General features: G+C 48.3%; 2 protein-coding genes across 3 annotated transcripts; both read left to right on the top strand.

Moving 5' to 3' along the window:
* Positions 1 to 401: 401 nt before the first annotated feature.
* LOC129329040 (zinc finger protein 420-like) lies at positions 402 to 19027 on the top strand. Of its 2 annotated transcripts, XM_054978436.1 has the most exons (5): positions 402 to 464; positions 2674 to 2760; positions 3187 to 3313; positions 3803 to 3895; positions 16278 to 19027. In XM_054978436.1, exons 2-5 carry the CDS (start codon positions 2746 to 2748, stop codon positions 18851 to 18853), a joined length of 2811 nt encoding a protein of 936 aa, XP_054834411.1. In that variant the 5' UTR covers positions 402 to 464; positions 2674 to 2745; the 3' UTR covers positions 18854 to 19027. The 2 variants fall into 2 exon arrangements, with proteins under 2 accessions (XP_054834411.1, XP_054834410.1); XM_054978435.1 differs by lacking the exon at positions 402 to 464 and having other exon boundaries at positions 2506 to 2760.
* Positions 19028 to 29291: 10264 nt separating this feature from the next.
* On the top strand, positions 29292 to 43795 carry LOC129328055 (zinc finger protein 345-like). The gene is made up of 2 exons (XM_054976791.1): positions 29292 to 29593; positions 42149 to 43795. The coding sequence occupies exons 1-2, from the start codon at positions 29292 to 29294 to the stop codon at positions 43782 to 43784; spliced, it is 1938 nt and encodes a 645-aa protein (XP_054832766.1). The 3' UTR covers positions 43785 to 43795.
* The last annotated feature ends 13932 nt before the right edge of the window (positions 43796 to 57727 follow it).

The raw sequence follows: 57727 nt of genomic DNA, 5'->3' as shown, positions 1-57727 counted from the left end.
TGGTACTCTTCCCAGGTCAGCAGCCATCTGCTTCCAGGAATCATGTGTGGAGAATTAGATGCAAGATCTTTTTAGAAAAGGGGGAACATTCGAAGAAACACTTTAATTTTAAAAAACAGACTACAGGTTAGAAGCAGCACACGGAAAAACAGACAAGGAAGCAACTGTCACGTTTACACAGAGAGAAACAAAAACACCCACAACCACTAAAACAAAAGGCTAATTCTGCAAACAAACAGTTTGTGCGCTAAATCGAAGGACCCCTTCCTTGGGCCTGTGGACATTTCCTGTCTTCGACTGCGTAAGCGGCTCTCCAAGGGTTAAAGGGAGAGACGCGCAGACCTAGAGAGGTGCATGGTGGGGGGGGGGGCGCTCAGGGAAGAAGCCGTTTCCTGTGCTCCCCCCGCCTTGCCAAAGAGGTCTCCGTGTTTCCGGCGTTTGTTTGAAGGGCTCGGAGGAATCGGGTGAGCTGAGAGGGGCTTGGGAGGGGGAGGAGGGGGCCTATGGGGAGGGGGCTGCAGTGCAAGACCCAAAACAGAGGGGAAGGATGGGGCAGCAGGAGCTGGGGGAGCCCCCTCCCCAAAGGCCCGCTCTGCCCCCCCTCCTGCCCCCCAGAGCCGGGATGCCCCTGCAGTGGGCTCGGGGGGGGGGGACACCCGCAGGCGGCGCCTTTGGAGGCGGGACGGGGCTCAAGTGGCTGCAGGTTCCACAGGCGCTGAGGACGGAGGGGCGGGCGGGGACTGGGGGGGGGAGATGGTGCGGAATTGGGGGAGGGGGAGTCAAGGACTGAGGGGCTGGAGAGGGGGGGAGGGGGAGAGGGGGCAGGGACTGGCGCTGGACCCTGCGGAGTCCCAGACAAAACGGGGCCCTGACCCAGAACAGGAGGGGCCTCCGAGGAAAACAGCCAAGCTGTTCCTTTCCCACGTGGGCTCCTTGTCTCGGTTCCCCCCTCGCTTCGCGCCCTTCCGGGGGCTTCCCGGCCTTTCTCTGACCTTCCCCAGTCCTGCTTTGGGGGGGGGGAAGCCTGGGCGGGGGGCGGCTGAATAATTCCTTCCCGTTTACGGCTGCCTGGAAACGTCCCGATGCCGGGAGAGTGAAAAGGGCCCGGCGTCGATGCAGCCTGGGTTGGAAAACGCCTCTCCATCGGGGGCTACTAACTTTCTGTCTCCCGGGCTATTTTCGTTGGAGAGACCCCCTCCAAGGGTTAAAGGAGGGACCCCCACATCCTAGAGAGGCCCATGGGGAGGGGGGTGTTGTGGGGAAGCCCTTTCCTATCTCCCCCCCCCCCCGCCGCACAAAAGAAGCTCCTCTGACTTTCACTGGCTGCTGCTGGAATGGCTGGGAGGGGTCTGGGGAGCTGAAAGGGGCTTTTGGGGGGGGAATATGCAGAGGGAGGGGCTGCAATGCAAGTCTCAAGGCAGAGAGAAAAGAGGGGAAGCAGGGGGTGAAAGGGAGCCCCCCCCCCCCCCCCCAGATCCCTCCCTGCCCTCCTGCATCAGCTGCATGCAAAGCCAGAGAATAAAAGACCCACCGGAGGTGCAAAGAGGAAAAGGACCCGCTTGCTGTTCTTTGAACCAGGGAGGGGGGGGGGTCAAGGGAGGGGAACAGCAGGAGGAGCAAGAGAGGGAGGGGCGAGAGGAGCCCCTTGGCTGCTTTTCAGGCTGGCCCCAGCAGGACTTTCCTCCCCTCCCCGCCACTCCTTCTGCCTCAAAGGAAGGGAAACCCTTAGCAGCTTGGTGGTGAGGGGGGTGTTAGAGGAGCCCCCCTCCCCTTCTCCCATTTACCTTTGGAAATCCTGGCCTGTGTCCTGTAACTCCTGGGCTGCTCCTTTACTCTCCTGCAGGTGTGGGAAGGGGGGGGGCTCCAGTCCCCCAGGGATTCTTCACCCCAGGCCCAGGATTCCTTCAGGGTCAGCCGTGCTGCACCCAAAACAAGACACTCCCTCCCTGCCCAGCGCTTGTTTAACTCTCAGGCCGGGTTCACACATGCAAGAGGAGGAGGGGACAGTGACCTGACATGGTGGGGAGGGAGGAGGGGGCTCACTCGATTTGCCCTGTTATTTAAGCCCCATTCCCTGAAGGTGGGCTCATGGGGCGGCTTCACTCCAGACGGCAGTGGAGGAGCAGAACATGGAAAGTTTTCCTACAGTGTTAAAAACTCCCTGCTGCAGGAAAGCAGCACAGCAAGCATAGAAAGAGGGTAGAAACTGCCTCCTTTCAGTGTTAACTTTCTATGTGCAGGGAACTTTCCCAATAAGCAACTCTTTGTAGCTGGAACTTTCCCGCCTGCCCCCTTGAGTCGGGCACTCCGTCCCATCATCCCTCCAGGGCTCTGCCACTTCCCATCACGTTCTGGGAGTTGCGCGGAGCAGGCTGGAGGGGCTGTTGGGCTCCCCTCAGAGGGGAGGAGGGGCTGGTGTGGCCTCAGGCAGGGCCAGGAGCTCATTGCCCCCAAATGGGTGGGGAGGGAGCATTTCCAGGAAGGGAGATGAATAAGGAGGGGGGGAGTCCCCTCGTAAACATGGCCTGGTTTGGGGGAAAGAGATCTTGAGTCAGCCTTCATATATTAGATCTGGAATTGTGCCCGGAAGCCAGTCCAGAGACAGAAGGAGCTGCACAGAAATCTGTGAGTACCAAAAATGGCTTCCCACCTTCTCTCTTTTTGTCATTGCAGGGCACCAGGGAGAAGACACCCTTGAGAATCGCTCCGCCATCTGCTCCGTGTGGTGAAGGGAAAAGAGCAGCCATGCATCTAGCTAAAGTAAGGAGGGAGGGGGTCCCAGAGGGGTGACATTCAGTGGAGAGCAGGAATGCTTCCTGGTCAGTTGTAATACTTAGAGGACTGGACTCCTTTCCGCTGGTTCTGGCGCTGCTCACGCCAGGGGGAGGCAGGAGAACAGTCACCCCCTGCCCAATCAGAGACTATTCCTGGGACATTTATTTCAATGCAAAAATTTCTGCTTCTCTGTGATACGGACATCTCTGGCCCCTTCCCCACAAGGGTTACTACTCACCCTCTGCTAGTGAGGACAGACTCTTTGGTCTCAAGATGGACCCTGAGAGGTCTGGGAGGGGGGAGCCAAATGTCACCCACAGGGCCCTTCCCGCCTCCTCTTTCTTCTCGTCTTCCAGCATTCATATACTGTCCTTTCCAGTGATATAAGGAAATGCTTTCCTCTCCTTCCAGGGTGGGGTGTCCTTCGAAGAGGTGGCTGTGCGTTTCAGCCAGGGGGAGTGGAGCCTGCTGCGCCCGGCCCAGAGAGCCCTGTACAAGGAAGTCATGCTGGAGAATTTTGGGAATGTGGCATCTCTGGGTAAGGGTCCATTTCTCCTGGGCTGTCTTAAGGGCACGGCCAGGCAGTCTTCCCTGGGCCCAGTGGGTGATCTCTGCCCCCCTCCGTGCTCCTTCCTCGGGTGTGGGAGGGCTTCTGGGTCCTCCCTGCAGAGAGGGAGCCCCTGCCTGGCAGTCCTGTCCCTGGAGTGCCTGAGAAGAGGTGCCAAGGGACGCTTGGCCTGGTGGGAGGGATGGTCCCAGCAGGGGCTCCCCTCCTCCCTGGGCTTTGCCTCCCTGCGCTGTGGAAGGAGCTCTGCAGGGCTCTCTGGCATTTCAGTCTCAGGTGGGCAGGGAGTGGGCACAGAACTGCCGGTGCCGGACGGAGGAGTCTTCGCCCCATGCTGTACTCCGCCCCGCCCCTCTTACTTGCCTCTTGTGTGTTTCCGGAGGGACAGTCAAGCTGGCTTGGAATTGCAGGATTTATGCACACACTAAAGAGTCTTAATTCTGTATTATTTCTGACAAACAGGACCCCCGATTGCCAAACCTGACCTCATATCCTGGCTGGAGGAAGAGGAAGGGCTGTTTCTCCCGTTCTCTGATGAAGAGGAGGGATTGGCAGGTACTTGCTTAGATCTGTCATGGGACGGTGTGTTGCCTGCGCTTCCTCCCAAGGGAAGGTCGATTTACGCAGCGCTCTTTATCCTCCCAGTTGCTTCTTCTCCAAAGAACGTTGATGAGTTATGAAGATCTCGAAGCGCAAGGGTGGCGTGTTGCACTTCCCCACTGTAGGGACTGTGAGCTCAACCGCTGCGGCCTCTCCTACCACTCTTGGAAAGGTGGTCTAAACATTTAGGGTGGGTTTTCCACAGATCAGACTTGGGGCATTCAATATACAAGTGGGGCCTTGCAACAACATGTCGCAGAATGTGTTCATTTTGAACTGTCAGGTGGGGGCTGGAGATCTCCCTGATTTACACCAGAGCTCCAAACTACTTCAATCACTATGAATTTCCAAACCTGGAGTTTTAAAAAAAAATTATTTACATTATTTATAATCTTCCTTTGTCATTGAAACTCAAGATGGTTTGCATAGCAGCCAGTTTGGTGTAGTGGCTAAGAGCGCAGAACTCTGATCTGGAGAACCGGGTTTGATTCCCCACTCCTCCACTTGAAGTGTGTCAGTCACAGCTTCTAGCTCTCTCAGCCCCACCCACCTCATAGAGTGATTGTCGTGGGGATAATCTTTGCTACATAATTGAGTAAGCGTGTTTCAGACAACTCACTGTATACCCTGGTGCACCACCAGAGGGCGCTGCCGCAGAGGGAAGCTCAGGTAACTCACCATATCGCTCCAGAAAACATGCCGTAGTGGGAAGCCCAGGCCGGGAACAGGAACGGAGCAGGGGGCAGTGCCCTCCCCGTGCCTTAGCCCAGCTGGTATTAGGAGTGGAGACAGTGGGAAACCCACCCAGGATGGATCCTGAAATGACTTACATTCACTACTGCTGCAACAAATGTACTTTTCAGTTATACAAACATGTAAATATATATTCTTCTAAAGGGAAATGCTCTCCAATCAATGTAACAAATGTGCTCAGCATCAAACAGACATACAGTGATACAAAATTACAATATAACAAATGCAACAAATGCAGTACATTCTCTTGCTACTAAGCCCTCTGTGAGGTTCATAGCTTATATATCAGTCTGAGGCAGACTGAGATAGCAAGATGTAACGCAGGTGGTACATCATGATGCCTGGAGAGGGATGCAGGCACCCTGGCTCACACGCCTGCGTCACTCTCCAGGTTTCAAGAAAGAATTGTTCTGATTCTACGAGGTGACTCTACAGCCCCTGAGGAAGTCTAAACGACGCGATCTGCTGCCAGCCGGCCACAGCTAGGGCTGCATCATGACGTACCACCTGCGTCGCAGCTTGATAGACACCTGCAAGAAAAGGAAAGAAACAACAACGAAAATGTCTGAATCGACGCATACTTACCCTCGTCCTCCGTGAGCCTGGAGTCTTTGCCCTGTTCAAGGATAGCTATTGTAAAAGGACTTTGCTATCTCAGTCTGTCTCAGACTGATACATAAGCTATGAACCTCGTAGAGACTGTACTGCATTTGTTGCAACTGTTGTATTGTAATTCTGTATCACTGTATGTTTGATGCTGAGCACATTTGTCACATTGATTAGAGAGCGTTAGCCTTTATATCTTCCTGACATCAGGAGGGGGAGGGGGGCCTTCTGCTCTCTAATTAAAAAGAGCCAAACAATCCCCAGATCAAACTGGAATCGCACGCTGGGGTAAAGCCCAGAAAAGCGGAAAAAGCATGAGAGTCTAGAGGAATGTGTCTCCCAGTCAGCTGCCACGTGAGGATAATAATAATATACTTTGTAAACTGCTCTAAGAAGGTGTTACCCTGAAGGGCGGTATATAAATTGAAACAATAATAATAATAATTGTTGTTGTACATTTTGGGCAGAAGATAGAAGTGCCTGGCTGAGGTTCCTGTGGTGTGTCCATATAGATTTGCTCCTACGTGTGTGTGGGCAATGCCTTTTAAAACCTGTTTAGTTCTTTTTGGTGTTCCTGAGGAGGGTCAGAGATTAGTGGTTTGTAGGAAGTAGCATTGGAGAATTGTCTTTTGGTCTCCTGAATTTGTCTATGGAGAGAACTGTGTCCGGGGTCTGAGGCACAGCCCCCGGCCTCAACAAGAGGAGGCAGGGGGAGGCAGCCAGGAGACAGCAGCCCTGCCACCTCAGCCAGTAGCCAGGGCCAGAACCTGCCTACACCAAAGGGAGAGGGCAGAGGCAGGAAGAATTGGGACCCAGCAGCAGCCCAAACAGGGCCCTTACCTGCAAAGGGGGAGAAGCAGCCACAGCAACTCAGAGCCACGCCCCAGCATCCACCCCAGCTTGAAGAGGGCAACCTGACTCAGGAGGTGCTCAGAAGCCAGCCCCTCCAGGTGGAGCTGCTGAGGGCACTCTGTGGGGAGAGCTGGGCAGCCAGCCAAGGGGCCGCAGCTGGGCCCACCTTCCCTAATCAGCTCAGCCAGAGAAGCCCAGTAGCCAGCCAACATGGTGCAGCTGTGGCTGATCCCGGCAGCCCGGCCAGCTACTCCTGCTGCAGCAGCTTGGGACAGCCCAGGGCCACGCCAGGGCTAGAAGACAGCAGCCTGGCTCAGGAGTTGCTAGAAGCCAAGCCTCTCCAGGGGGGGGCTGCCACAGGCATTCTGGGGGAGGAGATGGGTAGCCCCGCCCAGCATTGCCAAGCAGGCAGCACGGAAGCTGGCTAAGGCAGCTCCTCGTGAGCAAGGCCAGGCAAGCTCAGTAGCTCAGAGGCTGGCTGGGGCAGCCCCTCGTGAGCAAGGCCAAGGAGCCCTCAGCTGGGGATGGCTCACACTCAACCCCACCCTGCCAGCTAGGCAAAGGAGCCCAGAAGGGATTAGTGGTTGGAGGGAAACACCTGGGGGAACGCACAGCTGGGCCCGGTCAGGAGAGGGAACAAGCCTGGAAGGAGGGCGGGGTGGAGACAGGAAGCCCTATAAAGGGTGGCTGGGAAGAGCCCTGGGGTGGTGGGTGTGAGTGAGGAGTGAGGATGTGGAGTGAGAGCAGAGCAGTGCGAGAGTGGAGGCTTGGAGGAGACTTCTGGGAGGCAAAGGTGATGGAGGAGGCAGAGGGTAAGCAGGCCAGGTTGAGCAGGCCAGCGAGTGGGCTGAGAGGGAGTCCGGGTGATGTATACCGCCCCTCCGCCCACAGAGCAGGGTCCTGCAGAATCCCTGGCCCCCCTTTGATGTCAGGAGCAGACCGTCCAGTGCCACGCCCAGTGGCAGCTGCTGCTAGCCCTGACAAGTTGGTGGCCCGTACGGGGAAGGTCGTTCCAACGCAGGCGCCAGGCGAGGGGATGCACCCCAACGCCACGGCAGAGCTCAGACCATGGCTAGAGGCACACCTGGACGAGATGTGGAGGAAGCTGGAGGCAACCTTCCAAGCAGCTCAGGTGGAGCTAGCGCAGGCGGTGGAGCACCAGATACAAGCCTGCGCCCCCGCAGCCACCCCACCAGTGGTATGCGCATTTGCGTGGGAAATTAACCCACCAGCCGGCAAGGCGGTGCAGGGTCTGTGCGCCACCGTGAGAATAGGACGGCAGACCCTACAAGCCCTATTGGACTCAGGGAGCGCAGTATCAGCAATTCGTTCCCAACTTATCCCTGCTGACACCCCAGTGCACCGCTGGGTCCCGGTGACAGACGTGATGGGCCGCACCCAGCCGTACCCTATGGTCTGGATCACAGTGGAATACCTGGGAGCGCTCCGCCACCTGGAAGTGGCCAAGGTAGCCCACTTACCGCTCCCTATGCTGCTGGGGAGAGATGCCCCGGGGTTCTCTAGGCTACTTAGGGAGGCAGCCGAGGGACTGGCAAACCCACAGGTTGCCCCAGCGCTGCAAGTGGAGGAGGCCCCCGACCCGGACGAGGGTCCCTCTACCAGACCAGGGGCAGGCCCGCGGGCCAAGGACCCAGCGGGACCCCCGGCCGACCACCCCTTCTGCGAGGCCCAAGGGGCAGATGAGTCCTTACAGCGCTTGCGGGAGACAGCAGCTCATGAGGAGGACCGAGTGCAGGATGAGCGGAGGTCCCAACAGCTTCCCCGCATTGAGAAGCAGGGAGGGGTGTGGGTCCGCCTAGCCCGTGCCCCAAACGGCCAGGGAGAGGTCCGCCAGCTACTGGTGCCGGCAGCTTACCGGGCAGAAGTCCTCCGCATGGCCCATGAACACGCTTGGGCCGGGCATCTGGGGCACCACAAGACCCTGAAGAAGATCCTCGAGCGGTTCTTCTGGCCCTCCGTGAACGCAGACGTGAAGGCCCACTGCCGCTTGTGCCCCACCTTGTCAGCGGGTGGCAGCCCACCGCCCACCAAAGGCCCCCCTCTCCCCGCTGCCCGTCATGGAGACGCCCTTCCAACGCATCGCGATGGACTTTATCGGCCCACTGCCACGCACGCCACCGCTTTGCCCTGGTGATCGTGGACTATGCTACACGATTCCCTGAGGTCATCCCGCTTAAGACGATGCAGACCCCGGGGATGATACGAGCCCTGTCCAAGCTTTTTGCCATGGTGGGACTGCCTGATGAAATCTTGACAGACCGGGGGGGGGGGCCATTCCGGGCCAAAGCCATGTGTCAACTCTGCCAGAATTTGGGGATCCAGTAGGTATTCACCTCGGCGTACCACCCTCAGACTGACGGTTTGGCAGAGCGTCTGAACCAGACCGTCAAGGAAGCCTTGAGGAAGATGACACGGGACAAGCCTCGACAGTGGGACCTATACATCAACCCCCTCATGTTCGCCCTAAGGGAGACCCCGCAGGCGTCCACCGGCTTTAGCCCCTTTGAACTGCTGTACGGGTGCAAGCCACGGGGGATGCTCTCTCGGCTGGCGGAACAGTGGGGTCCCCGCACCAGCAGCCCTGCTCCCCCCATACCAGAGTACATGAGCCAGCTCCGTGAGCGGGTGCAGCAGTCCCAGGCCGAGGCCAACCGCCAGCTGACCCACGCCCAGACAAAGCAGAAGGCGACCTACGACCGGGGCGCAAGGATGAGGACCTTCCAAGTCGGAGAGAAGGTCCTGGTACACCACTCGGTGTTCCCACGGGAGGAGGGGGACCCATGGAGGGGCCCTTACCAAATTCGGAGGGTGCGGAGGGAACTGCTCTTCCTTTGTCATCTCCTTTGGTTATGATGTCTGAATTGTTTCTGAGGTCATTTATAGCAATTCTTTCAGTGTGGGTGAGGTAGTGTTGCAGGAGATGAACTTTCTGGAGCATGACCATTTAGATTGGCTGGAAACAACAACAACAAAGTATTCTTCAATGCATGGCAGCGCCATTCAATGAAATGCTTCACAATTCCACCAGTGAAGAATGGCTCACAAAAGGCCACACATTCTGATTGTGAAAGATGGAAAAGTCAATGAGCCTGGCAATTACTACCCAATCACATGCCTTCCAACAACATTCAAACTTTTCACAAGGATATTAGCAATGTGAGTATATGATTTCTGAATGGAAAACAATATGTACCACTGAACTTGAATCATTGTTTAATACAGTGAAAATGTACAGGGATGATATTTAAATGAAATTTGGCTTAGACAAATGTGCAGTACCCTCCATGCAACGTAGAAAAGTAAAAAATATTGATGGAATAGAACTTGAAAATGGCAACGTTATGAACTGATGATCAAATAATGAAAACTATAAATACTTTAGAATGTTAGAATTAGATAACATCCTGCATGTGAAAGCAAAAGAACTGACTTAAAAAGAATACATCAAGAGAGTACGAAAAATTCTGAAGTCAAAATAAATGGTGGAAATAAAGTCAAGATCATAAACACATGGGAGTTCTAGTGATCAGATATTCAGCTGTAATAATAGATTGGACTCAAAGCGATTTAGAAAAATTAGATCGAAAAACCTGAAATCTAATGAGCATGCCTCACTCCTTACACCTGAAAAGTGGTGTTGACAGGTTATATTTACAATGAAAAATTGGTGGAAGAGGACTGTTACAAGTACATCAGATAGTGGAAGAAGAAAAGAAAGGCCTGAATGACTCCTCAGCAGAAGTACAGAAAAATGACAAAAAGAGGACATATTTAAAATAACTGAAACAAAGGATGAATACAAGAAGAAACAGTTTGAGAAGAGATTAAATGGCTGGAAAAACAAAACCTTACATGGGCAACATCTAAAAAATCTTGAAGGAAAAAATGACAATAGCCTAACTTTGGCATGGTTGAAGATGGACCCAATCGAGAAAGAAACCGAAGGTCTGATCTTCGCAGCACAAGAACAAACATTGCAAACGGATGTTATAAAAGCCAAAATTCAGAAAATCAGTGAAAATTCAAAATGTTGATTTTGCCAGGAAGCAGATGAAACTGTGTCCCAATTTATTTGTGAATGCAGCAAAATTGCACAGATGGATTACAAAGCTAGACATGACAAGGTCGCAGAGCTGATTAATTGGTCATTGAGAAAAAAGTATAATCTGCCAGTATCAAAGAATTCATGGGAACAACAGGTGGAAAAGGTGCTAGAAAATGAGCAAGTCAAGATCTTGTGGGATTTCAGAATTCAAACTGATCAACACCTTGAGTACAATACACCAGACATAACAGTCGTGGAAAATCGAAACGTTTGGATTGCCATTCTGGGGGTGCCAGAGTCGAAGAAAAAGAACAAGAAAAAAATGATTAAATAGAGAGATATGGCAATAGAAATCACTTGACTGTGGATGAAGCCTACAACAGTACCCCCCCCCCACTTGTCATCGGGGCGCTGGGAACTATTTAAAAAAAAATTGCAACTTATTTGGAAAAACTGTCGCTTTCTGATACAACACCGGCAGAACTGCAAAAGATGGTGTTACTTGGAACAGCATATATATTGCTCCGATACCTGGCTGATACTTAGGTATCTGGTGGAAACGTGTATCGGCTCAACATGGCCAATCAATGATAATATGTGAGCTTTGTTTATTATAGATTTTGTTTTGTGTAATTTGAATAATAATAATAATAACTGTGCTTATATAGTGCTCTTCTCGACAGATTACTGCCTCAGCTATAGCAGTGAACAAGTTAGTGTTGTTATTATCCCCACAATAGAACTGGAGTGGGGCTGAGCGGAGGTGCTTCCCCAAGGCCACCTACTCCGCTCATGGCACCACTTAACCACTGGGCTGCAGTTAAATCTCTGCAGAAATCCAGTGTGGCATTGCAACCCTTGCGGGTGGGGATCCACGTGGAGTCTTTCTTCCTGTAGCATTGGGTGGGTGGCAATTGGTGGTCAACGTATCGCCCATCAGAGGCTTCGAGAGACATCCCTGGGCACTGAGCAAGATCTTTCTTTCTAAATACAGCAAGGTGCACGTGCTATCTTTGATTATTGCGGGAAACGGCACTTAAAAGACAGAGAGCTCTCAAAATTCATCACAGTTACCCTCAATGTTATGACATCACTGTAGAGTCCCAGCTAGCAGAGGAGGAATCTCGTCTCCAGGCTGGAGGGGATTTCTTCCCAAGCATACCTGCTCTGCAGGTGGGTCTCTGACAAGATGATTTCCCATGAGGTCCCTTTCACAGGAAATGCTGGTCATTAATTCTGAAAGGTACCTAATGTCTCCCCCATCTTTAAAAAGGGTTCCAAAGGAGATCCGGGAAATTACAGGCCAGTCAGTCTAACGTAAGTACCGGGTAAGTGGGTGGAAACGGTTGTTAAAGAAAGAATTAGTTGGCACATTGATGAAGAAAAGATATTGAGGAAGACTCAGCATGGGTTCTGTAAGGCAAGATCTTGTCTCACAAACCTATTAAAGTTCTTTGAGGGAGGGAACAAACATGTGGACAACGGGGGAACCAACAGATGCTGTCTACCTGGACTTCCAGAAAGCTTTTGATAAAGTTCCTCACCAAAGGCTGCTAAATAAGCTCAATAGTCACGGGGGGAAAGGACAAGTCCTCTTATGGGTCAAAAACTGGCTAATGAATAGGAAACAGAGAGTGAGTATAAATGGGCAATATTCCCAGGGGAGGGTGGTGTCATGACTGGGCTCCCCAGCCATGCCATTCAGTCAATCTGTAAAAGCGTATTTTAATTGCCATGTTTCTTTGCTGTGCCTTGACAGGATGTTGCAGGCGTCTTAATGTTATTTAATTCCTCAGGATGAGAGGTGATCAATGGTTTTGGTACAAGTTGTCTGAGTAAGATCTGTCATCTCGACCACGGCGGTGTGAGCCAGACATGTTTGGGTTTCTCACTTTCACACTGTTTCCATGAGAACTCTGTCCAGTTTCTTCTCACTGCTGATACGCTAAGAAGGTGGGAGGGGGGAAGAGATGGGCTCTCTGACCATTTTGCCCTGCTAGTTCGTTCCTTCCAACTTCTTGGTCAACTTAGAATCTTTTACTATGGAATTTGCAAATTACTGGAATAAAGCCTTTATAACCAAGAGCCCTGGTGTGCTTGATGTATAGGGGGCCGGAGTGATGCTTGCCATAGCTTAAGAGCTGAGAACTGACAGGTGGTAAGCAGTGGGGTACCGCAGGGCTCGGTATTGGGTCCGGTGCTTTTTAACGTGTCCATTAATGATTTGGAGTTGGGAGTAAGCTGCGAAGTGGCTAAGTTTGCAGATGACACTAAATTGTTCAGGGTGGTGAGAACCAGGGACGATTGTGAGGCACCCCAAAGGGATGTGTCGAAGTTGGGCAAGTGAGCATCAACACGGCAAATGAGGTTCAACGTGGCCAAGTGCAAAGTAATGCACACTGGGGCCCAAATTCCCAAATATAAATACACAATGACGGGGTCCAAACTGGTGGAGACTGACCAAGAGAGAGATCTTGGAGTTGTGGTAGATAACTCATTGAAAATGTCAGCACAGTGTGCGACGGCAATAAAAAAAGGCTAATGCTATGCTGGAGATTATTAGGAAGGGAATTGAAGGCAAATCAGCGACTATCATGATGCCCTTGTATAAATCAATGGTACGGACTCATTTGGAATACTGTGTACAACTCTGGTTGTCAGATAAGCATCAAACAACACGAGAAAATAAAAAAGAGTCCAGTAGCACCTTTAAGACTAACCAATTTTATTGTAGCATAAGCTTTCGAGAATCTCGTTCTCTCCATCAAAGACTTAAAGGTCACTGTAGTTCACCAGAAACCTTTCAAAACTTTAAAAAACAAAATCCAACGGGAAGCTGCTGAATTGGAATTCATATGTAAATTTGACTCTGTCAAGCTGGGACTGAATAGGGACTGTGAATGGTTATCTCATTATCAGGGGTAACTGATTTCCTCAACAGAAGCAAACTGATCTCCATATCAGAAGGAGCTGTTTGCATCTCCATATCAGAAGGAGCTGTTTGCATCTACCCCGCCCTCCCCTCTCCTCCTCTATATCTGACCAGTTTCTTTTTGCCCTCCATGCATCTGACAAAGCGAACTGTGATTCTCGAAAGCTTATGCTACAATAAAATTGGTTAGTCTTAAAGGTGCTACTGGACTCTTTTTGATACACGACATTGGAAGTTACACATGTAGAAAAGCTCTTGCCCCGAAACGGGCTGTGATAAGGCTGCCGCACCCATTGCTAACAGCCTGGGAGAGTGTTTTCTCATCTCTAGCTCTCCTGGAGCGTGTCCTCCCGCCGTCAAGTGCCTGCAGAGAAAAGGAAAGAAAAAAATGGATCACCAAATGGTTTTGTTGAAGGAACTGTGAAATTCACCAGCGTTGTTTCTTCAGTGACAATTTATTGGCAGTAATTTGGACATTGTCTGATTGTGAACACTGTTATTAGGCATTGCTTATATTGTGGTCAGTGAGCTTTGAACAATTGTTAAGAGCTAAGGTATTGATTGGGATTTTCTTGCACTTTGCACTTTCACTGACATATTAAATTTATATTTTATATACAGTGGTCTCTTAGGACTGTGTCTTTGAACGGGGTCCTCTGTGTATATTTGCTGTCAGATAAGCATGCCAACATATCTATCATGAAGGGCTTATGCATATGATGCTGATCCTCTGAGAATATGTTGAGTGTATGCTGCACTTTGTACTGATATCATGTTAGTATGTGTCATGCCTCTTGTCTCTAGGGGCTTGGAGCTGTTTTGCGTGTCTCGCAGGGGGCTGCTTTCACTTCTGGAGCAAACGTGAGAATGGCCTTGGGTGCCAGGTGAAGTCTGGGGGCTAAATGTGACTTCACTCTTTCTCCCTTCTCCAAGCTCCTGACCCTCACCCTACCCCTCCAGTTCCTTCACGCCAGAATCCCAACCGTCCCTATTCTACAAGTCGGAAAGTTGATGGGTCTCTAATAAAGCAACTTTAACCGTAGCACTGAAGTGTCTGGTGTGGAATACTATTGGGATCTAACTGCCGGAACTGGACACTGGTCACCACACCTCAAAAAAGATATTATAGCACTGGAAAAAGTGCAGAAAAGGGCAACTAGAATGATTAAAGGGGTGGAACACTTCCCCCATGAAGAAAGGTGAAAGCGCTTGGGGCTCTTTAGCTTGGAGAAACGACGATCGAGGGGTGACATGATCGAGGTTTACAAGATTACGCATGGGATAGAGAAGGTAGAGAAAGAAGTATTTTTCTCCCTTTCTCAGAATACAAGAACTCGTGGGCACTCAATGAAATTGCTGAGCAGTTGGGTTAGAATGGATAAAAGGACGTACTTCTTCAACCAAAGGGTGATTAACACATGGAATTCACTGCCTCAGGAGGTGGTGGCAGCTTCAAGCATAGGCAGCTTCAAGAGGGAATTGGATCAACATATGGAGCGGAGGTCCATCAGTGGCTCTTAGCCACAAGGTACAGATGGAACTCTCTGTCTAGGGCAGTGAGGCTCCGTATTCTTGATGATTTGGGGGAAATCAGTGTCTCTAGTGTTCTAGCGTCCCGTCCCCACTGGCAGACCTCCTGAGGACACCTAGTTTTTTGACCATTGTGTGACACAGTGTGTCGGACTGGATGGGCCTTTGGCCTGATCCAACAGGGCTTCTCTTACGTGCTTATGTTCTTATGAATCTGGAACCTTGTGTGTGCAAAGTGTGTGCTTTACTGCAGATGTGTGACCCAAAGCAACTCCAGAGAGAGCTCTTGTAAACACACTTTACCCAGCTTCCATTGCAGAGAGAAGATGCAAATTCTTCTCTCATCCTGGTAGAAGCACCTCGTGGGACAAGAGTGAGTCCACTGACTTGCATAGGGGCAAAGTTTTCTCCTGTCCCTGCAAGGACAGGTGCACCCAGGATCAGAGCACCCTGGCTGGTTCATGCAGAGGAGGAAATGGATTTTCTCTCTACCGCACGTGGAGGGGGTTCAGGAGGTAAGGGCTGAGATGAAGAGCTGCTTACCTAGTCATTCAGCACAAGTCCTTGTGGAGTGCCTGCTGCACAAATAACTACATAAAGAAAGAAAAAATTGTGTGGTTATGGTGAAGTGCTGCTCTGGAATGGACCCACCTATTATCCAGGAATTCTGGGCAGGCAGCAGAAAGGTGCTGGTGGGTACCTTTGCTCGCTTGGGCACAGTGGCGGGGGATCCCAGTGTAAGTGGTTCTGAACTATAAGTGATCCCTGGCACACAAGGATTCCGCCAAAGTAGAACATCCTGCTATAAAAACCACCATCTTGCAAAGAAAATCCTGGCTCTCCCATTGAATTTTATACCATAGCCAGGACTCTTTCCTTCCAGTGAATAGGCAATTACTTGTTGTCTGGAGGAGCCAATCTGGAAGCTGATTTAGTATCTAAAACCGTGTGCAGAAGGCATGTGAGCAAGGGGAGGGGTGCAGAACATTGAGGGAGAGAGAAATTGTCAGGCCAGTTGGGAGGTTGGCCACCTTGGCCTTGAATGCAGCACAGGCTCCAGGAGAACAGGGGGCTTTTTGGGGAGCTGGGAGTGCTTCTTCCTTCAGTGGTGATGCAAGATTGACAGCTACTACTGGTTCTATTGCTGGTGGAGCAACCCAAGGCTTTAGAATAGTTATTGTAATAGCACAGCATCTTACAGTTTATAAGCATCGTCAAGCAGTTTCCCAGCATCCCCTTCTCTTTTTTGCAGTGTTTGAACTGTACATTGAACTGTACTTTGAACTGTCAATTAATCATGGCTGTTGGGTTAAACTAGATTCCTGGTACTCTGTCACAGGTCCATAATATAAAATTATTTTCCACTGTGCTGAAACACTGATAACCAGCCTCAAAGTCAGAAGGGCAGAGAGGTGCCAAATATCCAGAATGCTGGGCCTCTCTTTGACATGCTTGGTGGGTTATCCTAGTGTTTCTGGACACCGAGCTTTTGAATTCTTGCCTCCTCCACAGCAGTTTATTTAGTGCTTTCCCTAAGTTTTCACCTGTATTTTTCTATTCTGTGATCATGCCAGCTTTCTCTCTCTCTCTCTCTGCAGGAGGTGACTGGGAGTCAGCAAACAAAACAAAAGAACCTGCAGTAATAGAAAAGGAAGATACCGATCTGCAAAGGATAGAGAACACTGAATATCGTAACGCACCAAGGAAGGAAGAGGGAAAATACTCACCAAGGAATACTTCCGGCCCTTTACAAGGTGATATCTCTCATAAAGTTCCAGTGCTTCAAAAAATATACAAAGGAAGCAAGTGGACTGAGAGCGCAGCAAATGAGGGGGGAAATCCTGAAAAATCAGACATTGATATTTATTGGAACTCGGTTACCAGCACAGAAGTAATAGAAGGGCAGGAGTGTGGAAAAACTTTTGATCACACAAACAAGCTGAATTGCCACCAAAGAATTCACAAAAGGGAGAATCGAAATAAATGCTTGGAGTGTGGGAAAAGCTTCAGTCAGAGTGCATATCTTAATTCCCATCAAAAAATTCACACAGGGGAGAAATCATACAAGTGCCAATACTGTGGGGAAAGCTTCAGAGACAGTGCATCCCTTGCTGTTCATCAAATAATTCACACAGAGGAGAAACCTTCTAAATGCCGGGAGTGTGGAAAGAGCTTCAATGATAGTGCACAACTCACTATCCATGAAAGAATTCACACCGGGGAGAAACCATACAAATGCCTGGAGTGTGGAAAAAGTATCTGTCAGAGTACACACCTTACTCGCCATCAAAGAGTTCACTCAGACGAGAAACCGTATAAATGCCTGGAGTGTGGTAAAAGATTCACTCAGTGTGCCAGCCTTTCTTCTCACCAAAATATGCACACAGGTGAGAAACCATATACATGCCTGGAGTGTGGAAAGAGCTTCAGGAGCAGAGGATCCTTTGCTGGTCATCAAAGAATTCACACAGGGAAGAAACCATATGAATGCCTGGAGTGTGGGAAAAGTTTCAGTCAGATTGGACACCTTAATTCCCATAAAAGAACTCACACAGGGGAGAAACCATACAAATGCCTGGAGTGTGGAAAAAGCTTCAAACGGAGTGGAGACCTTGCTGCTCATCAAAGGATTCACACAGGGAAGAAACCATATGAATGCCTGGAGTGTGGGAAAAGTTTCAGTCAGATTGGACACCTTAATTCCCATAAAAGAACTCACACAGGGGAGAAACCATACAAATGCCTGGAGTGTGGAAAAAGCTTCAGACAGAATGGAGGCCTTGCTGCTCATCAAAGGATTCACACAGGGGAGAAACCATACAAATGTCTGGAATGTGGAAAGAGTTTCAGACAGAGTGGAGATCTTGCTGTTCATCAAAGAATTCACACAGGGGAGAAACCATACAAATGTCTGGAGTGTAGAAAGAGCTTCAAGGACAGTAAATCTCTTGCTGTTCATCAAAGAATTCACACAGGGGAGAAACCATACAAATGTCTGGAGTGTGGAAAGAGCTTCAGGATCAGTGGATCCCTTGCTATTCATCAAAGAATTCACACAGGGGAAAAATCATACAAATGCCTGGAGTGTGGAAAAAGCTTCAGACATAGTGGAAATCTCAATTCTCATCAAAGAATCCATAAAGGGAAGAAACCATACAAATGCCTGGAGTGTGGGAAAAGCTTCAGACAGAATGGAGACCTTAATTCCCATAAAAGAACTCACACAGGGGAGAAACCTTATAAATGCGTAGACTGTGGAAAGAACTTCAGGAACAGTGGATCTCTTTTAATTCATAAAAGAATTCACACAGAGATAAAACCATACAAATGCCTGGAGTGTGGGAAAAGTTTCCTTCGGAAGTCATACCTTACTGTTCATGAAAGAATTCACACAGGGGAGAAACCATACAAATGCCTGGAGTGTGAGAAAAGCTTCAGTCAGAGACCAGCCCTTACTTGCCATCAAAGAATTCACTCAGGGGAGAAACCTTATAAATGCCAGGAGTGTGGAAAAAGCTTCCGTTGCAATGGTGAGCTTGCTGTTCATCAAAGAATTCACTCAGGGGAGAAACCTTATAAATGCCTGGAGTGTGGAAAAAGCTTCCGTTGCAGTGGAGAGCTTTCTGTTCATCAAAGAATTCACTCAGGGGAGAAACCTTATAAATGCCTGGAGTGTGAGAAAACCTTCAGTCGGATTGGAAACCTAATTGGTCATCAAAGAACTCACACAAAGGTAAAACCATACAAATGCCTGGAGTGTGAGAAAAGCTTCAGTCAGAGACAAAACCTTTTATGCCATCAAAGAATTCACTCAGGGGAGAAACCTTATAAATGCCAGAAGTGTGGAAAAAGCTTCCGTTCCAGTGGAGAGCTTGCTGTTCATCAAAGAATTCACTCAGGGGAGAAACCTTATAAATGCCTGGAGTGCGGAAAAAGCTTCCGTTCCAGTGGAGAGCTTGCTGTTCATCAAAGAATTCACTCAGGGGAGAAACCTTATAAATGCCTGGAGTGTGGAAAAAGCTTCCGTTGCAGTGGACAGCTTTCTGTTCATCGAAGAATTCACTCAGGGGAGAAACCTTATAAATGCCTGGAGTGTGAGAAAAGCTTCAGTCAGCTTGGAAACCTAATTGGTCATCAAAGAATTCACACAGGGGTCAAACCGTCTAAATGCTAGGAGTGTGGAAAGAGCTTCAGTTATAGACAAGCCCTTACTAACCATCAAAGAAGTCACACATGAGAGAAACCATACAAATGCCTTGAATGTGGGAAAAACTTCATTCACATCCTTATTTCCCATCAAAGCGTCCACCAAACCTTATAAAATAATAGAATATAGAAAAAGCTTCAATCATAGTTCAAATCTTACTTCCCGTCAAACAATTTGCAAAAGCGTGAAATCATATCATAGAATCATAGAACCATAGAGTTGGAAGGGGCCATACAGACTATCTAGTCCAACCCCCTGCCCAGTACAGGTTCAGCCTAAAGCATCTCTGACAAATATTCATCCAGCCTCTTCTTGAAAACTGCCAGTGAGGGGGAGCTCACCACCTCCCTAGGCAGCTGATTCCACTTTTGAACTACTCTGACCATGAAAAAGTTTTTCCTAATATCCAGCTGGAACCTTTGTGCATGTAATTTAAGCCCATTGCTTCTGGTCCTACTCTCTGCTGCCAACTGGAACAGCTCCCTGCTCTCCTCCAAATGACAGCCTTTCAGATACTTAAAGAGTGCAATCATGACCCCCCTCAATTGCCTCTTCTCCAAACTAAACATTCCCAAGGCCCTCAGCCTTTCCTCATAGGGCTCAGTCTCTGATAGGTTTACTCAAAGTTCCTACAAAAAAAGACAAAAGAAAATAAATTTTGATTGGACTTTATGGCCACAAAATTTTGAATATATGGTAGAAAAGAACAAGAGTCCAGGGCCGATTCCAGATGGCCTACCTGTTTCTGGAACGTTGCGCACCGTTGTGCCGAAAATGCGATATTTTGCATTTTCGGTGCAACGGCATGCGACGTTCTGGAAACAGGTAGGCCGTCTAGAATCGGCCCAGTTGTGTCTCTAGAACAACTCACTTCTTCATGAAAGCTCATACCCCACCAGAGAGCCAGTTTGGTATGGTGGTTAAGAGCAGCAGGACTCTAATCTGGAGAGCCAGGTTTGATTCCTCATTCCTCTGCTTGAAGCCAGCTGGGTGACCTTGGTTCAGTCACTGCTTCTAGGAGCTCTCTCAGCCCCTCCCACCTCACAGGGTGTTTGTTGTTGTGGAAGTAATAATGACATACTTTATAAATCACTCTGAGTGGGTGTTAAGTTGTTCTGGAGGGAGGTATATACATCGTATGTTGTTTTTGTTATTAGGTGCTTCTGGAGTCTTGCTCTTTTTTTACTGCTACAGACAGATGAACGCAGCTACCCATTTTGATCTATAAACACAATACATAATATAGGAAAACAGCTTAATATTTCTCCCACAGGGATTAAACCTACAACCCTGTTCCCTGAACAGATAATGCCTTCGTGTCCATTGGGAAGATTTATGTGGTGCTACTCTATATCTTATCTAGGCTAAACTGGTACTTAGAAGGGGGTTCTCTTTGCCCTGCATGGAAGCAGCTTTCCAGGAAAAGACACTGAACACCACAAGACGTATATTGCATATAAATTTACCCATTAAGACACATCCGTGTTACTTAGCCCTAGCTTTTGCATTCACGTGAGAAATTTATCCTTGGGCTGGTTCAGTACCAAGTATTTTCCTCAGTGCAGACAGTCCTGGTTTCAGTTACTAGCCCAGGTGTCAGGTTCTGGCAGTTAGATCCCAATAGTACTTCACACCAGACACTTCAGTGTAAGGGATAAAGTTGCTTTATTAGAGATCCATCAGTTCAGTGCACACTGACTGCTGTGAAATTGGCAGAAGTGATGTGGGTATGAAGGGTCAGGTTAGTTATAGGGAAAGTTCCCACCTTTAGGATAGAGACGGTTTGGATTCCGCAGAGGGGGAAGGATGAGGAGCCTGGGAAAGAAAGAGAGAATGAAGTCACTTTTAGCTTCCCAAGGCTGTTCTCCAGTCAGAAGTGAAAGCAGCCACCTGCGAGATAAGGGAAACAGGTACAAGCCTGGCTGCAAGAGGCAGGATACATGCTTTCATAATATCAGTACAAAGCACAACAAACACTTAAGGTATTCTCAGAGGCTGGAAAAAATTAACCTACTCAAATCAGTAATACTTCCTAAACTTCTATTTTATTTTTGAGCCTTGCCTATTTCTATCAAACCTAATTGCGCTGGAAAGATGGCAAAAAATATTAAATGCCTTTGTTTGGAAAGGGAAAAGACCTAGGATTGGACAGTGCTTTGCCCAGCACTGCCCCGGTCAAGGCTGTTTCAGCCCAGATCCGGGCCCAAAAGGGCTAAAAAGTGCAGAAAATGGCCACTTGGGGCCCATTTGAGTCCGAATTGGGGCTTAAAAGGCTGTGACCAGGTTGGTGCTGAGCAGGGGAGGCATCCCCCGCCCAGCACTGACCTGATCTGGGCCCCTTTCGCCCCAATCCAGGCCCAAAATGACCATTTTGGGTCTTTTTCAGTCAGGATCAGGGCCGAAATGGCTGGGACTGTGTCCGTGCCAGGTGGGGGAGGCTTCCCCCACACAACACCATCCTGATTCGGGATGCCAACAATGGCAATTTTGGGCCTGTTTCAGCCTGGATCAGTGCCGAAACATCTGGGATCACATCAGTGCCATGTGGGGGAGGCACAGACCCAATCTGGGCCAACAGGCCCAAAATGGGCCTGTTGACCTGTTTCGGTAAGGATTTTTGACCCGTTTTGGTAAGGATCAGGGTTGAAACAGCCGGGACCAGGTTGGTGCTGGGTGGGGGAGGCTCTCCCACCCGACACTGATGTGATCTGGGCTGTTTCGGCACTGATCTGACCCATTTTGGCACCGATCCAGGCAGCCCTTATCCAGGCCGAAACAGGTCCAAAATGGCCGGAAATGGCTATTTTAGGCTCATTGTGGCCCAGATCAGAGCTGAAACGGCCTGGATCAGTTCGGTGCTGGGCAGCTGTTTTGGCCCCAATTGAGGCCTAAATGGCCCAAACAGTGTTCCGGTGCATTCCCCTTCGAAATGAGCCCTGCGTATCTTACTCTCATGTTAAATTCTACTTTCCAGTCAGACTGGAAGACTATAGAGATTTCCTAACCCTTCCCCAAAACATTGCAAGAAGTCATCCGGTATATGAGACCAGGACGTCCCTCTTCGGTTAAAAAAATATTTTTTTACAAGCTGCAGTAGAGACTTGGGATAGACATAGACCCAAGCTAGCTCCATATCTCTCTCCCCTTTCACGTTTCACGAGCCAACTTTGGTTCGAACCAGCAGTAAGGCATGGTGGGTCTTTTAGTATTTGGAAAATGGAAAATTTGGTCAGGTTAACTGACATTTCCAAAAAAGGGAATCTCCTCTCCAAGTAAGAACTAGAAACTAAATTACATAGCAAGATCCCCTGGTTTCAGTATTTCCAACTTGGTCACCTTCTTAGTCAACCTTCTGTAAATGAAGCATTGACTTGTAAAACAACTGAGTTTCTGAAGTTGGAAAAAACAATTACAAAGATTTTTTATCGAAGATATAAAAGATCTTGCTGTTAATCTCTAAAACCAAGGCTTTCCCCTACCAATTAGCATGGAAAAAAGACTATAATATTGAGCTCTCAGAAATTCAATGGGCTAAAATTTGGAACTCATCATTATTTAAATCTAGATCGATTAACATTAGATCTCAATCCATTAAACTCCTAATTAGGTGGTATATCACCCCCCTGTAGAGGGCAGGTACACCCTCTGGTCCCGTCCTGGGTGCTGCTGACAGCCACCCTAGGCTCCAAGCAGCATGTAGAGGAGTGAACCTCCCCGTTTCACATGAGACCCACCCTGGGTCTTTGGGTTCTCAGCCTGGAGGATCCTGCACACAGCAGTCAGACACTCAAGCCTTAGGCAAAATAGTTATTTATTAGGTCAATAAAAGCCACAACAGCAATGGCAAATAACAAAAGGAAAAAGACCCAACTCTAACTTGGGCTAACACTAACTAAACAAGTGAGTACCAAGCTCGTCCTGGCCGTCGACTAGCTGCTCTTCTCCCGCCCACGCCCTTCGTTTATCTTAACGAGGAGGAGGAACAACCTAATCTCGGCAAAACCCAGGTGCATTCAATTTGCTATTATCTGCCGTTCTAGACACCCCCAAAACTCAAATTTTAGTAATAAAAGTATTTCCCTGAGGTGTTGGAAAACCTGCGGGGAAATAGGTTCCTTTTTTCACTGCTGGTGGGAGTGTAAGGTTATAAAGAAATTTTGGTTGGAAGTGTTCGATTGTATTAAACAAATTACGGGATACACAGTCCCACCAAAAATGGAGTTGGTCCTGCTGAACCCTTGGACAGAACATGATCCACAGAACTCAAGAACTTTAATAGATACACTGTTATCAGCAGCTAAAACTACTATAGCCTCTGTATGGAAGAATCCCCAGTCTCCCTCACTTGAAGCTTGGCATATTAGAATCTGGAACCATTATTTTATGGAAAAAATATCATTCCAATTAAAACAAGCTGATATGACACCCCTACAAGCAAGTTTTTGGGAAGATTGGCGGCCAGTTTTGAACTATATGATTGCATCTTGCTATATAATTGAGTAAGCGTGTTTCAGACAACTCATTTTATACCCTGGTGCAACAACAGATGGTGCTGCTGCAGAGGAAACCCCAGGCAACTCACCATATCGCTCCAGAAAACATGCCGTGTTGGGAAGCCCGGACTGGGAACAGGAGCAGAGCAGGTAGCAATGCCCTCCCTGCGCCTTAACCTGGTTGGTATTAGGTATAGAGCAGGTGGCAATGCCCACCTACCTTTCAGTCAGCTGGGATCAGGAGCAGAGCAGGTGGTAATGCCCACTCTCTGGCTTAACCTAGCTATTATTAGGAGCAGAGCAAGTGGTAATGCTGACCCTCCCACCTTAACCCAGCCCATATTAGGAGTGGAGCATAAGGCAATGCCCTCCACCCTTCACATAGCTGGGATCAGGAGCAGAGCAGGTGGCTATGCCCACTCTTCACCTTAACCCAGCTGGTATTAGGAGCGGAGCAGGTAGCAATTCCCTCCCCCCTTCACCCAGCTGGGATCAGGAGCAGAACACATAGCAATCCTCGCCCCCCAGTATTAGGAGTGGAGCAGGTGGCCATGCCTATCCCCCACCTTAACCCAGCTGGGATCAGGAGCGGAGGAGGTAGCAATGCCCACCTACCACCTTAACACAGCCGGTAATAGGAGTGGAGCAGGTGGCAATGCCCACCCCCCACCTTATCCCAGCTGGTATTAGGAGTGAAGCAAGTGGCAGTTCACACCCCCGTCTTATCACAACTGGCATTAGAAGCTGAGCAGGTGGCAATGCCCACCCCCTGCCTTAAACCAGGTGGTATTAGGAGCAGAGCAGGTGGTAATACCCATCCCCTTAAGCCAGGTGGGATCAGGAGTGGAGCAGGTGGCAATGCCCGACCCTGCCATAACCCAGCTGGTGTTAGGAGTGGAGCAGAGGGCAATGCCCATCCCTCACCTTAACCCAGCTGGTATTAGCAAAGCAGGTGCCAATGCCCATCCCCCTTCACCCAGCTGGGATCAGGAGCGGAGCAGGTGGCTGTGCCTACTCTCTGCCTTAACCCAGCTGGTATTAGGAGCGGACCAGGGGACCAAGCCCACTCCCCTTCAGGTGGGATCAGGAGCAGAGCAGATGGCAATGCCCATCCCCTTCACCCAGCTGGGATCAGGACTGGAGCTTTTGCCATTTCCCACCTAGTGCCTTCACTTGGGTGGGATCAGACACAGAGCAGGAGGCAATTCCCTTCTTCCCTTCACCCAGCTGGGATAAGAAGTGGAGCAGGTGGCAATGCTCGCCCCCTTCAGCCTACTGGAACAAGGCACTGAGCAGGCGGCAGTGCCCACCCCATCTTCACCCTGTCAGAATCAGGCACCAAGTAGGCACCAAACTCTGCCCCCCTTCAACTTGCTGGAATCAGGAGCAGAGAAGGTGGCAATACTCACACCCCCTTAACCCAGCTAGGATCTGGCTTGGAGTAGGCAGCAATGCCTGCCCCTCTTTGCATGTAGTGAAGCCCACTGCCTGACATCACCTGTCGGAATTAGTCGAGGAGCAGGAAGTAATGCCCGCTCCTCCCTTCACCCAGCAGAGAACAAGTGGCAATGCCCACTCCCCTTCACCCAACTAGGATTAGGCTTGGAGCAGGCAGCAATGCCTGCCCCACTTCACCCAGCCATAATCAAGCACAGAGCAGAAGGCAATGCCTATTTTCCCTTTACCCGGCTGGGATCAGGAGCAGAGCAGGTGGCAATGCCTGCCCCTCTTTACCCGACCTGTATCAGGCATGCAGCAGGTAGCAAAGCCCACCACCCCTTCATGTTGCTGAGATCAGGTGTGGAGCAGGTGGCAATGTCTACCCCCTTCCTTCACTCGCCAGGATCAGTGACAGAGGAGGAGGGAATGCCTGCCTGCTCGCTCTCCCCCTTCTAGAGCCCGTTGTATTTTCCCCCCACAACCGGCTTTGTTTCTAGTCTGAAATAAACCCTTCCAGTTTTTATTCTAAAGATCCCTTTTGTATATAAGATCCAATTTGAAACCTTAATACTGTGCATGTTACGTTGCCTAGTTGATGTATATAGAGCTTGTATGATCCTTACACTAGTTCTTTATCGTAGTTATGCTGTGGACTGAGTTATGGTTTTACTGTTGATTGTCTTAGATGGGTTTTTTTTTACCGTAAAAGCAAAAAGTTTGAAAAATAAAAAGTTTTTTAAAAATTGTAATGTTAAATGATCACAAAATTTGGGACAGGAATTGAAGTAGAACACTGGAATAAAATTTGGAAAGTTAACATGAAAATAACTAAATCAATTAATTTTAAAGAGAATATGTATAAAATGTTTTATTAATGGTACTTAACTCTGGATAGACTGGCTAAAATGTATAAGAATACACCAGATAGATGTTGGAAATGGAAAGAATGCACAGGAACTTTTTATCATATGTGGTGGATCTATAAAGTTATACGTAGATTTTGGATAAGGACATACAATCCTACTCCATACAATCCTACAGGAACTGTTTTTCCTGAGCTACATGCCAGATGAATTTAATAAGGATCAAAAACACTTTGTAATACATGCAGTGACAGCAGCTAGAATTTTATTAGCATTTTATTGGAAACAAGAAACAACACCAACCCAAGAGGAACTTGTAGGAAAAATTATGGAAACAGCAGAAATGGACAAACTGACAATGACATTAAAAGGGAAAATGGAAGAAGAATTTGCCGGACCTTGGATACCATTTTATAATTGGATTCCAAATAAGCATAAAGACTTTAACTTGCCAAGAATGTAAAAGGACTTAAATATGTTGTTCAAAGCAAACTGAACAGTGTTGTAAGTGGATCATAATAGATATGTTTACTTTGGTGGGGGGTCCTTTTCTTTTTCTCTTTTTTCCGTGTTTCATTGCCCTTTTTGCTTCTTTTAAACTGTTTATTCAAGTGAAAAAACCAAATAAAAATAAATTTAAAAAAATAAGTATCTCCAACAGTTCATCTCTTTGGTCTGGATTCAACAAGGACTGTAGCATGTTTTGGGGTTCCTCTGGCGCCATCACCCCTTGGTCCAGCTCGAACAGCATGGCACCAGTAGCCCAGCATCAAGGGCCTTGGGTGCAGAATGAATAGAGGACTTCTACCTGTCCTTGGCAGGTAGATCCCTAGTTCCCACGCAGGAATAATAATAATAATAATAACAACAACAACAACAACAACAACATTTGATTTATATACCGCCCTTCAGGGCAACTTAACACCCACTCAGAGAGGTTTACAAAGTATGTTATTATTATCCCCACAACAATAATCACCCTGTGGGGTGGGTGGGGCTGAGAGAGCTCCAGAGAACTGTGACTAGCCCAAGGTCACCCAGCTGGCTTCAAGTGGAGGAGTGGGGAATCAAACTTGGCTCTCCAGATTAGAGTCCCGCGCTCAGGTGCATTGGTTGAAGTTTTATTGGAGATCCATATTAGAGATCCATTGGCAGAAGTGACTATTTAAAAAGAGCAGTGCTAGTTATAGGGGAACTCCCTGCCTTCGGAAAAGTGGACATTGGCATTCTGCCGCGAAACCCCAACGAGTTACATGGGAACATGATTAGTTTAGACTAGACACAGGACAGAAATAAATAATTTCAGTCTGTGAGTAAAGATATACTGCATGCTGGCTGCGGCTTGCGGCAAGGACACTTGCTGTAAAAATGAAAGTAAATACCTTCCACAGATAACCCTCCTTGGCTGAGTACATTTCATTTCAGCAGTTAACACATTCTCAAATGATCAGTACAGTGTACATAATACAGTACCAGAACAGAGCCCTCCAACACACACTAATGGCAGATATGCAGTCAGGCATATATGACACATATTGCATGAGAAAACCCCTAGGACGTGTTTTTCATCTAAAGGGTCAAACACAGTCACAAAAAACAAATGAGGTACCATTTGTTACCATCAAGCACCAATCCATATGCAAAAGAACCTCCTCAGGATACAGTGAAGCCTCCCGCCATTAGCATTCCACACCCTGGGAAACTCTTACAGGATGACTCAGCTCAACCCCACCCCTCCTGAGTAGATACAAATGACCTGCCAACATCTTCTCCACACTGTGACACTGAGAGATCTCTGTCTTTTGGTGCTACACCTCTGAAGATGCCAGCCACAGCTGCTGGCGAAACGTCAGGAACTACAATGCCAAGACCACGGCAATACAGCCCGGAAACCCCACAACAACCAAATGAGGTACACTGAAAAACCATCCAAGAGGAGAAAATGTCAGCTTACTCACTCACTCACTCAACCGTGAAAGGAGGCCTGGAACATTGGTTTGCTCAGACTTAAAAGTGCACAAACCCCAGAGGGCATTCTGGGGAAAAGGTAGCCGCAACACAGAAAAAGAACCCTTCCCAGAGTCAAAGAAACATCAATATAACAATGAATGAATTTAGTGTTAAAGTGCAAATAGTGCTCAAAATTCAAATACCAACAGTTAATCCATAAATATTTAATATACAATATACATAAATAGAGAGGAGCCAATAAATCCAAGATAAACGAATAAATGCAATAAATACAAATTCATCCAACAGGTGGAGTCTAAATATAAACTCCAGAGTCAATCAATCCAGGGAAGCATCTTAGTATAAATTCTCAATGTAAATAGACATTCATTTTTTAAGATGGAGTTATACTGTAGAAGGTGCTGTGTGCTGGTAGAAGAAGCTACAGCTCACAAGGACGCCACCTACGGGTTTTGTTGACATATATTCCTTCCATCCCGTTTCGTGTAACACTTCTTCATAGTCCTCTCTGTTTTATATCTAACTCACAGCAAAGTACAAAAATCAATCTATTTATAATACATATACAAATCTACCATAAATTATCAAAGAGTACTTGCACTCTCAAACACCAAGGGATTCAATGAATTCAATGAAACACCACCATGTGGGTAGAAACAGACGGTCTCACACCGTAAGCAGGAGACCGGTTCAAGGCTATTTAAGCATACCTCCCCCTTAAATGGCCAGGTAGCATATTGCATCCATATCCTTAAGAACACAATAAAAAGATACCTTATAAAAAACATGAAAAATCTAATACATTGTTAAGCCAATAAGGTGCCAAACTGTTCAATCGATAAATCCAACGTGATTCTAATTGCATTAATTTCTGTTGAATATTAGTACATCCCTTTATATCTACTACATTCAGAACTGATACCTTAAACTCTCTAGGGGAATCATGATGTTGAATAAAATGTTCTACTAGTGGTGCTTCTATTATTTTATTTTTAATTCTTAATAGATGTTCTTGAATTCGAACTTTCAGTGGACGAATTGTATTTCTTATATATATTAAGTGGCAACTACACTGAATTAAATATATAACATTAGCCATTTTGCAGGTAGAAAAGACATTATAATACAAGGGTCTTGTCAGATATGTTCCTCTGCCATTTATGTTTAATGGGGGTCCTCTGGTCCTCTGAGAATGTCTGAAGTTGTATCATTACTGTTTGGCTGTCAACCTCTTATCTTGCAGGTGGCCTACTTTCACTTTCTCGGCCAGCATGGGAAAATGTCCTTGGCGTGCTGGCTGTTGCCATAACTCCCTGAGAAATGTAATGAGCTCACTCTCTTCTCCCCCTCCCTTCCCTATCCATCCTTCTGGGCCCTGCTCATCTAAATCCTAATGGTTCCTATCCCAGGCCGGGAACCCTGCCCTATAACTAACATTGCTTTGCCTGCTTGGATCACTTCAACCAATGTTGCTGTCTCAGTGCACTGATACTGATGGATCTCTAATAAAAATGCTTTAACTGAAACCCTGGAGTGTTTGCATTGAAATACCTGGGGATCTAACTGGCAGAAACCGACATTTTGGCAGAAGTCTTCATTTCCTTTGGACTTAAGATCCTGATTCCAGCTATCTGAGATATGCCTGACGAAGCAGATAAGGGACCTAATAAGACACCAAAGGACCCATCTACCAAATCTGAGGATGAGGCAACCGAGGAGGACGAGAAAGGGGATGACAACCTAGGGTTGGACAAGAGCGATTCCGAAGACCGCGAGCTTCGAGAGGGCCTGAAAACAGCCCGATGGGAGACACGGGCCATCTGCAGAGAGCTGGACGAACTCAAAGGCGGCTTGTTGCAAGTGATGGGTGGATTACAGGAGCAGAGCGGGCTACCGGAGACAGAGCGGGCTATCCGCTTAAAGAAGGGTGTATGCCTACAGTGTGGGGGGATCGGACCATTTTGCCTTGGGCTGCCCCACTGGGAAGGAATAAGCTACAGAGATGAACTGCCCCGCGTGGAAAGCCCCGGCACCGGCAGCTCAACCTTCCAGGAAAACTGCTAAGAAATGCAGCGAGGTGGCATCTGGCCTAAAGGTGGAGGATGGATTGGAAGGATTGGTGGTTCAGGGATATGAGGGAAAGGCAGTGCCCTTTGCTCAAAACCCACCTGAGGCCCCCCCCCGGCAGGGATTTAAAAGATTGGTGGTCCCAAAACCTTGGAGAAGGCAAAAGAGGACTATAAGAAACAGGCTGACAAAAAGTGGTCTGTCCCCTGGAATTTGCAATTGGGGGACTATGTATATATATCTCCAAAAAACCTATGGAGGCGGGGGGAGCAACTGAGTCAAAAACTTGGGTGGAAATTTCTTGGACCTTTCCCTGTGGTAAAGGTGATCAATGAAGTGATGATGGAAGTAAAATTGCAAAAGAACCTGAAAACTGGCAGAGCTTGACAGGTTTGTTGGTCATCGGGTGCACAACCTCAGAAATTCTCATAGTCATGGGGCAAATATTACACGGTCCACACGGGAAATGATCATTTGGAGACTGTTTGTTGTTGGAATTAACCTCCAATGCTGAATGAACCAATATAAGATCCTAGTTCTTCTATAACCCAGAGATGGCGCCGAAGCACGGCCTTCTATATTGGCTACTGGAGGCCAGCGCTTTTGTGTGTTTCCTATACCCAAAGCTAGACCGGTGAAATCCACCACCCACTTAATCCTGCTTTCCAGCTGTCGAATGTTAGGGACTAATATGTCCCTATGGGGAGTATTTCTCGCCCTAGTGTTAGCTCCCTGAATACTATTTAGGGGGTAGCCACATCGGAGAAAGGCATCATCCAACGGTGTCTTTTCTTGTTCAAAGTCGTCATTTCTAGAAGCATCCGTAAAAACTGTGTTACTGGAACTGCTCTGTTAATAGGATGGGGAGTTAGCTTAGCAGTCCAGAACTAAAACAGCGCGGATCTAGCCAGCTATACCAAGGTCCATTTTCAGAAATCCCTGTGACAAAGAGGCAGACTACAGATGTTCAATCAATAACGTGTATTTTCTAATAGTGTGGCGTATGCCTGAAATTACACACACATCCAAGATTACATACAAGATCTAAGAAATACAGAGTATGAAAATGAGAGACCTGAGCAGGAACCCCACGATGACAAAGGGCATACTCACAAGCAGTAGGCATGTCAGAGATATAGACGTGACATGATCCAGCGCCCGCACTGGAATCACGGAGAGACAGCAAGGAAGCTGGGATGGGGCTGGCGCGTGCGCACCCTCAGCTTTGAGGGGCTAGCTTATATACTTTCAAAGCACCCAGGGGCTGGCGCCCCTGTCAGTGGTTCTCACGACTTAAATCAAAGGATTTGAGCCCATCGGAACAGCCTTGATTGGACCATGTTTGAAGTCTGATTAATTTATAAATGACACCTTTGGGGAGAGGGGATGGGGAGGAGGAAGGGGAACCGGGCCGTTTGCTCGTTCCCAGCGCCCATCCTGGTGCCTTCAAGTCCGGAGTGCAAAGGTTGCTTTGATGTGCGCTTGTTGATTGCCCTGGCCGACTGATGATCAATCTCCATTCAGGATAGGTGTTAAGAAATGCAAAGGAGAGTGGGATTCTCTTGCAGCGTACGTGATCTGCTCGTTCCTTCGCAATGGCTTCCCAAAGCAGGCTGTTCCCCTCGGCTTCTTGGCTGTTGGCTAGGACTTACCCGCAGATTGTCTGGCAGTGAGGACAATCAGCCCACGGGAGGCTCCCGGCAGGAGCCGGCCCAGGGAGCGCCTGGCCACCCTCGCGGAAGGTTTCCCCTGGCTGGCATCCGGCCGCCGGCAGCACAGCTGGAGCCCAGGGCGAGGCCAGCTCTCATGGCAGGCAAAGGAGCAGCGTTTAAGACACAGTCCGTGGTTGGCAACAGGGCAGCATCACACAGGAGAGTCCAGATATAAGCTTGAGCAGGGCAGTGTCACGTAAGAGTTCTGAGAGCAATTGTCCAGGAACTGTCAGTCTGTTGCAGCATCAGATATGAAACTGACACTTGTATTAGAGGCACACAGGCACGGCAGTCTTTTGGTGTAGAGCTCAGACCCAGTTCATGGCTGGCCTCTGGAGGGAGGGGGGGGGCTGCTCGGTAACAACTGCAATATAGGTATATTCTTCTTTAAATGAAATGGATGGAAAGAGGAGTAGTGCAAATACAATGACCCATCAGTTGGTTATTTAAATGGGCATACACCTAATCTATCCGGCTCCAGTTTGAAAAAAGTGATGTCCAGAAACTTGATCCTATCAGTACTGCTTGCCCAGTAAACTTTAAGGTTGGACCAATGGTATTCATCCAATTAGCTAACAGTTCTGCTTGCATACAATTATCCAAAATTAACATAGTCATCTATATATCTCCTGTACCAAATTATATTCATAAATGGGATTAACGTCAGTATTCAAAATAATTTTTTCTTCTAACAGTGACATATATAGGTTAGTGACGCAGAAGGAACTTGAGGGGGACTATGACATAATAGGCATTACTGAAACTTGGTGGAATGACACTCACAACTGGAATACTAAGATTGAGGGATACAGCTTGTTCAAAAGATCCAGAGGGGCTAGTCGTGTTAGTCTGTAGTAGCAAAAGAGTAAAGAGTCCAGTAGCACCTTAAAGACTAACCAACTTTATTGTTACACAAGCTTTCGAGGTCCACATCGTCAAATGCATCTGACGAAGACAGCTGTGGCTCTGGAAGGTTTATGCTACAATAAAATTGGTTAGTTTTAAAGGTGCCACTGGACTCTGATTTAACTTGTTCAAAAGAGAGAGACAAATAAGAGGAGAGGTGTAGCATTATATGTAGAGGATTATATACTTGTGAGGAAATACATGTATTGAGCATGGAAATTCAGTTGAGAGTCTCTGGGTAAAAATAAAAGGAATAAGAAATAATAGTGATATTGTAGTGGAGGTCTGCTATAGGCCACCAAACCAGGCATAGGACTTGGATCAGAAACTCCTAGAACAAATTACAAAGTTCACAAAGAGAAGAGACACTGTGCTCATGGGAGATTTCAATTACCCGGATATCTGTTGGAAGTCTAACTCTTCTGAAAATGAAAGGTCAAATAAATTCCTGCCTTGTCTTGCTGACAACTTCATTTTTCAGAAAGTGGAGAAGGAAAGAAGGGGCTCTGCCATCTTGAATACCAAACGTGGTATTCAAAGAAATACTTTAATTTTAAAAAACAGACATGTTAGAAGCAGCACACACAAAAACAGACAAGGAAGCAACTGTCACATTCACCTCACACACAGAGATAAACAGAAACACCCACAAACACTAAAACAAAAGGTTAATTCTTCAAACAAACAGTTTGTGCGCTTAATTGAAGGTTTCTCTTCCCTGGGACTTGGTACGTTTCCTGTCCCCAACATTTTATGCGGCTCTCCAAGGGTTAAAGGGAGAGAAGCGCAGTCCTAGAGAGGGACAGGCAAGGGGAGGGGGGGGGGGCGCTCAGGGGAAACGCCGTTTCCTGCCAACCGCCCCCCCCCTTGCCAAAGAGGCCTTTGTGTCTCCTGGACTTTGCTCTGAAGGGCTCGGAGGAACCGGGTGAGCTGAGAGGGGCTTGGGAGGGGGAGAAGGGGGCCTATGGGGAGGGGGCTGCAGTGCAGTGCAAGGGCCAAAGCAGAGAGGAAGGAGGGGGCGGCAGGGGCTGGGGGAGCCCCTCCTTCCCCAAAGGCCTGCTCTGCCCCCCTCCTCCTGCCCCCCAGAGCTCCGCTCTCCCCTTCGCGTAGAGACGGGACGGGGCTCAAGTGGCTGAAGGTTCCACAGGTGCTGAGGACGGAGGGGCGGGCGGGGGCCGAGGGGGGAGGAGATGGCGCGGGATTGGGGGGGGGGTCAAGGACTGAGGGGCTGGGAGAGGGTAGGGGGGAGAGGGGGCAGGGACTGGCGCTGGACCCTGCGGAGTCCCAGACAAAATAGGACCCTGACCCAGCACAGGAGGAGGCGGCTCCGAGGAAACCCTCCCCGAGCACCATCACTTCTTCTAGCGGGGCAATCAACGGAGGCGCATGGGACCTGTTCCCCACGGGCTCTTTGCCCCGCCGGGGCAAAAGGGGTTTCTTCTTGCTTCATGCTCTTTTTGGGGTTTCCTGGCCTTTCTCTCCTTTCCCCCGAATCCTGCTTTGGGGGAAGCTCAAGGTTGCAAGAAAGCTGGGAGGGGGGGGGGCTGCCTTGGGATGGCAATGTTTAGATCTCCCCAGCCCTGCCCAGGCTGCACCCATTTATTTCCCAGCCCCTCTGCGGCCATTCCCCTCCCCTGGCCGTTTCCTTTGGGTTTGGCTGGCGGCTGAACACGTCCTAACAGGGGGTCCCTCAGGCCTTGGATTTCCCCGGATGTCCCCCTCGAGAGGGGGGGGGGGCGTCTCCTCGGGCAGGGCTGCTTGGGAACATAGCAGTGCCTGGAGAGTGGAAAAGGGCCCGGAACCAAAGCTACCTCTGAGACCCCCTCCAAGGGCTAAGGAGAGAGAGACCCCAAAATCCTAGAGAGGACCATGGGGGGAGGTGGAGTGTTGTGGGGAAGCCCTTTCCTCCCCCTCCCCCAAAGAAGCCCCTCTGACTTTCACTGGCTGCTGCTGGAATGGCTGGGAGGGGTCTGGTGAGCTGAAAGGGGCAGAAGGGGGGATATGCAGAGGGAGGGGCTGCAATGCAAGTCCCAAGGCCAAGAGAAGAGAGGGGAAGCAGGGGGTGAAAGAGACCCCCGTTCCCTCCCTGCCCTCCTGCATCAGCTGCCTTGAGAGACAAAATGGAGGCGCAAATAGGCAAAAGGACCAGCTTGCCGTTCTTTGGGGGTTAGCCAGGGAGGGGGTCAAGGGAGGGGAACAGCAGGAGGAGTGTGAAATGGGGGGAGTGAGAGGAGCCCCCTCCTGCCCCTCGGCTGCTTTTCAGGCTGGCCCCAGCAGGACTTTCCTCCCCTCCCCCCCTCTCCTTCCACCTCAGGCTCCCAAAGACCCCTTGCTGCTTGGTGGGGTGTCTGTTTGAGGAGCCCCCTCCCCTTCTCCCCTTTCTGTTGGGGAATCCTGGCCTGTTTCCTGTAACTCCTGGGCTGCTCCTTTACTCTCCAGCAGGTGTGGGAAGGGGTAGGGGGGCTCCAGTCCCCCAGACATTCTTCACCCCAGGCCCAGGATTCCTTCAGGGTCAGCCGCGCTGGACCGAACACAGGAAATGTCTTGTACTTGTATAAGGCTCAGGCCAGGTTCACACATGCAAGAGAAGGAGGGGGCAGAGACCTGAGATGACAGTGTGGGGAGAGGGGCTTACTCTATTTACTGTGTTATTTAAGCCCCTTTCCCTAAAGGTGGGCTCAAGGGACGGCTTCATTCCAGATTGCAATGGAGGAGCTCAACATGAAATGTTTTCCGACAGTGTTAAAAAGTCTCTGCCTCAGAAAAGCAGCTCAGCAAGCACTGAAAGAGGGCAGAAACTGCCTCCTTTCAGTGCTAACTTTCTATGTGTGGAGAACTTTTCTGACATGCAATCATCTCTTTGGAGCTTTCCCACCTGCCCCCTTGAGTCGGGCACTCCGTCCCATCATCCCTCCAGGGCTCTCCCACTTCCTGCCCAGCACATTCTGGGAGTTGAGTGGAGCAGGCCGGAGGGGCTGTTGGGCTCCCCTCAGAGGGGAGGAGAGGGTGGTGTGGCCTCAGGCAGGGCCAGGAGCTCATTGCCCCCAAATGGGTGGGGAGGGAGCATTTCCAGGAGGGGAGATGAATAAGGAAGGTGGGACTCCCCCTGTAAACATGGCCTGGTTTGGGGGGAGAGATGCTGGGCAAAACCCTCCTCAGCCTCCTCCATCAGATCTGGAATTGTGCCCCGAAGCCAGTTCAGAGACAGAAGGAGCTGGCACAGAAATCTGTGAGTACCAAAAACGACTTCCCACCCTCCTTCTCTTTCTCCCTGCAAGGCAAGAGGGAGAAGACACCCACAAGGCCTTCTCTGCCATCTGCTCTGTGTGGTGAAGGGGAAAGAGCAGCCATGCAGCCAGCTCAGGTAAGGAGGGAGGGGGGTCCCAGAGGGGAGCCATTCGGTGGAGAGCAGGAATGCTTCCTGGTCAGTCTCAGAGGGTCGGGCCCCTTTCCGCTGGTTCTGGCACTGCTGACACCAGGGGGAGGCAGGAGAAGGGTCACCCCCTGCCCAAGATGGCCTGAACAGAGAAGCCCAGGCAGAGACTGTTACTGGGCCATGAATTTCTCATGCAAAACTTTCTGCTTCTCTGTGATACGGACATCTCTGGCCTCTTCCCCACAAGGGGTACTACTCACCCTCTGCCAGTGAGGACAGACACTTTGGCCTCAAGATGGACCTTGAGAGGTCTGGGAGGGGGGAGCCAAATGTCTCCACAGGGCTCTTCCCCCCTCCTCTTTCTGATAGTCTTCCGTCGTTCCAGTGATGTAAAGATCTTCCTCCTCCTTCTCCTTCCAGGGCGGGGTGTCCTTCGAAGAGGTGGCTGTGCGTTTCACCCGGGGGGAGTGGAGCCTGCTGCGCCCGGCCCAGAGAGCCCTGTACAAGGAAGTCATGCTGGAGAATTTTGGGAACATGGCCTTTTTGGGTGAGGAGCCATTACTCCATGGCAAATGGCTACTTGCTGTGAGGTGTGGCTGTGAGGAAGACCTCAATGAGGAAGGGCATGGCCCAGGCAGTCTTCCCTGGGCCCAGTGGCTGATCTCTGCCCCCCTCCGTGCTCCTTCCTTGGATGTGGGAGGGCTTCGGGGTCCTCCCTGCAGAGAGGGAGCCCCTGCCTGGCAGTCCTGTCCCTGGAGTGCCCGAGAAGAGGTGCCAAGGGACGCTTGGCCTGGCGGGTGGGATGGTCCAAGCAGGGGCTCCCCTCCTCCCTGGGCTTTGCCCTCCTGCGCTGTGGAAGGAGCTCTGCAGGGCTCTCTGGCATTTCAGTCTCAGGTGGGCAGGGAGTGGGCACAGACCTGCTGGTGCCAGACGGAGGAGTCTTCACCCCGTGCTGCACTCCGCCCCACCCCTCTTACTTGCCTCTTGTGTGTTTCCAGAGGGACAATCAAGCTGGCTTGGAATTGCTGGATTTATGTGCATAATAAAGAGTCATAATTCTGTATTATTTCTGACAAACAGGACCCCCGATTGCCAAACCTGACTTCATATCCTGGCTGGAGGAAGGGCTGTTTCTCCCATTCTCTGATGAAGAGGAGGGATTTACAGGTAGCTGCTTTGATCTCTCATGGGACTCTGTGTTTCCTACACTTTCTTCCAAAGGAAGGTCGGTTTCTACAAAATTCTTTATCATTACATTTGCTTCTTCTCAAAAGATCGCTGGTGAGTTACGAAAGCTGTTGATTTTGAAGCACAAGGGTGGCGTATTGCACTTTTTCGCTTTAGGGACTTTGTGCTCAACTGCTGCCGCTCTCTTCTACCACTCTTGGAAAGCTGGTCTATATTACACACATGGTGTGCTTACAGAGATCAGGCTTGGGGCATCTTACTATATAATTGAGTAAGCGTGTTTCAGACAACTCACTTTATACCCTGGTGCACCACCAGAGGGTGCTGCTGCAGAGGAAACCCCAGGCAACTCACCATATCGCTCCAGAAAACATGCCGTGTTGGGAAGCCCAGACTGGGAACAGGAGCAGAGCAGGTGGCAATGTTCTCCCTGTGCCTTAACCTGGCTGGTATTAGGTGCAGAGCAGGTGGCAATGCCCACTGCCCACCTTAACCCAGCTGATATTAGGAGCGGAGCAGGTGGCAATGCCCGCCCCCTTCAGCCAGCTGGTATTAGGAGTGGAACAGGTGGCAATGCCCACCCCCTGCTTTAACCCAGCTGGTATTAGGAGTGAAGAAGGTGGCAATGCTCACCCCCCCTTCAGTCAGCTGGGATCAGGAGCGGAGCAGGTGGTAATGCCCACTCTGGCTTAACCTAGCTGTTATTAGGAGCGGAGCAGTTGGTAATGCTGACCCCTCCCCCCACCTTAACCCAGCTCATATTAGGAGCGGAGCAGATGGCAATGCCTTCCACCCTTCACCCAGCTGGGATCAGGAGCAGAGCACATAGCAATTCCTGCCCCCCGCCTTAACCCTGCTGGTATTAGGAGTGGAGCAGGTGGCCATACCTACCCCCCACCTTAAGTCAGCTGGTGTTAGGAGCAGAGCAGATGGCAATGCCTTCCACCCTTCACCCAGCTGGGATCAGGAGCAGAGCACATAGCAATTCCCGCCCCCCACCTTAACCCTGCTGGTATTAGGAGCGGAGAAGGTGGCAATGCCCACCCCCATCTTAACCCAGCTGGTATTAGGAGCAGAGCAAGTGACAGTTCCCGCCCGCACCTTAACCCAGCTCGTATTAGGAGCGGAGCAGGTTGCCATGCCTGCTCCCCACCTTAACCTAGCTGGTATTAGGAGTAGAGCAGGTGGAAAGGCCCGCCACCCCTTCAGCCAGCTGGTATTAGGCATGGAGCAGGTGGCAATGCCCACCCCCACCTTATTCCACCTGGTATTAGGGGTGGAGCAGGTGGCAGTTCCCACCCCGTTAAGCCAGGTGGGATCAGGAGTGGAGCAGGTGGCAATGCCCAACCCTGCCATAACCCAGCTGGTATTAGGAGTGGAGTAGGGGGCAATGCCCATCCCTCACCTTAACCCCACTGGTATTAGCGAAGCAGGTGCCAATGCCCACCCCCCTTCACCCAGCTGGGATCAGGAGCGGAACAGGTGGCTATGCCTATTCTTCACCTTAACCCAGCTGGCATTAGGAGTGGACTAGGGGACCAAGCCCACTCCCCTTCATCCAGGTGGGATCAGGAGTAGAGCAGATGGCAATGCCCACCCCCCTTCACCCAGCTGGGATTAGGAGTGGAGCTTTTGCCTTTTCTCGCCCAGCGCCTTCACCTGGGTAGGATCAGGCACAGAGCAGGAGGCAATTCCCTTCTTCCCTTCACCCAGCTGGGATAAGAAGTGGAGCAGGTGGCAATGCCCGCCCCCTTCAGCCTACTGGAACAAGGCACTGAGCAGGCAGCAGTGCCCACCCCATCTTCACCCTGTCGGAATCAGGTGCCAAGAAGGCACAAATCTCTGTCCCCTTTCAACCTGCCAGAATCAGGAGCAGAGAATGTGGCAATACTCGCACCACCTTCCCCCAGCTAGGATCAGGCTTGGAGCAGGCAGCAATGCCTGCCCCCCTTCACCTAGCTGTAATCAGGCGCAGAGCAGAAGGCAATGCCCGTTTTCCCTTCACCCGGCTGGGATCAGGAGCGGAGCAGGTGGCAATGCCTGCCCCCCTTTACCCGGCCTGTCTCAGACATGCAGCAGGTAGCAAACCCCCCCCCCCTTCACGTTGCTGAGATCAGGTGTGGAGCAGGTGGCAGTGTCCACTCCCTTGCTTCACTGGCCAGGATCAGTGACCGAGGATTTGGGAATGCCTGCCTGCTCACTCTCCCCCTTCTAGAGCCCGTTTTATTTTCCCCCCACAACGGGCTTTGTTTCTAGTTCAAAATATAAATGAATAAGTGCGGCTTTGCGACAACATGTTGCAGAATGTGTTGGTTTTATACCACCAGGTGGGGCCTCGAGATCTCCCAGATTTACAACAGATCTCCAAACTACAGAGATGAATTCCGGTGAGAAAAGTGGCTGCTTTGGGGGGGGGTGACTCTAAGCTAGAGTCCTTCCACTCCCCATTTCTCTTCCACCCCTTCAATAATCAGGAATTTCCAAGCCTGGAGTTGTTTAAAAAAATTTATTTCATAGTTTGCCTTTGACACTGAAACGCAAGATAGATTACATAGCATTATCAATATCAAGTATGGCTGGGACATCCAGTCAACAAGGCCATCGGGTACAGCAACGGTCAGTATTCAGTGGTATAGTCTACAGTTCCTATCCTTTGCCAAATTGTTCCTCTGAGGCATTTTGGTGCAGTCCAGCCCTCCTACCTGCATAAAAAAGCCTTCTGAATAATTCAGAAGGATTTGAGTCCAGTGGCACCTGAGAGACCAACTAGATTTTCAGGATATGGGCATTTAAAAACCAAAACTCCCTTCTCCAGATGCCCGGTCTGTTTTTTACTGCATCTGGTGGGTATTGTAATTCTCAAAATGAAACACTGAAACGCAAGATAGATTACATAGCATTATCAATATCAAGTATGGCTGGGACATCCAGTCAACAAGGCCATCGGGTACAGGAACAGTCAGTACTCAGCGGTATAGTCTACAGTCCCTATCCTTTAGTAAATTCTTCCTCTGAGGCATTTTGGTGCAGTCCAGCCCTCCTACCTGCATAAAAATGCCTCCTGAGTAATTCAGCAGGGTTTGAGTCCAGCGGCACCTTAAAGACCAACAAACTTTTAAGGATATACACATTTAAGAACCAAAACTCCCTTGTCCAGATGCCCAATTAATTCCCAAAATGTCTGTTGTTAGGGGTGTGCAAGTTTTTATTTTTGACCTGAATATATACGTGAAAAATACCAATTTGGTATTCTTTGGTAATATCCAGATATACCTGGCTTATTCAGGAATGTTCAAATATACCAGTATTTACATCCCTGAATTATCCACACCTGTATCTGGAAATCTTATTTTAAAGATTGCAGCTGCTTGGTCCCTCCCCCCCCCCGCCTGCCCACCAATAGACTTTGCAGGAAACAGGAGTGGGGGAAGAAGGCGGGATTACAGTGTGTGTGTGTGTCTGTGTGTGTGTGTGTGTGTCTGTGTGTCAGAGTTGCTTGCCTCCCATGTGCCATTGGCTAGTCAACGCTGGGATTCTCTGGCTTCATGTTGGCTCTAATACGTTGGCATTGGTCCTGGGTCCTGCCTGGCACCTTTGAGTGACACGGGTCCTGTTCAGCTTGTACCAGTGTCCTTTGCTTCAGGTTTTTTTTCCTGCTGAAATTCTCTGGGTTGATTGTTCTGGTGGGATATTCTCCTGTTTGACGTTGGTTCTGTTGGGCTATGTGGGTTGAGCTTGCCTTGGGAAGCTTCTCTGGTTGCTGTTGTGTGTAGGTTAAGGCTTCCTGTGTCTTGGAGAATGCCGTGGATTCCCGCCCCCCATGAAACAGTGGAGAACGGCTGGGGGCAGCTTGTTCAGGGGCCGGTAGAATTGTGCCCTGTGGTCCAATTCACTTAAAATTGGTGAGTATTCAGTGGACAGGCAGGACTAGGATCCCTGCAATTTTAGTAACCTTTGTTTGAAAAATGCCCCCTCTAGCTCCTGAAAAATTTTCCCCAAAGGAAATAATACCGGATGTATTCCGAATTCCAAATAAAACCTGCATCTGAATACTGTTGTAGATCCTGCAGGCGAGAATCTCTGTCAGAGGGATCGAAGTAGGTGCCGGTGTAACACCGAGCTCGGCTGTAGAGTATTTATTGTAAAATCACAGCAGCAAACAATTTATAAGCATCGTCAAGCAGTTTCCCAGCGCCCCCTTCTCTTTTTCAGTGTTTGAACAGTATATTAATACATCTCTCAATTAATCATGGTTGTGGGGTTAACCTTGATTCCAGGTACTGTTGTGCAGATCCATAATATAAAATTATTTTGCACTGTGCTGAAATGCTGACTACTGGCCCCAAAGTCAGAAGGGCAGAGAGGTGCCAAATATCCAGAACGCCAGGACTCTCTGACAGGCTTGGTGGGTCCAGTACCACGGGGAGGAAATCCCCACTGCCTCTTCAGCAGTGCCACAGTTCCACCATCGCCATTGACATGAGAAGAGAAAATAAACAGGCAATCTGTGTCCTGTGCCGCTGCCTGAAAACAAACAGACTGGATTGTGGATGTATTCCGACGCGGGGAGGGAATCCCAACCCTTTGTCGTCACGTGTCAATGCACACACACGGGTTACAAACTTAAATGGTTTTTATTCAACTTCTTCATACATTCAAGGTATCTCTACTCATAGTTTTTACTAAATAACGAAAGGAGAGAGTGCACCTTTCATGCGTAAAGGCGCTTGGTGGAGCTTTGTAGACCCAGTGAATGTGGTGAAAAAAGAGAGATGATTTGCTCCTCTCCCTGCTGAGGTGTGAATTAACAAAAGAGGAAATGGCCCTAAGAAGTTTTGGCGGGCTTTGAATGTCCCAGGAACTGAACCTGTGGGGTAAGGCACTACAACTCCCAAGATGCACTTAAAATGATAGGCATACATTCTAGTCTAGTACATATTGATTAATACATTCATCTTGCTGCTGGAACAGTACAGGATTCATTTTGGGCAAGCTGCTCTGACCTGGAATTTGGGTCAAAGAAGGAACTGTGTGGCAATAAATGTCCCAGTAAAATGCTGTACTCCCATTATTATCCCCCCACGAGTGATTGGATAGCACCAGCTAGGATGTCACAGATTCCGAAGCAAGAGACGTCATAGTGTTCCTGAATACCAACCTTTTGAATTCTTGCATCCTCCACAGCAGTTTCTTTAGTGCTTTCCCTAAGATTTCAGTTGCATTTTTCTATTCTGTGATCATGCCAGGTTTCTCTGTCTTTCTGTAGGAGGTGACTGGGAGTCAGCAAAGAAAACAAAAGAACCTGCAATAACCGAAAAAGAAGATACCGATCTGCCACGGAAAGAGAACACTGAATATCATAATGCACCAAGGAAGGAAGAGGGAAAATACCCACCAAGGAATAGTTTCAGTCTTTTAAAAGGTGGTATTTCTCATGAAGTTCCAGTACTTCAACAAATATTCAAAGGAGGCAAGTGGACTGAGAGCACTGCAAATGATGAAAATTTTCCTAAAAAAAGAATTCACACAAGGGAGAAGCGATATGAATGCTTGGAGTGTGGGAAAAGCTTCACTCGGAGTGCAAACCTAAATTCCCATCAAAGAATTCACACAGGGGAGAAACCTTATAAATGCCTGGAATGTGGAAAGAGCTTCAGGGACAGTGGATACTTGGGTGTTCATCAAAGAATTCACACAGGGAAAAAACCTTCTAAATGTCTGGAATGTGGAAAGAGCTTCAGAGACAGTGGATGTCTTGCTGTTCATCAAAGAAGTCACACAGGGGAGAAACCATACAAATGCCTGGAGTGTGGAAAAAGCTTCAGTCGGAAGGGAAGCCTAACTCTCCATCAAATAAGTCACACAGGAGAGAAACCATACAAATGCCCTGAGTGTGGGAAAAGCTTCAGTCGGAGCGCAATCCTTAATTGCCATCAAAGAACTCACACAGGGGAGAACCCTTATAAATGCCAGGAGTGTGGAAAGAGCTTCAGTGACCCCGGATGCCTTGCTGTTCATCAAAGAATTCACACAGGGGAGAAACCATATAAGTGCCTGGAGTGTGGGAAAAGCTTCCGTCAGAATGCAAACCTTAATTCCCATAAAAGAATTCACACAGGGGAGAAACCTTATAAATGCCTGGAATGTGGAAAGAGCTTCAAGGTCAGTGGATCCCTTGCTGTTCACCAAAGGATTCACACAGGAGAGAAACCATACAAATGCCAGGCATGTGGGAAAAGATTCAGTAACAGTACACAACTCAGTATCCATGAAAGAATTCACACAGGGGTGAAACCATATAAATGTATGGAGTGTGGGAAAAGCTTCAATCAGAGTGGAAATCTTAATTCCCATCAAAGAATTCACACAGGAGAGCATCCTTATAAATGCCTGGAATGTGGAAAGAGCTTCAAGGTCACTGGATACCTTGCAATTCATGAAAGAATTCACACAGGGGAGAAACCATACAAATGCCTGAAGTGTGGGAAAAGCTTTGGTCAGAGACAAAGCCTTTCTTACCATCAAAGAAGTCACAGAGGGGAGAAACCATATAAATGCCAGGAGTGTGGAAAAAGCTTCACTGGGAGTGGGTCCCTTACTATTCATGAAAGAATTCACTCAGGGGAGAAACCATACAAATGCCAGGAGTGTGGAAAAGGCTTCACTGGGAGTGGGTCCCTTACTATTCATGAAAGAATTCACACAGGAGAGAAACCATACAAATGCCTGGAATGTGGGAAAAGCTTCAGTCAGGGTACACACCTTAATTCCCATCAAAGAATTCACTCAGGGGAGAAACCATATAAATGCCTGGAGTGTGGGAAAAGCTTCAGTCAGAGTGGATACCTTAATTCCCATCAAAGCATCCATCATACCATATAAATGTCTAGAATGTGGGGAAGTTTCAATTGCAGTTCAAAGCTGACTGCCTGTCAAACAATTCGCATAAGGAAGAAATCGTATGTATGCCAGGAATATGGAAAAATCTTCAGAAAGAGCAGAAGCCTTGCTTTTCATCAAAGGACTCACATAGAAGAGAAACTATGGCAATATCTGGAATGCAGAAAAATGTTGCATTAAACCAAAGTAAAAATCGGAAAGCAATACTATAAAACAGTAACATTAACACAATAGAAATCTTGCAAAATGGCAACTGATTGTGTGCTTCCATGCTGGCTGTTTCCGTGAAGGCAGGTTTATGAAAATAAACCCTAAGCCCGTCTCCTAATGATAGAAGACGTATCAGCTATGTGTGCAAGAGGAATATCGGGATTTTTGAGACCTTTTAATTAGGGGCTTAACAATCTTCTGTCTTCTCCAACGTGGCAACATCAAACAGGAAACAGATTCAGACCAGTGAATGCCGAGTAAGTCTGCCTTGCAAATATCTCTTTGTCGAGGGTGGTGATTGGAGTTTTTGTGTAAGTACCGATCCGAAGAAGTTCCTCACTTCATCCTGACATGCACGGAAAACTATGCAAGACAGAAGCACAGCCACCACGACTATATGGACTCCCTAAAATTCATAAGGATTCAGTCCCATTCCGACCCATTGTGAGTGCCATTGGTTCACCAACATATGAATTAGCTAAACATCTGGCCAATCTTCTACAGGACAACATCGGAAAAACCATGTCTTACATCAAAGATTCAGCACATTTCATCAACAAAATCAGTTCTCTGAAACAATCCACAGGACATACTCTTCAGTTTTGATGTTGTATCCCTGTTTACCAAGGTTCCGGTAAAAGACACAATCGCACTTATTAATCAGATTTTTCCAGAGGATGTAACAGCCTTATTCCACCATTGTCTGACAACCAGTTACTTCCAATGTGATAACGAATTCTATTAACAGATGGATGGGGTGGCCATGGGAAGCCCTCTCAGCCCAGTTATAGCAAACTTCTACATGGAACATTTTGAAAAAACAGCTCTAGAATCAGCACCCCACAAACCTACAGTCTGGTTCCAGTTCGTGGATGATACCTTTATCATTTGGAGCCATGGTGAGGAAGAATTGATGGAGTTTTTAAACCACCTCAACAATATCCACCTGAACATACAATTCACCATGGAGAAAGAAACCGAGGGTAAACTTCCATTTCTAGATACCTTGGTCATCCGCAAAGCAAACTTTCAGTTAGGTCACAAGGTCTACAGGAAACCAACTCACACAGATCGGTACTTACACAACAATTCCAATCACCACCCTCGACAGAAAAGAGGCATAATAAAAACATTAGTAGACCGTGCAAGACGGATATGTGAACCGCACTTTCTCAATGAGGAAATTTATCATCTACACCACGCACTTCAAGCAAATGGCTACTCCAGAAATGAAATCAGAAGAGCGAGTAAACCAAGGATAAATCAAAGAACTAAGGAAAAACAGTCTCCCACAGGAAAAGTGTTTTTGCCATTTATCAAAGGAATCACTGATCAGATGGGAAAGCTTATGAAAAAGCACAGCCTACAAACAGTATTCAGACCCACCAGAAAAATACAACAGATGCTACGTTCAGCAAAAGACAGTAGAGACCCCCTCACCTCTGCAGGAGTATACTGTATACCCTGCAGCTGTGGAAAAGTTTACATCGGGACCACAAAGCGTAGCATCCAGACAAGAATAAAAGAACATGAAAGACACTGCAGACTTGGACAACCTAAAAAATCAGCAGTGGCTGAACATAGCCTAACTCAAACAGGACACAGTATCCTATTCCAGGACACTAAAATACTTGACAACACTTCCAACTCCTTTGTCAGATTGCACAGGGAAGCCATTGAAATTCATAAGCATAAATACAATTTCAACAGGAAAGAAGAGACTTTAAGAATGAATAGAGCATGGTTTCCAGTCCTGCAAAACACCAGGCTAACAAAATACTCTACATCCCACAATAGCCCTGCAGAGAAGATTAGCATATCAAGCACCAATCCATATACAAAAGAACCTCCTCAGGATACAGTGAAGCCTTCCTCCATTAGCATTCCACACCCTGGGAAACTCTTACAGGATGACTCAGCCCAAACCCACTTTCCTGAGTTACCTGCCAACACCTTCTCCACGCTGTGACACTGAGAGATCTCTGTCTTTTGGTGCTACACCTCTGAAGATGCCAGCCACAGCTGCTGGCGAAACGTCAGGAACTACAATGCCAAGACCACGGCAATACAGCCCGGAAAACCCACAACAACCATCAATTAAGAATTGTTTTAATCTCCTCTCTCTACAAGAAACTAAAGATCAGCCACATTTTCTCTTTATCTCATCTTACTTTGTCGAACAAAGACAGCTAATAAATTTGCAGCTCTTCAAAGAATACATTGGATACAATTATTTACGGCTTATTTGGACTTAGAAGTTTAAAACATAATAGATAACAGACTGTTAAACGCGAACTATAAACATACCCAGGAAAAATGCCAACATTTCGGACATTAGCTGGTTTTTTTTCTACCTATGTTATGATTTTCTTCTTATCTTCTGAAAAGAAATTGGCTAACAGGCTTTTAAATTGCTTCTTATTTTGTTAATTGGACTATAGCAGCATCTTGCTCTTGGATTACAGCATATTAAATGTAATTACCTGCTTTCCTTTTTTTCCCTTGACTGCTCTTCAGTCTCTGAAAAGAAACTGCATCACAGACTCTAAACTGTCCCATATTTTAAATTAACTTCTTGTTTTTGGATTAGAGTATATCAAACTCTTCTCTATTGCATGAACTATAACAAACTGAGAAAATATAATTGTTGGTCTGCGGCTGAAAATAATTTCTCTTTCTTATTAAACCTTTTTTTTAATTTCCCTCTCTAAAATGTCTTCATACTGAAGATTTTCAGTAATATTGTATTATACCACCATCCACTGGCCGAGAGTAAATGTATCTTTGAAATATTAAAACCATATCATTGTCATTCATTAGTTTGGAAAAAGAATGGTTGCAGCTATGGAAAACACAGTAGAAATAATTGTTCCACAAATCATTATTCCCTTTCAACCAAAATTGGAAGTTTGTTTTGTAAAATAAAGCAAGATTATGGAAACCACTTTAGTCCAGATGTGTCAAGGGGACCAAGGGCTCCAAATCCAGTCACAGAAGATAAGAAACCTTCTTTGAAGTCAGAGAAACCAGCATTGTATTCATAGTCAGTCTTTCAAGCCAGGAGAGAAGTTTTTGAAGATCAGAATGATAGATTCAAACTATGTTTGGGCGCGTACTGTTGCACCAATATAGATAAAAGCACATGACAGTAATCAATACTGAGCAATACTAGGCCAAGCACTTGTATTCTAGATGAACATTCAGACTTTGCATGAACCGTCTGTGTGTTTTTTCCTAAGTGTTAGGTAATTCTAACAGGTGTGCTCTAATCTTTTGACAGTTAATTAAAATAGTGGACTCTTTTGAGATTAATGTTCCTCTATCAGAGATGCAACCAATAGTGATCTCTCAACTTAACTTTTTCTGACACTTCTCGGAGATTTATAGTTTTGTTTTGCAAATTTAAGTATAACGTAATTTTTTACTAATTGGAAAGTTATACAATAGAAACTATGAATTTTCAATGAAGCATCAGACCAATTATCTTTTGTTTGTGCTATCATGTGAATAGACCTTAGATATTTGCATATGATGGTGTATAAAATTGCAAACTCAGATAGAATGTCAGAGCTCTGATGGAAGAAATCTCTTGAGAGAATTTAGGTGAGAACTTATTTTTACCTATGCATTTCATAGAAACTTTGATTATGTTAAACTTGGAATTTATTAAGAAATGTTAGCAAACTTATTTCTTATTGCCTTTCTGTGTTCTGTTTTTATAAGATTTATATGAATAACCATTTATATTTTGATTTCTTGCTTCATTAAAAAACTAGGGTGTATTTTCAATTAAGTAAAATAAACTCTAGACAGGTGTCTGTGTGTTTGATAAAGAGTTGCAAAGCAATATTGAACCCTATATAAATAAATGTACTGATAAACAGGTGGTTCAAAGAACTTATCTATTTGACCGGTCTGAGAACTAATTGCTGAAAGCTTTCCAGGAGAAAAGATACATCTTTCTTCTAGTAGAAGCTTCGTTTCAGACACGGGCAAAAGCTCGTTACAATTGGCGCCTAACGTGTTCCTTTTGCTTGTGCTCCTTTTCAACTTATCGGACTCCTAATTAATTTCTGTCTTTTGACCCCGAGTCAAAAGTTCTTGAAGGCCTTCAGTTTAAAAGAGATTTAAGTTCCCACTCGTTGTTGGCTGCTAAATTATGGCTCAGCAGACAGCTATTTTAGGGCCTGCCAGACAAGCCTTTTTAGATCATATCACTCGTTAGGGAGGCCAAGCAGGCACAAATGTGACCTTTTTAATTAATGTTGCAGACGATGCCAGTGGCATCCACCACTCTTTTTATACCTTGGATGCTTTAAATGCTCAAGGACAGATCGAGAGTATGACCTCTCGTCCGAACGTTCATTATGAAGCCTTTAGAGAAACAGAGATTCCACTCACCCAGGCCCAGATTCAAACTTGGCTGGGGGGGGAATATTCATATTCCTGCAGGTGTCTCTAGGCTTGGCCCTTTTGGTGCCCCAGAAACGTTCTCATGGCCACAAGGGCTTTCATATTTTCCTCCAACGGGGACTCAGATTGCTGCCTTTCCCTCAGCAGACATTAGAGTCGAGATGAGGATTCTTAGAAGTCATTATCTCAGACTTCCTAGTCATGCCATCATGTTTGCAGCAATGACTGGCTCCACTGCTCTAACCGCTCCAACTGCCACATCTGTGGTATCTACACCCCAGAACATTAAAGCAGAGGCAGCACCAATTCCTAAGGGTTAAGGAGAAAATTCCATTCTGGTTTGCCCTTAAAATCCAAGCATTCCAGGCTTTTCTTCCTGACTCTGGTGATGCTCAGAGGCACAGGATCTTAGCTCTCCTGTTGCCTGAAGGGCTCATCCCTCCTCAGCATGAGTGTTCTGGTTGGATTGCAATTTTTGCATACCTCTATAGCGCAGTCTTTGGCCCTCCTTCCATAGCCTCTTTAAATGATACTCTTCAGAAAATCTCTAGCGATCAGGGTCCAGCCCCAGCAATGGCTTTGGGCCTGAGAATCTTGAATAATTTTCCTGTTGTTTGGGAGATTCTTAAGTCTTATATTAAAGGAGACACTTCCAAGTTTGCTATTCAGACTCGGCTAGATGCCTTGCAATCTGACGCTGAAAGAGCGGCCCACTTCTCTGTCATTGTAAAGGATGTGTATCCCTCTCTAGGGAGAGACTTGACAGGGCAGAAATTGGGTCAGAAATCTTCCAAAGATAATTCTGATAAGCAAAACTCCCAGAACAGGAAGAAATCTAAAGATTTTTCCTCTCAGAGAGAGAAATCCAAACAGTTTTTTGTGAGTTCAGATAAAACTCCAAAGCAGGATTCCTATCCTAAAGCTTTTACTCGTTCTGAAGGTCCCTCTCCCTCTTATTTTAGGGACAAATGCTCTTCCAGAGACACGCTTCTGCCTAAAGATAGGGCCCCTTCTCTTCCGCCAGCAGAACGCAGCTCTGTTTCATCTACTCAGCCTTTACCTCTCCGTGAAGGTCAGAAAAAAGTTTTTTTCTGAGTTTAAAAAGGCTGCGGTGCATTCCAATGTGAAGCACCATGACACTGCCCCAAATCAGGATTCTGTCCAAGAATACTTGGCTGACGGCTCTCCTGGATTCGGGAGCTCAGCAAACGATCCTAAATGAGACCCTCCGTCCTCTTTTTGAAGCCATTCCTACTAATTCTGTGACAGATATTCACTTAGTGGCAAATACCTTCTTTACCATCTTTGCAAATCTATAAAGTTCAGTAATCTTTTGAAGCATTTTGGCCTCAAACAGCTGTGTTTTTAGATATTTCCATCACCAATTATGGTATCATCTTAGCTTATCATGATTTTCCTCCACTCTTTGTGCAGTAATGCCAACCTTCACTCCCTATTATGCAGCAAGGTTTTTGCTCAGAAGCACAGCATCTTTGTAACAAATGGGAAAAGATGGGTATTTGTAGACGTTTCCCAGAACATGCAAGTAGAGACTTTAAGGCACCTCCTCATGCCATTCCATTGCTTGCTACTCCTAAGCCACAGCAGCAATATCCTCTTAGAAGAGATGCTATCCCCTTCCTAGCTGAAAAGATTTCCAGATTAGAGGCACAAGGCATTCTTGCTTCTATTGAAAGTCCTATGAATTCTCCTATTCTTGCTGTGCATAAGAAGGATGGTTCTTACCGTCTGGTACAAGATTTGAGAGAACTGAACAAGCATGTTAAAACTTTAGCTGTTCAGAATTAGCAGCTCTTGACCAAGTCATGACTAGGCTCAGTGAGAAAGGTTACATTGAGAACGTTCATAACTCACGCTTAGCCTTTTCCTCAGTACTTTTCTTAGGCTACCAGATCTCTGATCAAGGCAGAGGCCTTGGCAATTCTTTTTTGGAAAAGCTCTTACTGATTCAACCACCTAAAACTTTGAGACAGCTTCAGAGTATTTTAGGCATTTTTAATTTTGCTCGGCATTATCTTCCTGACTTTGCATTGAAAGTCCGTCCTTTCTATGATTTATTGAAAGGAGGCAAATTCCCTCCCTCTGCTTGGCCTGATGAGCACACGCGTAGAATGCACCAGCTCATGCAGCAGATAAATTCCGCTGAAAATCTTACAGAAACAGTGCTTTAGGGCTGACAATTCATGTCATTCTTCTTTCAGGGGGTTTCACTTTGAAACTCCACAATACAGGGGAAAAACAACCCATTCTTTTGAATGTGTTGTTTATGTATGAGATGATTGAGCACTTTGACACTTTATATTAATATTTTTGTACATGGTGACTTCATTGTAATAAGTTATTGAAGAGTGTCTTGTCAAAGGCTTTCACGGCCGGTGCTACACCTCTGAAGATGCCAGCCACAGCTGCTGGCGAAACGTCAGGAACTACAGTGCCAAGACCACAGCAATACAGCCCGGAAAACCCACAACAACCATTATTGAAGAGTGTTGCTCGCTCCCGTGAGGGGTCCCCCCCCTATTTTCTTGCATAGTTCTGTATCAGGGGTGCCATTCTACTGTTACAGTTCTGAGCAGATTTGCAGGCTGGTGGGGGCGGGGGGCAAGCCTTGGAGCGCCTTTCCCAGGGGATGCATGACTACAGGACCTTTGGGCAGAATTCCTGGCAAGGGCTCTTGTACCTTTAAGAGCTGCTGGGTACTGAAGCTCTCCCTCATTCCATGTGGCTCTTCAAATAGGGGGTGAAGCCGCAGCTGTGCCATAACGCTCTTAAAGGTACAGGAGCATTCGGAGAACAACGGACTTGCTGGCTTTTAGACCAGCTGTGGTCAGCCGGATGCTTTTCGGAAGCATCAAGTACTGTGTGAGCAGCCCTCCTTTACAGTGTGTCTCCAGCTACTGGTATATCAGCGATAGACTGCTTATGGCTGTGAATGATCTATTCTTAACTAGCTTGGTTGTAGCTACGGACGCCATGCCAGGCCTCTGAAGGGCTACAGAGGCAGCAGTGAGGCCCAATGCAGTGGTGGGGCCCTCCCAAGGCCCTGCAGTGGCTGCAGTGGTGGTGGGGAGGCCAGGCACGGTGACGCAGCCCTCCCAGGGCCCTGAAGCAGAGCCCCGCTGGATCAGTTTTCTAGAGCCCATTGTATTTTTCCACACAATGGGCCGTGTTGCTAGTTTTAATAATATATCCCCCTATCTCTTTATAGGAGCCCACGCTCTCTCTCCCACACTCATATTATAAGGCTATAAAAAAAAACTTCAACCTGAGAATGAACTCGATAAAAAGCAGTTTCGGCGCCCCACTCTCTCAGTCTCTTTCTATAATGTTCCTAATATATTCTCCTTCATAGCTAACTCATCTATAGCAGAGCATTTTCACAATGCAGCACAAAGACTCTATCCCTGGACGCAACTGAAGAAGCATTCCAGTTGCTCCCAAAAACTTAGTGCATGAGAAAACTGCTAGGATGTTTTTCTCCGTCTGAAGGATCAGTCACAGAAACAATCAAGAAAACAACTGTGACATGCTGGAAAACCACCGAAGAGGAGAAAACGTCAGCTGTCTTGCTTGCCCTCTTGCTTGCTCGCTCGCTGTATGAATCACAGAGGCCTGGATCATTGGTTCACTTAGCCTTAAAAATGTACGTGCATTGTCTCAGGTAGGGGTGTGCAATTCGGGTTTCTGATTCAGGTAAAGTACCCAAATCGGACTCGATTTGCAAAGAGTCGGGATTTCCGAATCGGGCTCAGCATGCTGGGCCTGATTCAGAAGCCCCAAATCAAAGCTTCCTGAAGCAATTCTTATTGCTTCTGGAAGCTTCGGGTCAAGGGGTTTAAATGCCCCTTTTCATGCTGCTTGGTGGGAGATCCCCGCCAAGCAGCTGATTCAGCCAGTGGGGGTTTAAATGCCCCTTTCCGGGCTGCTGTGAAGTGGCATGGAAAGGGACATTTAAACCCCCGGAACAGCTGCTTGGTGGGGATTTCCCCTCCAAGCAGCTGATCTGGGCCTTCCCTGCTGCCCTGCTGGCCGCTGCGACCGTGGAGGCGGCGGCGCGGGAGGCAGAGGAGCCAATTCCAGCCTTCCCTGCCACCCTGCTGGCAGCTGCAGTGGCGGTGGAGGTGGTGCAGATGTTGGAGGAGCCAGTTCCAGCCTTCCCCGCCGCCCTGCTGGTCTTCTTCCTGGCTCCATGGCCAGGTAAGTGGGGCGAGGGGGGCTGGGAGACAGGCAGCTTCCCCCCTCACTTTGGTATGCTCCAAATCTTTACAGAGCATACCAAAGCAATTTAAAAACTCGAAGCCGAAGTGGATTGCCGTTTTGGCTTTCGGGTTATTACAGATCATTTTCCTGCTTCAGGTTTACCCGAATGTTTTCCCCGTGCACACCCCTAATCTCTGGTGTAAAAGTGGGATGAAGGATGACTAGCAGCATAACCCAAAGGATCCCTGCAGTGGAGGCAGCCAACCAGTGGTACAACTGTAGTCTTGCTCATGTGTTCCCTAAAGGCAACGTGCTGCATATGGAAGTGATCGGGCAAACACCCCTCCTGTGGGACCACCCCTCTACAATGGAACCGGTCTACCAAGTGGCCACACCATCACACACAGAAAATGTATCGGGGGCACTGCAGAGCAGGTAGAGGCGGAACAAATCAACCCGAAGGTGGTAGAGGGGGCCCATCCGCACAGACACTCAAGCAGAGGGTTGGGGAGGGGCGGAGTCACACACCCATCCTCTTAAAGGCACAGGAGGCCCCACCAAACAAAATGGAAGCAGCAGCACTGGAAAGGGTCCCTCCCCTCTGCTCACTGGGAGCAGCCCTAAGCAGGTCCAACCAAGGAAATTAGAAAAGCACACCAGAGAGACATTTTCCCAGATTGCCAGGAGCTTGAAAAAACTTTTTCTAGTTGCAGAGACTGTTCAGATTTCAAGAGTGGCCAAGCAAAGACCGGAGACAACTCATGCAGTGAACTTAGCAGATCAGGCAATGAAGCTGCCAGAGGCCGAAGGGAGAAAGGTTGTTCAGGGCGACAACTGTTTCCACGGCCATGTGAGCACACCACTAGTGTGAAAGGGCACCTCGTCGCATGGGTTGAAAATCCAGAGCGCCCAAGCCTGCCGCTCCAGCCAGCAGGCCCAGCGAAGGGATAGATGAAATTGCTTTGAATCTGAGAAGGGCCATTACAGATCTGATTTAGTTAGCAGTCGAACCCCTCCTCTCGGTGAGGGGCAGTTTATAGAGGGAAAACTATGAACACCTTTAATTAAATACTTTAATTTTAAAAAAACAGACATGCTACAAGCAGCACACACAAAAACAGACAAGGAAACATCTGTCATGTTTACAGCACACACAGAGATAAACAAAAACACCCACAAATACTAAAACAAAAGGCTAATTCTGCAAACAAACGCTTTGGCACTGAACTGAAGCAATCTCTTCCTTTGGACGTTTCCTGTCCTCAACATCTTAAGCGGCTCTCCAAGGGTTAAAGGGAGAAACGCGCAGTCCTAGAGAGGTGCATGGGGGGGGGGCCCTCCGGGGAAACGCCGTTTCCTGTCCCCCCCCCCCTTGCCAAAGAGGCTTTTGTGTCTCCGGCTTTTGTTTGAAGGGCTCGGAGGAACCGGGTGAGCTGAGAGGGGCTTGGGAGGGGGCATATGGGGAGGGGTCTGCAGTGCAATGCAAGGCCCAAAGCAGAGAGGAAGGGGGGCAGCAGGGGCTGGGGGAGCCCCCCTCCCTCCCCAAAGGCCTGCTCTGCCCCCTCTCCTGCCCCCCAGAGCCTGGAGGCCCCTGCAGTGGGCTCGGGGGGGGGGACCGGCAGGCGGCGCCTTTGGAGGCGGGACGGGGCTCAAGTGGCTGCAGGTTCCACAGGCGCTGAGGACGGAGGGGCGGGCGGGGGCCGAGGGGGAGAAGTTGGGGGGAAGGACGGGGCAGATGCAGGGAGGGGAGGGCGGAGGGGGAGAAGGAGGGAGCAGGTGCAGGAGGAAGGAGTAGGAAGGAAGGGGGCGGAGGGGATTGGGGGCTGGGGGGGAGATGGTGCGGGTGCGGGAGGGGGGAGAGGGGGCAGGGACTGGCGGTGGACGCTGCGGAGTCCCAGACAAAATAGGACCCTGAACCAGGACAGGAGGGGCCTCCGAGGGAATCCCCCCCCATAGCAAAGCTCTTCCTTTTCCACGGGGGCTCTTGGCCCGGGGGTCAAAAGGGGGGGTTGCTTCGTGCCCTTCCTGGGGCTTCCCGGCCTTTCTCTGACCTCCCCCAGTCCTGTTTTTTAGGGGGGTGGGGGGCTGCCTCATGGTCCTGCCCAGAGTGGCCCCCTCCCTCCCTCCCTCCCTCCCGCCCAGGCTGCCGCGCCCCTTTCCCAGCCCCTCTGCCCGCGGCGGCCACCCCCTCCCCTGGCCGTTTCCTTTGGGTTTGGCTGGCGGCTGAACACGTCCTAACAGGGGGTCCCTCAGTCCTTGGATTCCCCGGATGTCCCCCTCGAGAGAGGAGGGGGCGTCTCCTCGGGCAGGGCTGCTTGGGAACATAGCAGTGCCTGGAGAGTGGGAAAGGGCCCGGCACCAGAGCAACCGCTGAGACCCCCTCCAAGGGCTAAGGAGAGAGAGACCCCCAAATCCTTGGGGGAGGGGCGGAGTGTTGTGGGGAAGCCCGTTCCTCTCTGCCCCCCCCCCCCAAGAAGCTCCTCTGACTTTCACTGACTGCTGCTAGTGTGGCTGGGAGGGGTCGGGGGAGCTGAAAGGGGCTTTGGGGCGGGAAGGGGGGAATATGCAGAGGGAGGGGCTGCAATGCAAGTCCCAAGGCAGAGGGAAGAGAGGGGAAGGTGGGGGTGTAAGAGAGCCCCCCCTCCACGTTCCCTCCCTGCCCTCCTGCACCAGCTGCCTGCAGAGCCAGAGAATAAAAGACCCACCGGAGGTGCCAAGAGGAAAAGGACCAGCTTGCCAATGTTTGGGATTTGGACCAGGGAGGGGGGGGTCAAGGGAGGGGAACAGCAGGAGGAGCAAGAGAGGGAGGGGCGAGAGGAGCCCCCTCCTCCCCCTTGGCTGCTTCTCAGGGTGGCCCCAGCAGGACTTTCCTCCCCTCCCCCCCACTCCTTCCACCTCAGGCTCCCAAAGACCCTTAGCGGCTTGGTGGGGTGTCTGTTTGAGGAGCCCCCTCCCCTTCTCCCCTTTCTGTTGGGGAATCCTGGCCTGTTTCCTGTAACTCCTGGGCTGCTGCTTTACTCTCCTGCAGGTGTGGGAAGGGGTGGGGGGGCTCCAGTCCCCCAGGGATTCTTCACCCCAGGCCCGGGATTCCTTCAGGGTCAGCCGTGCTGCACCCGAAACAAGGAACGCCCTCCCTGCCCAGCGCTCGTATAACTCTCAGTCTCAGGCCGGGTTCACACATGCAAGAGGAGGAGGGGGCAGTGACCTGACGTGGTGGGGAGGGAGGGGGGGGGGCTCGCTTGATCTGCCCTGTTATTTAAGCCCCTTTCCCTGAAGGTGGGCTCGAGGGGCAAGACTTTAGCAGCAGAGCAGAACAGGGACTGTCTTCCTTCAGTGCTGAGAACTCCCTGCCGCAGGAAAGCTGCGTCGCAAGCGTGCCATTCTGAGAGAAGGGAATAAATACAAACTTAGGTTTTGTTGGAAAATACCTCTTTGGCTGTCATCGCAGGAAGTTCATTTTAGAGGGGAAATGGTGAGTCCACCTGAATGGTTAACTTACCAGGATTTATTGGAATTCTCTCAAGACCAAGTTAAAATTAAATCAAGAGAGGGCTTAGCAGCCGAAGGGCACGCTTGCCAGTGGTTTCCATATATACAAATTTCAGAGAGGTTCAAATTAGACAAGAGTCATTATGACTTTGAGCAATCTAAAACTGAATTTGAAATTGCCCTTTATACAAATGATCAACATGTTATTTCCAAAATGTATAAACTTTTGTTAAGGTTTGGGACGGAAAAAGTAAAAGAACGTTTGACTAAATGGGTGAAAAATTGTGGACATGATCTATTAATGGAACAATGGGAAAATATGTGGACCAGAGGGCTGAAATTTACATTAAGCTCTAGTATTAAAGAAAATTTTTACAAAATGATGTTTCGTTGGTATATGAATCCTGAAAAATTGGCTAGAATGTATAAGGGGGCGTCAAATGTATGTTGGAAATGCGCTAAACAAGAAGGGACATTTTTTCATATGTGGCGGACAAGTAAGAAAGCAAAGAGTTTGGGGTTGCAGATACAATCATCGATTCAGAAGATTTTGAAGATTAAAATTCAGTTGAAACCAGAGACTTTTCTGTTGGGAATAATGGGACAGCCAGTTGGAAAAAAGCTTTAGAACTTTGTTTTTATACTTTATTATGGCAGCAACAGCACTTTATCCACAAAAGTGGTAAGCTCCGCCATTGCCTACGGTGGAGGAATGGGGGACAGAAGTTGTGGAGTTTGCGTCAATGGCGAAACTTACTGCATTGATTAGAGGAAGGACATTAGTTAACTTCTTGACTGAATGGAAACCGTTTATAGACTTTTTGCATGAAATGGATAACAAGGATTTGATGACATCTGGATTTATGGATTAAGAAACATGAACAATAGAAAAAAGGGGGTTTGCGACTAACCTAGAATAAGTGTGACTCTAGAAATGATATATACTTGGGGAGAAAATCAGCACTCAACCTGTAGTGTAATTTAGGGTGTTTTTTCTTTTTAATTATATAGATTTATATATTGTTAATATTTAGAATGTTGTGTTTTTTCTTATTCTCTATGTTTCTTGTTTATAGTTTATAGCTATTACGTTATGGTTTATAGTTTATAGTTTCAATAAAGAAAATTCTATCTAAGAAAAACGGCACAGCAAGCATAGAAAGGGGGAGAAACTGCTTCCTTTCAGCACTAATTTTCTATGTGTGGGGAACTTTTTCGTTATGCAAAGAACTCTTTGTAGCTGGAACTTTCCCGCCTGCCCCCTTGAGTCGGGCACTCCGTCCCATCATCCCTCCAGGGCTCTCCCACTTCCCATCACGTTCTGGGAGTTGCGCGGAGCAGGCCGGAGGGGCTGTTGGGCTTCCCTCAGAGGGGAGGAGGGGGTGGTGTGGCCTCAGGCAGGGCCAGGAGCTCATTGCCCCCAAATGGGTGGGGAGGGTTCATTTCCAGGAGGGGAGATGAATAAGGAGGGTGGGTCTCCCCTTGTAAACATGGACTGGTTTGGGGGGAGAGATCTTGAGTCAAACACTTCTCAGCCTCCTACATCAGATCTGGAATTATGCCCAAAAGCCAAGCCAGAGACAAAAGGAACT

Source organism: Eublepharis macularius, chromosome 4 (genome assembly GCF_028583425.1).
Source record: "Eublepharis macularius isolate TG4126 chromosome 4, MPM_Emac_v1.0, whole genome shotgun sequence".
NCBI lineage: Eukaryota > Metazoa > Chordata > Lepidosauria > Squamata > Eublepharidae > Eublepharis > Eublepharis macularius.
Note: the sequence above shows the minus strand (reverse complement) of the source record. Positions and strands in the feature narration are given on the sequence as shown.

Coding starts and splice junctions, on each gene's coding strand:
- LOC129329040 (XM_054978436.1), top strand. Junction 3,314..3,802: donor TGGGAATGTGGCATCTCTGG/GTAAGGGTCCAT, acceptor TCTGACAAACAG/GACCCCCGATTGCCAAACCT. Junction 3,896..16,277: donor TGAAGAGGAGGGATTGGCAG/GTACTTGCTTAG, acceptor CTCTCTCTGCAG/GAGGTGACTGGGAGTCAGCA.
- LOC129328055 (XM_054976791.1), top strand. CDS start 29,292: ATGCCTGACGAAGCAGATAAGGGACCTAATAAGACACCAAAGGACCCA. Junction 29,594..42,148: donor AAGAAGGGTGTATGCCTACA/GTGTGGGGGGAT, acceptor TGATCATGCCAG/GTTTCTCTGTCTTTCTGTAG.